Source organism: Hyla sarda, chromosome 11 (assembly GCF_029499605.1).
Source record: "Hyla sarda isolate aHylSar1 chromosome 11, aHylSar1.hap1, whole genome shotgun sequence".
In the NCBI taxonomy this organism is placed as follows: Eukaryota; Metazoa; Chordata; class Amphibia; order Anura; family Hylidae; genus Hyla; species Hyla sarda.
The window spans coordinates 107,047,693-107,112,692 of record NC_079199.1 but is presented as its reverse complement, the minus strand read 5'-3'; the positions used below and the strand labels follow the sequence as shown (position 1 = coordinate 107,112,692).

Sequence of the window (65,000 nt, the reverse complement as noted above, 5' to 3'; positions counted from 1 at the left end):
GCCTTTAGATCTCATCCAATTTATTATATGGGGGGTCACATTACAGGTCTATGGAGTCCGGGCCTCGGAGGGGGGGGGGGGGTTAGGGGGGTCACATCGCAGGTCTATGGGGCCCCGGCCTCCAGGGGGGGGGTCACATCGCAGGTCTATGGGGTCCGGGCCTCGGGGGGGGGGGGGGGGGGGGTTAGGGGGGTCACATCGCAGGTCTATGGGGCCCCGGCCTCCAGGGGGGGGGGTCACATCGCAGGTCTATGGGGTCCGAGCCTCGGGGTGGGGGGGGGTCACATCGCAGGTCTATGGGGTCCGAGCCTCGGGGGGGGGGGGGGTCACATCGCAGGTCTATGGGGCCTCGGGGGGGGGGGGGTCACATCGCAGGTCTATGGGGCCTCGGGGGGGGGGTCACATCGCAGGTCTATGGGGCCTCGGGGGGGGGGGTCACATCGCAGGTCTATGGGGCCCCGGCCTCCAGGGGGGGGGGTCACATCGCAGGTCTATGGGGTCCGGGCCTCAGGGGTCACATCACAGGTCTATGTGCTCCGGGCTTCAGAGTCCCATCATGAGGGGGGTTATATTAGGCTGCCATGTTATGGTTGCTCAGTGTATGTACGCTCCTATATATACATCTGTCGCTGACTATTATATGGCCGCTGATTTCTCTGCAGGAATCCAATGGTGACTGGGACCTCAGTGCTGGGTGTGAAGTTTGACGGGGGGGTGATGATCGCTGCGGACATGTTGGGCTCATACGGCTCGCTGGCCAGATTCCGCAACATCTCCAGGATAATGAAGGTGAATTCGTGCACCATGCTGGGGGCGTCCGGAGACTACGCCGACTACCAGTACCTGAAGCAGGTGATCGACCAGATGGTGTAAGTGTCCCCATCCTGTGCCCGTCCCCCACTCACCTGCCACATGGAAGGCTCTATAAGCTTCCGTCTACAGACCCGTATGATTGCCCTTTGTAATGACCTCCCTCACTTCTCTGTATACAGGGCTGTACGAGGGCTCACTCGTTTTGGGGCCGTGATCTGTAATTCTTATCGGTCCAATTTTGGTATTGATCGGACTTTTTTACTTATTTTTACGCCATTTTTTTCTAGGATATGATGTGTTTAAGAAAACACTATTTTTTTATTTATTATTTTTTTTAGAATTTCTCCATTCACCATACGGGATAAAAAATGTTACATTTTAAAACTTTGGACATTTCTGTTCGCACAGATACTTTATTATCTTTCATTTTCACTTTATTGGTCCCCTTAGATTTCTCATATAGATCAATGTAATTCTATTGAACCTCGTTGATCTGTGTGTTCTGCGCTCCATTGATGTAGGAGAGCCCACGCCATTACACTGATAACGGCACCGCGCTGTGTATACCTGTCACTTTACATGCAGACGCCGTTCGGCTGATGATTATTTGCAATTACCTGCAGTGATAAATGCTAATCCAGTATTTTCCTACCAGGGTGTCTTCAGCTGTTTCAAAACTACAACTCCCAGCATGCCTGGACAGCCGTTGGCTGTCCAGGCATGCTGGGAGTTGTAGTTTTGCAACATTAAAGGAGATGTGCAGCGGTTTATAACTTATCCCCAATCTGCAGGATTACTAGGACTCCCCGTGATCTCCTTTACGGGGCCCCAGCTCTACTGCGGATCTCCCCATGCAGGAGAGTGTCGGCCGCAGCATGGCGCTGAGGCCGACACCCCCTCCATGTATCTCTATGGGTTAGGTTGGAGACGCAGCGTTCATCCATCCCGCCTCTTCCATAGAGCTGAATGGAGGGGGCGTGTCTCGGCGAGGGCGCCAACACAAGCCGCGGCAGTGCCGGGTTCCTGTATGGGAGGGAGGTTGCAGCGGTCGGACCCCCAGCGATCAGACACTTATCACCTATCCTGCGCATAGGGGGGATAAGTTGTATACCGCTGCAGATCTCCTGTAACGGGGGGGGCTGTGACACAAAATGGGGAGGGGGTATTTCAGAATTCCGTGATATCGAAATTGCAATATTATATCGCAGGATCGACGAAGAGCTGGTGGGAGACGGACACAACTACAGCCCCAAGGCAGTGCACTCCTGGCTCACCCGCGTCATGTACAACCGCAGGAGCAAGATGAACCCGCTGTGGAACACGGTGGTGCTGGGCGGCTTCTACAAAGGGGAGAGGTGAGACCAAAAATCAGCCGCTCCAGCGTTGGGTTATTTATTTTTTATATTCACGCTCTTCATTGTGCAGTTTCCGTAACATTTGAATAGTTCAGACGTTTCTCCACGCGGTGATACCAAATACATTTCGGAAAGGGGGGGGGGGGGGTTAGATTAAGAAGGTTGCTATTATGTTTCTAGCATTGAACAGTGAAATCCGAGCTATTACAGCAGATCCAATATGGCCGCCACGGAGGTCTTCAGATATTAGCTGATAAAAGCCACAAACCGCAGTGCCTTGTAAATCCTGTCACTGGTATTGATCATGGCATATAAAGGGTTAAATTACAGGCATCTCAGCGGTCATGTATGTCCTTCATTAATTCAGGAATAAAAAACAGTGCCACCCCGTCCTCAGGTTGTGTGCAGTATTACAACTTAGCTTCATTCACTTCAAAAAAAAATTAGCTGCAATACCAGCTGCTACCTGAGGACAGGGGTGGTGCTGTTGTCTTAAAGAAATCAGCTCTGTACTTGTAATTCTGGATATCCCCTTCCGGTGGATTCATTTTAAGTTTTTAATCAACTGGTGCCAGAAAGTGAAACAGATCTGTAAATTATTTCTGTGTTTAAATCTTAACCCTTCCAGTACTTTTCAGCTTCTGTATGCTCCAGAGGAAGTTGTATAGTTCTTTCCAGTCTGACCACAGTGCTCTCTGCTGACACCTCTGTCTGTGTGAGGAACTGTCCAGAGCAGGAGCAAATCCCCATAGTAAACCTATCCTGCTCTGGAAATTTCCTGATACGGACAGAGGTGTCAGCAGAGAGCACTGTGGCCAGACTGGAAAGAACTATACAACTTTCTGTGGAGCATACAGCAGCTAAGTACTGTAAGGATTATAATTTTAAAATAGAAGTAATTTTACAAATCTGTTTAGCTTTCTGGCATCAGTTGCTTTATAATAAAAATAGTTTTCCACCTGAGTAACCCCTTAGGTGCATGCTGCCTGTTAAAAGCAGCCGACACTCACCAACTATGAAGCTGAACCCCATAGTAACTGCGCACACAATGTAAAAAATACTTTATTAAAAGGGATTAAATGAAAGAGGTAATTGTAAAGACAGAAGAGCATTCTTAAAAAAACAAGACAGCGCCCCCTTGTCCTTAGGCTGTGTGTGGTATTACAGCTCAGTTCTATTAAAGTGAATCGAGCCAAGTTGTGATACCTCACGCATCCTGCAGACAGGGGTGGCGCTGTTCAAAGAAATCAGCTCTGAATGTCATTGGGGGACCCCTTCAATAACTTGGAAGAGTTCTGAGTAGTTTGTATCTCTCTCCAGCTTTCTGGGTTATGTGGACAAGTTGGGCGTGGCCTATGAAGCCCCGACTATCGCCACCGGGTTTGGCGCTTACCTTGCTCAGGTAGGTGGGCGGAGTTATGGAAGGGGGTGGGGTGTAAATTCGGGTTGACTCTCCACTTCTTCCTTCTGCAGCCGCTGATGCGGGATGTGGTGGAGAACAAGCCGCAGCTGACGCGGGAGGAGGCCCGGCAGCTGATCGAGCGCTGCATGAAGGTCCTGTACTACCGAGACGCCAGGTCCTACAACAGAGTAAGTCCTCAGTCCGGGAGCGGAGCGCCCCCTGCTGGGCACATATAACCACATACTCTCTCTACCTCCTAGTATGAAATCTCCACCGTCACAGAGAGCGGAGTGGAGCTCGAGGGGCCGCTGACGTCTGACACCAACTGGGAGATCGCACATATGATCAGGTGAGAGGAATGGCGCGGCGCCCAGGCCTGGGGTCGCTGTGGATTATTACTGACTCTTCTCCTTTCTTTTGCAGTGGATTTGAATGAGACGACTGCCGCCTCCTGCGACTTCTTACTGCTGTTTTCTTAGTTCCTTTTTTTTTTTTATATATAATTATATGAAAAATAAATCTGTGTCCATGGCGACTGTCTAACCGTCTGTATACGCCGCTCTGTCACCTATCACATGATGTTTCTGTTCCCTGGGGTGCTCAGCTGTAAGCTTAAGGCAGAGTCCGTACTGACCAGTGTTTTCAAACCAGTATTGCTCCAAGCTATTGCAAAACCACAACTTCCAGCATGCCCGGACAGCTGTTGGCTGGGAGTTGTATTTTTGCAATAGCCGGAGGGCTACAGATTGGGAAACACTCGTCTAGACTGAACAAACGTAGCAAACCCTCAGCTGTGATAGGCTTTAAACAATAGACGATAAGTCTGATTGCTAGAACGATTGTCCTGATTGGAGAATTTTTGGTGGGCGATTGAATCTGAGGAGGAGGGGAGCGGCTGTTAGGCTGGGTCCACACTACGTTTTGTCCCATACGGGAGCGCATACGGCAGGAGGGAGCTAAAAGCTCGCGCTCCCGTATGTGACCGTATGCGCTCCCGTATGTCATTCATTTCAATGAGCCGACCGGAGTGAAACGTTCGGTCCGGTCGGCTCATTTTTGCGCCGTATGCGCTTTTACAACCGGACCTAAAACCGTGGTTGACCACGGTTTTAGGTCCGGTTGTAAAAGCGCATACGGCGCAAAAATGAGCCGACCGGACCGAACGTTTCACTCCGGTCGGCTCATTGAAGTGAATGACATACGGGAGCGCATACGGTTACATACGGGAGCGCGAGCTTTTAGCTCCCTCCTGCCGTATGCGCTCCCGTATGGGACAAAACGTAGTGTGAACCCAGCCTTACTAGGTCTGGAGTATTGCAGGATCTGAATTTTGTGGTGGACCCAGGTCTGGGGTCTTGTACAGTCTGGAGGAGCTGTGGGCTGGGGACCCGGACCGAGTTGGGGGGCGCTGCGGCCTGGGGACCAGGACTGAGTTGGGGGGCGCTGCGGCCTGGGAACCTGTGATCCAACACACCCTGATTCTTTGGCTCTTTCATTAATATTGAGTGCCGACTCCATTACTTTTTATGAACGTTTACGTGGTTGGCTCAAAGAGGTTTCACTGTTTATTGCTCTTACTTGCATGGAGTCCAGACTCTTCTGTGTGATCTGCCACCATCTTCAGATTTCATTCGATCAATGATGGATCAGTACAGCATCACATGATCAACCTCTATATATCTATAATCATCTGTGTGGACCCCATAATATATAGATATAATCTGTGCCAACTGTGTGACCCTCAAAATATATACATACAGAGACCATCTGTGCCTCCTGGGAGGACCCCATGATATATAGACCCTATATACACACACTCCTCTAAGAAGTTTTTCTTTATTTTTACACTATAGTTTTAACCTCTTAGTGACCACCCATCAGCTAGGCAGTCGCTCCCTATGTAAGTGTGAAAAGGTAAAAAAAAAAAGGGGCATGCTCGTGTGGAATAGGAAAGCGGTTGGATGATAAAGCGCTCACTGCACCCAAAGTGATGTCCTGCTGGGGTTTTTCAGCGACAGCACCTCACTTGGATAGGGTGCGGGGTGGATAGCAGTAAGGGCAGTTGTGCAGCTCAAATCCCCTACCCGTATCCACAAAGGTACGGAAGCAATGGAGGCAGGAGGAAAATCAAATAAAAAAGGGGGTTTGGAACGAGCGCTACTGCGGTTGAGGAAAGAAATAAGGACGCCACAGGACAGTTTATTGAAGTGCAAGTGAAAGGACAACACGTTTTGGCGCTAGCAGGTGCCTTCCACAAAACAAATCATAGCGTCCTGTAGCCTGTGTAGTGCTAAGGTGGCCTCCACAGACTCTGAGCTAATTAGTTGTGTCACAAAGCAGTAGAAGCCAAACAACGAGATGCGTCCGAAGGACACCAGAAAGGAACCGGCAACAAACAACCTGACCAGGAAGCTGGAAATGGGTGGGTGCTGTGTTCCCCAATGAAGGCTACGAGAGAGATTTTACGGAGAGTACAAAAAAAATTCTCCTTTTCTCAGTCGCTTCATTGGGGGACACAGGAGACCATGAGATGTCTCAAAGCAGTCCCTGGGGTGGGGAAAACAACCGCCAGAGACTGAGCCATATCCCTTTGCAGAAGAAAGAGGACAAGGCCCAGAGGAATCCAGAACCCAACCACTCGAAAGCCCCCACAAAATGAGGGGTGAGCCAGGACCCAAAAGGGAGGAATCGTGCAGAGAAAGGGTTCAAACAATCGATCAAAAATGGAAATAAATGGCCATTCTGGAGGACTGTCAGGCCGAACTCATCCTGGCAGGATCGGAAACCACCTTCCAAGAAAAGACAGAAGATACAGGAGCGACGAGGCCTGGCCAGAACGAGGAAGAGAAGCGACAAGAGAACCTCAAGTCCGGGATTCGTCTAGGCTAGAGAATCTGGCAAGGAAATGCCAGATCCTAGAATAGAAACAAGCTGGAAGGCATGAATGGGGAGTCCGGCCAGCTGCTAATAAAGGACTGAGGCTGCAGAGGGAGAAAACAATAAGAAGGCAGCTGAGCATACCCAGCAGAGGGCAAGAACTCAGAAGGATGCAAAGGAGGAAGAGAAATACAGAGCAAGATCCACATCCAGGCCCGAACTAAAGGACTATCTGGCCCTAAGAAGGCTAGCGCATGGAGCCCGCTGTCTAACGCCCAAACCGAGAGGCCCAGGTGCCAAAGCCACAGGGCCACTCTATGATGAAAACGAGTGGAAGAGAAAAACTCAAACACACTATCGCCTTGAAGGGCAGGGAAAAGAGTGCGATGGGAGGACTACACCCGAAGAAGTGTGCATTGGCCGGACAGGGCAAACCAGACTGACTGAAATGCCCTTCGCCACGAGATCCGCATGGCCCAAGAGGGAGATGAAGGGAGGTAAGAGCTGTCCGGAAACCCCGGAGCAGCTGCCATCAGAACCAGTGGCTCTAAGATCCAGAAATAAGTAGAGGGACCGTGGAGACCCACACCAGTAGACTCTTAGCAAATACAAGCCTGTGCAAAATGCCCGAGGAGATGTGCCCCAAGGCAGAAACAGATCGCTGATGGGGGAGAGGAACGTTCTTCCCCAGAGAACAGTGGAGGGGGTCAGGATAGGAATTTCACTAAGACTAGAGACAACACAGGGAAACCACGTCAGAGGCAATTGTAACAGCCACCTGGAAGGCAGCACAATGCAAGAAGGTGCTGAAAGGCAGAATATCACGGAATAGGGTCTTGAATCAGTCTGGGACCTCCAAGGTAGGAGTGATATACCCCACGGGGAATGACAGGCAGAGGAACAGGCACTGCCACCACTTAGCAGACCACGCTGCCCAGCCCCTCCCGACACTATAATTGACCTGCAGGATAAAGAAAACGTGGCCTTTTTACTGTAAAATGTGCTGCGTGAAAACAAATCCTTCCAAAACTTACTACATTTCAGTTTGCTTTCTAATTTCTTTGCACAAATATTTATTGGATTTCACCGTCCATTTTTTGGTAACAGGAGTGATGTAATTATAAAGGACAATTGGTCGCTCAAAAAACAAGCATCATATGGATCTGTGAATGGAAATATAAAAAGTTATAGATTCCAGAAGGGGGGGGGGGTAATAAATTAAACTTGAAAAATAAAATGGTCTGTGTCTTTAACCCCTTCCCACTACAGGACATATGCATATGTCCTGTGTGGGCTTCCACGATATAAAAGTTGATCGCCACATCTAAAGTGAAAGTAAACATTACTAATTAGCTCAGTGGTCCTATTCGGGACCGTCGCGGTGAATTTGCAGCGTCCCAAACAGCTTGCAGGATGCCTACCTGCCTTCTCGCTGTCCGATCGCCAAAGGACTGCTCCGTGCCCGAGATCCAGGCAGGAGCAGTCGAGCAGCAATAACACTGATCAGTGCCAGGCTATTGCATGGCAGTGATCAGTGTAGAAAATCAGTGTGTGCAGTGAAATTTTTTTTAAGTGCTAATAAATTAGATTTAACCCCTTTCCTAATAAGTCAGAATCATCCCCCTTTTCCCATAAAAAAAAAAAAACTATGTACATAAAAAATGTAAACATATGTGGTATCTCCGCGTGCGTGTGTCCGAACTAGAAAAATATCATTAATGAAACCGCACGGTGAATGGCGTACACGTAAAAAGATTCCAAAGTCCAAAATAGCGTATTTTTGGTCACTTTTTATACCATATAAAAAATGAATAAAAAGTAATCAAAAGTCCAATCAAAACAAAAAATGGTACCGATAAAAACTTCAGATCACGGCGCAAAAAATTAGCCCATATGTGGAAAAATTAAGTTATAGGGGTCAGAAAAGGACATTTTTAAACGTATACATTTTCCTGCATGGAGTTATGATTTTTTCCAGAAGTCCGACAGGTATAATTATAATCGTATGGACCTACAGAATAAATGTCATTTTTACTGAAATATGCACTGTGTAGAAACGGAAGCCCCCAAAAGTTACAAGATGGCATTTTTCTTCAATTTTGTTGCACAATGATTTTTTTTTTCCGTTTCAATGTCGTTTTTTGGGTAAAATGAAAAATGTCACTGCAAATAGAATTGGTGGCGCAAAAAATAAGCCATAACATGGATTTTTAGGTGGAAAATTGAAACTGTTATGATTTTTAAAAAGTAAGGAGGAAAAAGAGTGGAAAAATGCTATGTCCTTAAGGGGTTAAGTGGTTACCGTATTTTTCGCCCTATAGGACGCTCCGGCATAGACACACGCAATTTTAAACGAGGAAAATCTAGAATACAATGTAAAGTATAGGTCACATTGATCTTCAACCAGCAGAGCTCCAGATGTTGCAAAACTACAACTCCCAGCATTCCGCATGCCAGGAGTTGTAGTTTTGCAACATCTGGGGCTCCGCAGGTTGAAGACCACTGGTATAGGAGGTAATATGTGTCGGCACCGCTCCGGACCCGTCAACGCTGCCCTGGATGTCTCCCTCCATCGCTGTTGCCGCGTCCCCAGGGTGTCCCTGTTGCTCTGGAACATCTCTGCTACCCGGTATCCTCGCTCTCCGTCGCCGCCATCACATCGCTTCTATTGGATGACGGGGCGGCCATGCACAGAGGAGGCAGGTAAGGTCCCTCTCGGTGCAGCCGGGTTAGTTTCACTTTCACTTCATATGCGGCGTTCAGCTTTGATCGCCGCGTCTGAAGGGTTAATACAGGGCATCACCATGATCGGTGATGTCCTGTATTAGCCGTGGGTCCCGGCCATTGATGGCTGCAGCGATAGGTGTGTATTCGCCGTATAGAATGCACCAACTCCCCCCCCCCCCCAGTTCTGGGGAAGAAAAAGTGCGTCTTATACAGCGAAAAATACGGTAAAAATACTGTCAGTAGCAATAAAACAGCGTTCATCACGTGTCGTCGAAGGTCGGATCACATCACAAGGAATAATTCCAAACGGCAAAAATCACATGGATCCAAGGGAAAATTATATTAAGAGGCGATTTATCATAACTGGTGCAGATGAAGATTCCCAGTTGCCCATAGCAACCAATCAGATCGCTTCATTCACTTTAAGGCCTAAAAATGAAAAGTGATCTGATTGGTTGTTTCTATTTTGATGAATCTCCCCCAATGATCCAGACACAGATCACGGCCTCATACAGCCCCAGGTATGATAAATAAAAGGTACAGGGGTCAGCGCCATTTAATACTCAAGTAAAACCTTTATAAATTTGGTATCTCTTATGGTACTGACCCGTACAAAACAGTTTTACCAGGACTTTCACAGGATAAAAGTAAAGTCCCCTAAAATTGCGGGTTTTGTTTTGTGTGGGATTTTTCTTTGTAGATTTTTACCCCACATTTTTATTTTTCGGTCCCGCTCTACATTTTACAGTAATATGAAAGGTGTCATTAGAATAACAATTCCCACGAAAACACAAGCCCTCGCGTCTCTATAGACCGGAAAATCAGAAAAAATGTGAATAAATGTAATTGTCTGTAGGGGAAAGCGGGAAAATCCAGATCTCCCCAAAGGTCTGGACCCACCTCTACCTATATAAACCCCTATTATCTCCATATATTTCCCTCCAGCCTGTTAGGCCACCATAGTAAGGCTACACTCACATGGACATTCTGCGGGCGCTGGCATAAACACGTTGGCGCCAAGACCGCACAGGAATGCACCGCGGAAAATGGGATTTCCGTTCCTGGAAACATCTGGCACAGAAATTCCAACTTGTGAACATGGCCTTAAAGGGTGAATGCAGCATTGACTATGATCCGGTACAGAGACATGTGATGATCTGCAGTATATAGATGATCTGCGGTATATAAATGATCTGATCACATGACTATGATCCAGTACAGACATGTGATGATCTGCAGTATATAGATGATCCGATCACATGACTATGATCCGGTACAGAGACATGTGATGATCTGCGGTATATAAATGATCTGATCACATGACTATGATCCAGTACAGACATGTGATGATCTGCAGTATATAGATGATCCGATCACATGACTATGATCCGGTACAGAGACATGTGATGATCTGCAGTATATAAATGATCTGATCACATGACTATGATCTGGTACAGAGACATGTGATGATCTGCAGTATATAAATGATCTGATCACATGACTATGATCCGGTACAGACATGTGATGATCTGCAGTATATAAATGATCTGATCACATGACTATGATCCAGTACAGACATGTGATGATCTGCAGTATATAAATGATCTGATCACATGACTATGATCGAGTACAGACATGTGATGATCTGCAGTATATAAATGATCTGATCACCTGACTATGATCCAGTACAGAGACATGTGATGATCTGCGGTATATAAATGATCTGATCACCTGACTATGATCCAGTACAGACATGTGATGATCTGCAGTATATAGATGATCTGCAGTATATAAATGATCTGATCACATGACTATGATCCAGTACAGACATGTGATGATCTGCGGTATATAAATGATCTGATCACATGACTATGATCCAGTACAGAGACATGTGATGATCTGCAGTATATAAATGATCTGATCACATGACTATGATCCAGTACAGACATGTGATGATCTGCAGTATATAGATGATCTGATCACATGACTATGATCCAGTACAGACATGTGATGATCTGCAGTATATAGATGATCTGATCACATGACTATGATCCGGTACAGACATGTGATGATCTGCAGTATATAAATGATCTGATCACATGACTATGATCCAGTACAGACATGTGATGATCTGCGGTATATAAATGATCTGATCACATGACTATGATCCAGTACAGAGACATGTGATGATCTGCAGTATATAAATGATCTGATCACATGACTATGATCCAGTACAGACATGTGATGATCTGCAGTATATAGATGATCTGCAGTATATAAATGATCTGATCACATGACTATGATCCGGTACAGACATGTGATGATCTGCAGTATATAAATGATCTGATCACATGACTATGATCCGGTACAGACATGTGATGATCTGCGGTATATAAAATGATCTGATCACATGACTATGATCCAGTACAGAGACATGTGATGATCTGCAGTATATAGATGATCTGATCACCTGACTATGATCCAGTACAGAGACATGTGATGATCTGCAGTATATAAATGATCTGATCACATGACTATGATCCAGTACAGAGACATATGTGATCAGATCATTTATATACTGCAGATCATCACATGTCTGTACTGGATCATAGTCATGTGATCAGATCATTTATATACTGCAGATCATCACATGTCTCTGTACTGGATCATAGTCATGTGATCAGATCATTTATATACTGCAGATCATCACATGTCTCTGTACTGGATCATAGTCAGGTGATCAGATCATCTATATACTGCAGATCATCACATGTCTCTGTACTGGATCATAGTCATGTGATCAGATCATTTTATATACCGCAGATCATCACATGTCTGTACCGGATCATAGTCATGTGATCAGATCATTTATATACTGCAGATCATCACATGTCTGTACTGGATCATAGTCATGTGATCAGATCATTTATATACTGCAGATCATCACGACTATGATCCAGTACAGACATGTGATGATCTGCAGTATATAAATGATCTGATCACATGACTATGATCCAGTACAGACATGTGATGATCTGCAGTATATAAATGATCCGATCACATGACTATGATCCGGTACAGAGACATGTGATGATCTGCAGTATATAAATGATCTGATCACATGACTATGATCTGGTACAGAGACATGTGATGATCTGCAGTATATAAATGATCTGATCACATGACTATGATCCGGTACAGACATGTGATGATCTGCAGTATATAAATGATCTGATCACATGACTATGATCCAGTACAGACATGTGATGATCTGCAGTATATAGATGATCTGCAGTATATAAATGATCTGATCACATGACTATGATCCAGTACAGACATGTGATGATCTGCGGTATATAAATGATCTGATCACATGACTATGATCCAGTACAGACATGTGATGATCTGCAGTATATAGATGATCCGATCACATGACTATGATCCGGTACAGAGACATGTGATGATCTGCAGTATATAAATGATCTGATCACATGACTATGATCTGGTACAGAGACATGTGATGATCTGCAGTATATAAATGATCTGATCACATGACTATGATCCAGTACAGACATGTGATGATCTGCAGTATATAGATGATCTGCAGTATATAAATGATCTGATCACATGACTATGATCCAGTACAGACATGTGATGATCTGCAGTATATAAATGATCTGATCACATGACTATGATCTGGTACAGAGACATGTGATGATCTGCAGTATATAAATGATCTGATCACATGACTATGATCCAGTACAGACATGTGATGATCTGCAGTATATAAATGATCTGATCACCTGACTATGATCCAGTACAGACATGTGATGATCTGCAGTATATAAATGATCTGATCACCTGACTATGATCCAGTACAGACATGTGATGATCTGCAGTATATAAATGATCTGATCACCTGACTATGATCCAGTACAGACATGTGATGATCTGCAGTATATAGATGATCTGCAGTATATAAATGATCTGATCACATGACTATGATCCAGTACAGACATGTGATGATCTGCAGTATATAGATGATCTGCAGTATATAAATGATCTGATCACATGACTATGATCCAGTACAGACATGTGATGATCTGCAGTATATAGATGATCTGCAGTATATAAATGATCTGATCACATGACTATGATCCGGTACAGACATGTGATGATCTGCAGTATATAAATGATCTGATCACATGACTATGATCCAGTACAGACATGTGATGATCTGCAGTATATAAATGATCTGATCACATGACTATGATCCAGTACAGACATGTGATGATCTGCGGTATATAAATGATCTGATCACATGACTATGATCCAGTACAGACATGTGATGATCTGCAGTATATAAATGATCTGATCACATGACTATGATCCGGTACAGACATGTGATGATCTGCGGTATATAAATGATCTGATCACCTGACTATGATCCAGTACAGAGACATGTGATGATCTGCGGTATATAAATGATCTGATCACCTGACTATGATCCAGTACAGACATGTGATGATCTGCAGTATATAAATGATCTGATCACATGACTATGATCCAGTACAGACATGTGATGATCTGCAGTATATAGATGATCTGCAGTATATAAATGATCTGATCACATGACTATGATCCGGTACAGACATGTGATGATCTGCAGTATATAAATGATCTGATCACATGACTATGATCCAGTACAGACATGTGATGATCTGAAGTATATAAATGATCTGATCACATGACTATGATCCAGTACAGAGACATGTGATGATCTGCGGTATATAAATGATCTGATCACATGACTATGATCCAGTACAGACATGTGATGATCTGCAGTATATAGATGATCTGCAGTATATAAATGATCTGATCACATGACTATGATCCAGTACAGACATGTGATGATCTGCGGTATATAAATGATCTGATCACATGACTATGATCCAGTACAGACATGTGATGATCTGCGGTATATAAATGATCTGATCACATGACTATGATCCGGTACAGACATGTGATGATCTGCGGTATATAAATGATCTGATCACATGACTATGATCCAGTACAGAGACATGTGATGATCTGCAGTATATAAATGATCTGATCACCTGACTATGATCCAGTACAGAGACATGTGATGATCTGCAGTATATAAATGATCTGATCACCTGACTATGATCCAGTACAGACATGTGATGATCTGCAGTATATAAATGATCTGATCACATGACTATGATCCAGTACAGACATGTGATGATCTGCAGTATATAGATGATCTGCAGTATATAAATGATCTGATCACATGACTATGATCCGGTACAGACATGTGATGATCTGCAGTATATAAATGATCTGATCACCTGACTATGATCCAGTACAGACATGTGATGATCTGCAGTATATAAATGATCTGATCACATGACTATGATCCAGTACAGACATGTGATGATCTGCAGTATATAGATGATCTGCAGTATATAAATGATCTGATCACATGACTATGATCCGGTACAGACATGTGATGATCTGCAGTATATAAATGATCTGATCACATGACTATGATCCAGTACAGAGACATGTGATGATCTGCAGTATATAGATGATCTGATCACCTGACTATGATCCAGTACAGACATGTGATGATCTGCAGTATATAGATGATCTGCGGTATATAAATGATCTGATCACATGACTATGATCCAGTACAGACATGTGATGATCTGCGGTATATAAATGATCTGATCACATGACTATGATCCAGTACAGACATGTGATGATCTGCGGTATATAAATGATCTGATCACATGACTATGATCCAGTACAGACATGTGATGATCTGCAGTATATAGATGATCCGATCACATGACTATGATCCGGTACAGAGACATGTGATGATCTGCAGTATATAAATGATCTGATCACATGACTATGATCTGGTACAGAGACATGTGATGATCTGCAGTATATAAATGATCTGATCACATGACTATGATCCAGTACAGACATGTGATGATCTGCAGTATATAGATGATCTGCAGTATATAAATGATCTGATCACATGACTATGATCCAGTACAGACATGTGATGATCTGCAGTATATAAATGATCTGATCACATGACTATGATCCAGTACAGACATGTGATGATCTGCAGTATATAAATGATCTGATCACCTGACTATGATCCAGTACAGACATGTGATGATCTGCGGTATATAAATGATCTGATCACATGACTATGATCCAGTACAGAGACATGTGATGATCTGCAGTATATAGATGATCTGCGGTATATAAATGATCTGATCACATGACTATGATCCAGTACAGACATGTGATGATCTGCCGTATATAGATGATCCGATCACATGACTATGATCCGGTACAGAGACATGTGATGATCTGCGGTATATAAATGATCTGATCACATGACTATGATCCAGTACAGACATGTGATGATCTGCAGTATATAGATGATCTGCAGTATATAAATGATCTGATCACATGACTATGATCCAGTACAGACATGTGATGATCTGCAGTATATAGATGATCCGATCACATGACTATGATCCGGTACAGAGACATGTGATGATCTGCGGTATATAAATGATCTGATCACATGACTATGATCCAGTACAGACATGTGATGATCTGCAGTATATAGATGATCCGATCACATGACTATGATCCGGTACAGAGACATGTGATGATCTGCAGTATATAAATGATCTGATCACATGACTATGATCTGGTACAGAGACATGTGATGATCTGCAGTATATAAATGATCTGATCACATGACTATGATCCGGTACAGACATGTGATGATCTGCAGTATATAAATGATCTGATCACATGACTATGATCCAGTACAGACATGTGATGATCTGCAGTATATAAATGATCTGATCACATGACTATGATCCAGTACAGACATGTGATGATCTGCAGTATATAAATGATCTGATCACCTGACTATGATCCAGTACAGACATGTGATGATCTGCGGTATATAAATGATCTGATCACATGACTATGATCCAGTACAGAGACATGTGATGATCTGCAGTATATAAATGATCTGATCACATGACTATGATCCAGTACAGACATGTGAAGATCTGCAGTATATAAATGATCTGATCACATGACTATGATCCGGTACAGACATGTGATGATCTGCAGTATATAAATGATCTGATCACATGACTATGATCCAGTACAGACATGTGATGATCTGCGGTATATAAATGATCTGATCACATGACTATGATCCAGTACAGACATGTGATGATCTGCGGTATATAAATGATCTGATCACATGACTATGATCCAGTACAGAGACATGTGATGATCTGCAGTATATAAATGATCTGATCACATGACTATGATCCAGTACAGACATGTGATGATCTGCAGTATATAGATGATCTGCAGTATATAAATGATCTGATCACATGACTATGATCCGGTACAGACATGTGATGATCTGCAGTATATAAATGATCTGATCACATGACTATGATCCAGTACAGACATGTGATGATCTGCAGTATATAAATGATCTGATCACATGACTATGATCCAGTACAGACATGTGATGATCTGCGGTATATAAAATGATCTGATCACATGACTATGATCCAGTACAGAGACATGTGATGATCTGCAGTATATAGATGATCTGATCACCTGACTATGATCCAGTACAGAGACATGTGATGATCTGCAGTATATAAATGATCTGATCACATGACTATGATCCAGTACAGAGACATATGTGATCAGATCATTTATATACTGCAGATCATCACATGTCTGTACTGGATCATAGTCATGTGATCAGATCATTTATATACTGCAGATCATCACATGTCTCTGTACTGGATCATAGTCATGTGATCAGATCATTTATATACTGCAGATCATCACATGTCTGTACTGGATCATAGTCATGTGATCAGATCATTTATATACTGCAGATCATCACATGTCTCTGTACTGGATCATAGTCATGTGATCAGATCATTTATATACTGCAGATCATCACATGTCTCTGTACTGGATCATAGTCAGGTGATCAGATCATCTATATACTGCAGATCATCACATGTCTCTGTACTGGATCATAGTCATGTGATCAGATCATTTTATATACCGCAGATCATCACATGTCTGTACCGGATCATAGTCATGTGATCAGATCATTTATATACTGCAGATCATCACATGTCTGTACTGGATCATAGTCATGTGATCAGATCATTTATATACTGCAGATCATCACGACTATGATCCAGTACAGACATGTGATGATCTGCAGTATATAAATGATCTGATCACATGACTATGATCCAGTACAGACATGTGATGATCTGCAGTATATAAATGATCCGATCACATGACTATGATCCGGTACAGAGACATGTGATGATCTGCAGTATATAAATGATCTGATCACATGACTATGATCTGGTACAGAGACATGTGATGATCTGCAGTATATAAATGATCTGATCACATGACTATGATCCGGTACAGACATGTGATGATCTGCAGTATATAAATGATCTGATCACATGACTATGATCCAGTACAGACATGTGATGATCTGCAGTATATAGATGATCTGCAGTATATAAATGATCTGATCACATGACTATGATCCAGTACAGACATGTGATGATCTGCGGTATATAAATGATCTGATCACATGACTATGATCCAGTACAGACATGTGATGATCTGCGGTATATAAATGATCTGATCACATGACTATGATCCAGTACAGACATGTGATGATCTGCAGTATATAAATGATCTGATCACCTGACTATGATCCGGTACAGAGACATGTGATGATCTGCAGTATATAAATGATCTGATCACCTGACTATGATCCAGTACAGAGACATGTGATGATCTGCAGTATATAAATGATCTGATCACATGACTATGATCTGGTACAGAGACATGTGATGATCTGCAGTATATAAATGATCTGATCACATGACTATGATCTGGTACAGAGACATGTGATGATCTGCAGTATATAAATGATCTGATCACATGACTATGATCCAGTACAGACATGTGATGATCTGCAGTATATAAATGATCTGATCACATGACTATGATCTGGTACAGAGACATGTGATGATCTGCAGTATATAAATGATCTGATCACATGACTATGATCCAGTACAGACATGTGATGATCTGCAGTATATAAATGATCTGATCACCTGACTATGATCCAGTACAGACATGTGATGATCTGCAGTATATAAATGATCTGATCACCTGACTATGATCCAGTACAGACATGTGATGATCTGCAGTATATAAATGATCTGATCACCTGACTATGATCCAGTACAGACATGTGATTATCTGCAGTATATAGATGATCTGCAGTATATAAATGATCTGATCACATGACTATGATCCAGTACAGACATGTGATGATCTGCAGTATATAGATGATCTGCAGTATATAAATGATCTGATCACATGACTATGATCCAGTACAGACATGTGATGATCTGCAGTATATAGATGATCTGCAGTATATAAATGATCTGATCACATGACTATGATCCGGTACAGACATGTGATGATCTTGCAGTATATAAATGATCTGATCACATGACTATGATCCAGTACAGACATGTGATGATCTGCAGTATATAAATGATCTGATCACATGACTATGATCCAGTACAGACATGTGATGATCTGCGGTATATAAATGATCTGATCACATGACTATGATCCAGTACAGACATGTGATGATCTGCAGTATATAAATGATCTGATCACATGACTATGATCCGGTACAGACATGTGATGATCTGCGGTATATAAATGATCTGATCACCTGACTATGATCCAGTACAGAGACATGTGATGATCTGCGGTATATAAATGATCTGATCACCTGACTATGATCCAGTACAGACATGTGATGATCTGCAGTATATAAATGATCTGATCACATGACTATGATCCAGTACAGACATGTGATGATCTGCAGTATATAGATGATCTGCAGTATATAAATGATCTGATCACATGACTATGATCCGGTACAGACATGTGATGATCTGCAGTATATAAATGATCTGATCACATGACTATGATCCAGTACAGACATGTGATGATCTGCAGTATATAAATGATCTGATCACATGACTATGATCCAGTACAGAGACATGTGATGATCTGCGGTATATAAATGATCTGATCACATGACTATGATCCAGTACAGACATGTGATGATCTGCGGTATATAAATGATCTGATCACATGACTATGATCCAGTACAGACATGTGATGATCTGCGGTATATAAATGATCTGATCACATGACTATGATCCGGTACAGACATGTGATGATCTGCGGTATATAAATGATCTGATCACATGACTATGATCCAGTACAGAGACATGTGATGATCTGCAGTATATAAATGATCTGATCACCTGACTATGATCCAGTACAGACATGTGATGATCTGCAGTATATAAATGATCTGATCACATGACTATGATCCAGTACAGACATGTGATGATCTGCAGTATATAGATGATCTGCAGTATATAAATGATCTGATCACATGACTATGATCCGGTACAGACATGTGATGATCTGCAGTATATAAATGATCTGATCACATGACTATGATCCAGTACAGAGACATGTGATGATCTGCAGTATATAGATGATCTGATCACCTGACTATGATCCAGTACAGACATGTGATGATCTGCAGTATATAGATGATCCGATCACATGACTATGATCCAGTACAGAGACATGTGATGATCTGCAGTATATAAATGATCTGATCACATGACTATGATCCAGTACAGACATGTGATGATCTGCGGTATATAAATGATCTGATCACATGACTATGATCCAGTACAGACATGTGATGATCTGCGGTATATAAATGATCTGATCACATGACTATGATCCAGTACAGACATGTGATGATCTGCAGTATATAGATGATCCGATCACATGACTATGATCCGGTACAGAGACATGTGATGATCTGCAGTATATAAATGATCTGATCACATGACTATGATCTGGTACAGAGACATGTGATGATCTGCAGTATATAAATGATCTGATCACATGACTATGATCCAGTACAGACATGTGATGATCTGCAGTATATAGATGATCTGCAGTATATAAATGATCTGATCACATGACTATGATCCAGTACAGACATGTGATGATCTGCAGTATATAAATGATCTGATCACATGACTATGATCCAGTACAGACATGTGATGATCTGCAGTATATAAATGATCTGATCACCTGACTATGATCCAGTACAGACATGTGATGATCTGCGGTATATAAATGATCTGATCACATGACTATGATCCAGTACAGAGACATGTGATGATCTGCAGTATATAAATGATCTGATCACATGACTATGATCCAGTACAGACATGTGATGATCTGCAGTATATAGATGATCTGCGGTATATAAATGATCTGATCACATGACTATGATCCGGTACAGACATGTGATGATCTGCGGTATATAAATGATCTGATCACATGACTATGATCCAGTACAGACATGTGATGATCTGCAGTATATAAATGATCTGATCACATGACTGATCCGGTACAGAGACATGTGATGATCTGCAGTATATAAATGATCTGATCACCTGACTATGATCCGGTACAGAGACATGTGATGATCTGCAGTATATAAATGATCCGATCACCTGACTATGATCCGGTACAGAGACATGTGATGATCTGCAGTATATAAATGATCTGATCACATGACTATGATCCGGTACAGAGACATGTGATGATCTGCAGTATATAAATGATCTGATCACATGACTATGATCCAGTACAGAGACATGTGATGATCTGCAGTATATAAATGATCTGATCACCTGACTATGATCCAGTACAGACATGTGATGATCTGCAGTATATAAATGATCTGATCACCTGACTATGATCCAGTACAGACATGTGATGATCTGCAGTATATAAATGATCTGATCACCTGACTATGATCCAGTACAGACATGTGATGATCTGCAGTATATAAATGATCCGATCACATGACTATGATCCAGTACAGACATGTGATGATCTGCAGTATATAAATGATCTGATCACATGACTATGATCCGGTACAGAGACATGTGATGATCTGCGGTATATAAATGATCCGATCACCTGACTATGATCCAGTACAGACATGTGATGATCTGCAGTATATAAATGATCTGATCACATGACTATGATCCAGTACAGACATGTGATGATCTGCAGTATATAAATGATCTGATCACATGACTATGATCCGGTACAGAGACATGTGATGATCTGCGGTATATAAATGATCCGATCACCTGACTATGATCCAGTACAGACATGTGATGATCTGCAGTATATAAATGATCTGATCACATGACTATGATCCAGTACAGAGACATGTGATGATCTGCAGTATATAAATGATCCGATCACCTGACTATGATCCGGTACAGAGACATGTGATGATCTGCAGTATATAAATGATCTGATCACATGACTATGATCCAGTACAGAGACATGTGATGATCTGCAGTATATAAATGATCTGATCACATGACTATGATCCGGTACAGACATGTGATGATCTGCAGTATATAAATGATCCGATCACATGACTATGATCCGGTACAGACATGGGATGATCTGCAGTATATAAATGATCCGATCACATGACTATGATCCAGTACAGACATGTGATGATCTGCAGTAGATAAATGATCTGATCACATGACTATGATCCAGTACAGACATGTGATGATCTGCAGTATATAAATGATCCGATCACTTGACTATGATCCAGTACAGAGACATGTGATGATCTGCAGTATATAAATGATCTGATCACCTGACTATGATCCAGTACAGACATGTGATGATCTGCAGTATATAAATGATCTGATCACCTGACTATGATCCAGTACAGACATGTGATGATCTGCAGTATATAAATGATCTGATCACCTGACTATGATCCAGTACAGAGACATGTGATGATCTGCAGTATATAAATGATCTGATCACCTGACTATGATCCAGTACAGAGACATGTGATGATCTGCAGTATATAAATGATCTGATCACCTGACTATGATCCAGTACAGACATGTGATGATCTGCAGTATATAAATGATCTGATCACCTGACTATGATCCAGTACAGACATGTGATGATCTGCAGTATATAAATGATCTGATCACCTGACTATGATCCAGTACAGACATGTGATGATCTGCAGTATATAAATGATCCGATCACATGACTATGATCCAGTACAGACATGTGATGATCTGCAGTATATAAATGATCTGATCACATGACTATGATCCGGTACAGAGACATGTGATGATCTGCAGTATATAAATGATCCGATCACCTGACTATGATCCAGTACAGACATGTGATGATCTGCAGTATATAAATGATCCGATCACCTGACTATGATCCAGTACAGACATGTGATGATCTGCAGTATATAAATGATCTGATCACATGACTATGATCCGGTACAGAGACATGTGATGATCTGCAGTATATAAATGATCCGATCACCTGACTATGATCCAGTACAGACATGTGATGATCTGCAGTATATAAATGATCTGATCACATGACTATGATCCAGTACAGACATGTGATGATCTGCAGTATATAAATGATCTGATCACATGACTATGATCCGGTACAGAGACATGTGATGATCTGCGGTATATAAATGATCCGATCACCTGACTATGATCCAGTACAGACATGTGATGATCTGCAGTATATAAATGATCTGATCACATGACTATGATCCAGTACAGAGACATGTGATGATCTGCAGTATATAAATGATCCGATCACCTGACTATGATCCGGTACAGAGACATGTGATGATCTGCAGTATATAAATGATCTGATCACATGACTATGATCCAGTACAGAGACATGTGATGATCTGCAGTATATAAATGATCTGATCACATGACTATGATCCAGTACAGACATGTGATGATCTGCAGTATATAAATGATCCGATCACCTGACTATGATCCGGTACAGAGACATGTGATGATCTGCAGTATATAAATGATCTGATCACATGACTATGATCCAGTACAGAGACATGTGATGATCTGCAGTATATAAATGATCTGATCACCTGACTATGATCCAGTACAGACATGTGATGATCTGCAGTATATAAATGATCTGATCACCTGACTATGATCCAGTACAGACATGTGATGATCTGCAGTATATAAATGATCCGATCACCTGACTATGATCCAGTACAGACATGTGATGATCTGCAGTATATAAATGATCCGATCACATGACTATGATCCAGTACAGACATGTGATGATCTGCAGTATATAAATGATCTGATCACATGACTATGATCCGGTACAGAGACATGTGATGATCTGCGGTATATAAATGATCCGATCACCTGACTATGATCCAGTACAGACATGTGATGATCTGCAGTATATAAATGATCTGATCACATGACTATGATCCAGTACAGACATGTGATGATCTGCAGTATATAAATGATCTGATCACCTGACTATGATCCAGTACAGAGACATGTGATGATCTGCAGTATATAAATGATCTGATCACCTGACTATGATCCAGTACAGACATGTGATGATCTGCGGTAGATAAAACGCTCGTACAGGGCACAGGCGGGGATCACATAAAATGGTTTATTTAGGTCAGTACCAGACTTGTAAGAAGTGGACACAGCAGGTGTAATAAACAGAACACTTTATATATATATTTATATTATATAAAAAAATTCACATCTTCACCTAATAAAACCACAGAATCGCCTCGTCTGCCTTTATTCTGCTTCTCAGTATTTACAGCTATAAGATTTAGTAATGTACATGTATGTCCTACTGACGTGAACAAACCGTCTCTGGGGAGAATGAAGGGTTAAAAGAAAACTAAAGGAAATAAAAACGTTACTAAACACACGAGGGAGCGCTGCTCATGAGGTTGTAGTGAAGGAGACGCGAGTCCGGGGGGGGGGGGGGTGACCTGCGCTCAGGATCTGCTATACATAATTCATGGCTGAGGATCTGACACAGTCTTAATGCCAAAAGAAAACTACAGGGAGGGGGCACCTGGTCGGCCACTACACATCCTGGGGGTCATCATCTACAGGAGAGGTAGCATCACTGGAAAGGGGTAGACCAGGGGCTCAAGTCCTCCCCCTCAGGAACATGATGATAAAGAAGTCCTGAACAAATGGTGGACCGAGGGGGAGGGGTTTAGCGTCAGTCACATGGTTTATAGCTCAGACTCATCAAAGCCGTAGAAGGATTCTGGGTCACTGTCCGCCTCGAAGAGCTGCTGTAGGACCTCGAGGTCGGGGTACTCCTCGTCCTGGTCCTCGTCTAGCTTCAGTTGTCCTTCCAGCAGGTCGATGAGCTCCTCTTGCATCTCTGCGTTACGTTTGCTTGTATTGGCTGTTCCATCCGGTCCCGGCAGGACGCTGGCCACCAGGAAGGACTGCTGCACCAGTTCTGGGTGTTCACCGATTACGTCTAGGACCTCACTTAGCCAGCGCACCACAAGCTTGAGTAGTAGGTCAGAGTGTTCCTCCTCCATGTCTCGGGCCTGGTCACTCCATTTCTTGTGTAGAAAGCCAGTGACCGCTCTCCTAATACAGACGTTCAGGGGTTGTATCTTATTGCTGCAGCCGGCAGGAACCACGGCGGGCAGGGTGCAGGTGGAGCTGAGGATAGCCAGGACCTCCTCTGACATGTGTGATCGGTGACAGTCCAACACTGCCATGCCTTTGTTATTGGGACCGTCCACATGTTTCTGCCAAACCGTGGACGACCACAGTTCCATGACCTCATCGTTAGTAAAACCGTCTTCTCTGGTCTCTAGCCTGATGGAGTCTGGCACGCGATCCACTCTTTTGGAGCTGCCCCGACAACACACCAGTGTGGGTAACAGGCTTCCGTCCGCCAAGATAGTTAGCACAATGTCGCACCACGGCTCCCCCGTTCCCACAGTTTGCAGTGCGCTCTCTTTCCGCTCGTCGCTACTCAGGAGTTCCAGATCGAGAAAGAGTGAAATCTCATCGACTGCAGCGATCATGGACAACGGGAGGTCCCGGCTGTGGATCTGCTTCTGTACAAAACTAATAAACATTTGGGCGTTTTCCTCCATGTCCTCAGGCAACCGGCTGGCCACGGCGACCTTATCGTGTGTGCTCAGGTTGTGCCGCAGCAGGAACCTCACCGCCCACTCGTAGGAGATCTTGAAGCCTCCTTCTAGGGAGCGCCCGATCTTTGTGGCCTTCTGGAAGAGCGTCTCCTCGTTGACCGGCAGCTGCTGCTCTCTCTGGATTAAAACCCACTCGGCGAGTTTCTCCTCGGCTTCGGAGTCGAGATATTTGCCCTCGGACAGGTTGTCTTGGTTTTCGGCCTGAAACCTCTGCAGCCATTGCCTGATGTGTCTTGGGGAGTTGTGGAAGTGTTCGGCGGCCTGTTGTACGCTGCAGCACAGAGCAAACAGCACAACGCGAAGCTTCTTGACACAGAGCTGCTGCTCCTTGTCCTCCCCGTCCTCCTCACCTTCTCCGGCCTCCACATCGTCCACATCAATACTCTGCTCCTTTTGCTCGGGGCTGTAGCTGTCGGACGCAGACAATTCTTTCCATTTGTCGTTGTTCTTCACCTCCTCCTCTATAACCTGCGGACTGGTCCTATTGTTCAGTTCCTCTTGAGGTCCCAAGACCCTGCAGCAGACGGGTTAAAAGAGACAGATTAATAAGAACGCAGAGAACACCTCAAACAACACTGACAGGAATGGACATCACAGCGAATACAATGACCCCCCCCCCCCCGCTCTTATAGAGAAATCAGGGTTTGGTATTTCATTTTCGTATGATTTTTGGGCGCTTTAGAAGAATCAGATGTCGATCATTGAGATGTAGAGAATCACTTCTGGTTTTATTTACACATCGATATGCGGGTAAAACAGATACAGAACGAATAACACTGCCGTGAAATGCTCTGCACCGATTCTACCCGCATATTCAAGTGTAAATAAACCCAGAACAGGCGCAGAGCGAATAAAACGTGTGTGGCGTGAAACACCTCAGTGTTATTTGTTCTGTTTGTGTTCTTGCTTTATTAACATAATATACAGGTAGAACAGGTCGGTGTTATTTGTTCTGTACCTGTATATTGATGTGTGAATTAAACCAGAAGTGATTCTCTACATCTTTATGTCAGACATCTCTTGTTCCTCTGACCTCCCTGCTGTGAAGCCGGTGGCGTTGCCGGCGGGACCATTGCACAGGTGTATCGAGTATGTCGGCTGTTACCCTGTGACTTTTTTCGAGAACTTTCGGGTGCAATGGACACAAACCATAGTGCGCCTAAACAACCAAACCAAGAGGTTCCCATTTATTCAGCCAAGGTGGAAAATGTAACAAAAAGACTCGGATTGGGAAAAATGTAAAGCCACATCCACATTTGGGATAAAATAGCTGAATACGATGACTTTCCCTTCACTACAATTTATTTTAACAATAGTGAAAGAGGGTAAGTGTGTAAAGGATGCCCACTACAGCCCATCTGCATGACAAACACGTCCAATGTGGGGTCACTAGTATATATTCTTACCATGACAGGTTGGGTGAGGTAGAATCTGTGGAGACAAATACAATAAGGTTACAATGGTGACGACTTACAATAAGGGGGAACTTTTCATAGATCTATAGATCACTCCATGGTCCATCATCCATCAACATTGATTATATCTCCTATCTATCCATCTACCTATCCACCCCCCCCATATTTACCTACCTACCTCATATCTACCTACCTATCATATCTCTCTATATCTCTCTATATAAACACTTACTTGTGCCCATGATTGACGCATAGCAGTGTGTTGAGTTGAATACCAGATGTTTAGTCATTGCGTCCCCGATCCGTGTCACGAAAGGGCAGGAGGAACATGTTAGCACCATATCTTCACTGCAGGGGAAAAATAAAAATGAGGAGGATCAGCATCCTACAGGTAAATGCTCGGAAGCGCTGATCTATGGGCATGGCACTCACCTGGGCAGACAGTTCTTAAACAGCGACTGGTACTTCGGACTCTTCCGTGGGACGTGGTTGCTGAACAATTAAAGACAATTCGAGTCAGTATCTCCCCACAGGCCTTACTACAATACTGACAGATTGACAGCAGCACAGAGGAATACACACATAGCCTGCATTAGTCTGTGCAGGGGCCACTCACTTGATCATGTGATTAGCGTAGGCGCGGGAGCAGCAGGTACTGTATCGGCAGAGAGAACAGTGCACGTATGTGGGGAAGTGATTGTGGAAGTCAGGGATGTCGAAGCTGCACTCCAGACACGACTGCTTTCCTACAAGGACCCTGAGAAGAAAGGACAGAAAACGTTACCGAACAATCATCTTGTGGGGGTCGACAAATACAAGGCGGGGGTGTAGAATGGAGTACAGGACGGTATCCTATAGACATGTAGCCTGATCAGTAACCCTGACACTGGTTCAGGAGATGGACCCTGACAGATACCAGGGTGCCTCCAGCTGTAGCAAAAATACAACTCCCATCATACCAGACAGCCTGTGGCAACATCTGGAGCAACACTGGTTGGGAAACACTGCTCTAGATCCTAGGTGTCCAACCTGAAGCCATCCAGCTGTTGAAAAACTACATCTCCCAGCATGCCCGGACAATCAAGGGGCTATCTGGGCATGCAGGAGTTGTAGTTTTGCAGCAGCTGGAGGCACACTGGCTGGCAAACACTGTCCTGGACAGAACAAATATAAGATAATAAGTCCCAGTACTGGACCTGAAGCGCCTCAGGACTCACCGTTTTGAGTTGTCTGCAGTTTCTATGGAATCTATAGATTGAACAAGCGGTTTGGGAATCATGTCTGGCAGAGGCATTAAAGGGGCATCCGAGGACAAAGGCAGTGCCCGTGGCGGTGCTCGAGAGGCTCGGATGGTGACCTGTGCGCAAAAAACAAATAATTCATAGACAACATTTACAAACCGACCGGAAACACTTGACAGGCGCGGCGGACTACAGGCTGCACTAACCTTGGTGCCCGGCTTCAGACCCTCCAGCTGGCGAGGTTTGCGGAAGGTTTTGTGGTGCTGTAATTTGTGTTCGATCTTGTCTTTTGCGAAGAGGAACTGCAGGCGGCATTTATTGCAATGGTAGACGCTCTTCTACTTGTCGAAAGGAGTGAGGAGGCCGCCGCACAACAAAGAGAATTCAATGTAAGAAATGTAAGAGTGCGTTACCATGATGTGTAACGTTTAGAGCAATAACTCAGGGCTATCCTTCATATAAGATATAGGAATAAGGCTATCCTTCATATAAGATATAGGAATAAGGCTATCCTTCATATAAGATAGGGATAGGTATAAGGCTCCTTCATATAAGATATAGGTATAAGGCTATCCTTCATATAAGATATAGGTATAAGGCTATCCTTCATATAAGATAGGGATAGGTATAAGGCTCCTTCATATAAGATATAGGTATAAGGCTATCCTTCATATAAGATAGGGATAGGTATAAGGCTCCTTCATATAAGATATAGGTATAAGGCTATCCTTCATATAAGATAGGGATAGGTATAAGGCTCCTTCATATAAGATATAGGTATAAGGCTATCCTTCATATAAGATAGAGATAGGTATAAGGCTATCCTTCATATAAGATAGAGATAGGTATAAGGCTATCCTTCATATAAGATAGAGATAGGTATAAGGCTATCCTTCATATAAGATAGAGATAGGTATAAGGCTATCCTTCATATAAGATATAGGAATAAGGCTATCCTTCATATAAGATAGGGATAAGGCTATCCTTCATATAAGATAGGTATAAGGCTATCCTTCATATAAGATAGAGATAGGTATAAGGCTATCCTTCATATAAGATAGCGATAGGTATAAGGCTATCCTTCATATAAGATAGATAGGTATAAGGCTATCCTTCATATAAGATAGAGATAGGTATAAGGCTATCCTTCATATAAGATATAGGAATAAGGCTATCCTTCATATAAGATAGGGATAAGGCTATCCTTCATATAAGATAGGGATAGGCATAAGGCTATCCTCCATATAAGATAGAGATAGGTATAAGGCTATCCTCCATATAAGATAGAGATAGGTATAAGGCTATCCTTCATATAAGATAGATATAGAGATAAGGCTATCCTTCATATAAGATAGAGATAGGTATAAGGCTATCCTTCATATAAGATAGAGATAGGTATAAGGCTATCCTTCATATAAGATAGGGATAGGTATAAGGCTATCCTTCATATAAGATAGAGATAGGTATAAGACTATCCTTCATATAAGATAGAGATAGGTATAAGGCTATCCTTCATATAAGATAGAGATAGGTATAAGGCTATCTTTCATATAAGATAGTGATAGGTATAAGGCTATCCTTCATATAAGATAGAGATAGGTATAAGGCTATCCTTCATATAAGATAGGGATAGGTATAAGGCTATCCTTCATATAAGATAGGTATAGGTATAAGGCTATCCTTCATATAAGATAGAGATAGGTATAAGGCTATCCTTCATATAAGATAGGGACTATTGATCGCATTCAGGGTATTGGGCAGACTAGATGGGGGGATGCTTCTTCTCTGCTGACACATTCTAGGTTTCTATCCACATATGAGAACCAGACACGTCCCATCATGCATCAGACACACGGGAACGTCGAACCGTAAACAACCACGTTACCTGGTGCCGCATGAAGTGCTGCTGGAAGGCGTTCCCGTTCTTGAAGACCTTCAGACAATAAACGCACAGGAGGTGCCGCGTGTCTTCATGATTCAGCCTGAAATGTGTATCCACCTCCGCATAGATGGACGAGCGGTAAGAACAAACCTGCAGGACAGGGGGGGGAGGGGTACTGTTATGGGGGAACGTCCTGCATCGGGGGAGGACGCCGCAGCATGACACTTACCTGGCACATGTACGGCATCTCTCCAGGTTTGTGGGTGTCTTTCATATGTTGCAGGAAAAGCGGCTCGCTGTCAAATGCCCATTCACAAATCTTACATTTAGCTAAAAATAAATAAAATATAAAAAAAATTATAAAAATATTAGGGCTGCATGATTTGGGGAAATGTGAACAATTTCGTGCCCAATCCCCTCATTTCATGTCCCATCTCATCCCCCTTGTCATAGCTCCCGCAGGGGAGACCTGAAAATCCTGGTGCTCACCTCACCCCAGTCCCTGAACTTCTCAGATCCTCCTCCGCGCCGTCCGATGTCTTATGGGACTTACAGGACCTTCCTGCTCAGTGGATCACTGGCCGGACATGTGACACAACTGTGGCCTCTGATTGGCTGAGCGGAAAAGGCCCTGGAACCAGCTGATTGTCAAGGGAAGATACCAGAACTGCATGGAGGAGAAAGGGATCTGCAGCCGACCTACGGGGACCGAGGTGAGTGCCCCTATTATTACTAAGGACAGAGTTTCCCAACCACTGTGCCTCCAGCTCTTATAAAAACTACAACTCCCAGAATGTCCAGACGGCCTTTGGCAACAGCTGGAGCAACACTGGTTGTTCAGGAATGCTGGGAGTTGTAGTTCAGCGACAGCTGGAGCAACAATGGTTGGGAATCACTGCTCTAGAGCCTAGGTGTTCAACCTGCTGCCCTACAGCTGTTACAAAACTACAACTCCCAGCATGCTCATAATAAAAATAAAATAAACATTGGTAGAATTACAGATTGTGATTAACCGATCAGAAAAAAGTTATCATCTAGGTCAGTTCTCCAAACGGTGTGTCCCCAGCTGTTGTAAAACTACAACTCCCAGCATGCCCGGACAGCCAACGGATGTACGGGCATGCTGGGAGTTATAGTTTTGCAACAGCAGGAGCCACACCAATTGTTAAACCTTGATCTAATGGTTAGCTCTTACACTGCTCCCAGCCCTGCACCATTACTCACTAGTGGACTCGTAGGAGCTGTGCACGTTCTCCAGGTGACACTGTAGCTGGAACGGGGTTGAGAACTGTCGGTAGCAGTGTTGGCACGTGGTGTGCCCGTCCACCTCGCCATTCTGTTGGTCCAGCTCCACATGGTGCCTCATGTGATTCATGAACCTTAGAGGAGGAAGAAGCGTTAGATGTGATAAGCCAGACGAGCGGCCCCTGCATACGGTTATATCCCCGCCCTCACCTGATGTTATTCTTCAGCCGCTTGGAGCAATGTGCGCAGCGGAAGGTGGTGGCCACTTTAGGTAGCCCTTGCATCTGGTACGTTTGGCCAATATCCCGGCCATAATAGAAGTCATCTACCAGCATGATGAGCTTGCCCTGCGAGGCGTCGTCCGCGGGGTTCTCCTGGGTCTTGGCAGCTGGGGGCACCGGGCCGCTCGGAGTACTGGGAGTTTTATCGGGGGTGGTCTGGGGCGTTGGCTCCGAATCAGATTTCCCTTTCTTGGAGAAGTCCACTAGGTCAGGACAGCAGTACTAAATCCGGAGAGACATAAAAAAGGATTACAGCCAATCGCAAGACGCCATCAGAAGGGCAGACAATGGTCACATGGGTCTATTTTCTATTGCACAGAAAGGAGCGGGACAATGATTTTCCTTTTGCACTTTTTTTTTCCTCCTCACCCCTTAAACTGTTAAAGACATAGGGCATACAGGCAGCACGTGTTTGCTACCATAGTAGCCAGAAGCTCCCTGCTTATGACGGGCAGAGTAAGTGCCATTATTGCAAGTGGAAGTTGGCGGTAGCTCACTGAACCCCTGGGGCTCTTGGAGCTTAAATGGTTAACACTATAATCAGTGGATCACTGATCATACTGTGTAATGCTATAGCAGTATACAGTGAACGCAATCTAATGTTTACATGGAAGTCTCTTATGGGCACTTAAAGTGCAAAATAATATAAAAATAAAAATATTGTTAAAATTATATAAAAATGTCCTCCCCTAATAAAAAATAAATAAATACATCTTATTTTCCCATTTTACAAAAAATAAAAATAAAATAAAAACATTTAATAGGGATCGACCGATTATCGGTCAATATTCACAATTTTGGGCGTTATCAGTATCGGCAATTACCTAGTCGATAATCCGATAATGCCCCGCCCCCATTGCCTCCCCATCCCTGGTTTTATAATTACCTGTTCTCGGGGGGCCGGGGTCCACGCTACTTCTGGCTCCTGCGTTACGCTGTGCGCAATGACAAGTGACGTCCCCGTCAGTGCGCACAGTGACAGCTCAGGAGGACGCCACCGGAGCCACATGTAGAGTGGACCCCAGGAACAGGTCATTGTAAAACCGGGGAGGATGGGGGAGGCAATGGGGCGGTCGCAGTGATAGGACTCAGGAGGACCAGAATATCGCTATAAGTTATCGGCCCTAACCTCCACAGAGTATCGGTATCGGCCCTAAAAAAATCAATACCGGTCGATCCCTAATATTTATCAGCTTAACATATTAACAGCAAAACAAAATTAAAAACAAATTAAATTAACGTCTCATCCTGACACTGCAAGCGGTGTACGGCGCGGGCGCCATACTGGCCGGCCCCCAGCTGATTCCTGTAGCTGGGCAGGCGTTAATAGCAGACATGCCGCGGCCAGCTATTAACCCTTTAGATCACCGCTGTCAAAGTTAACAGTGGCATCTAAAAGGGACATTTGAACCATCCCTGGTGGTCCAGTGGGGTGGGGTGGGGTGGGGTGGATGCCCCCCCCCCCCCCCCCCCCGCAGCGCGATACGTTCTATGGAATCACATTGATCTGTATGAGGAATCTACCTAACAGTCCCGTAAAAAAAAATAAAAAATAAAATAAAATAAAAACACACCCTTTAACCCCTTCCATATTAAAAGTTTGAATCACCCCCCTTTTCCCAAATTCCATATAAAAATATGTTACTATAAAAATAAATGTGGTATCGCCACGTGCGTAAATGTCCGAACTATAAATTATGTTAATTAGGGGGCGTGGCTAGCCATGTGAGAAAGAAGCAGCAGGACTACTGAGCTCCGTCCGCTACACGGCTACTATTCTAGGGGACTTATCCTGCACTCATGAGCACAAGGAGGTCTGGGAGGAATCGCAAGCACCGGGGATCATCCCAGCAACCCGCAGTGACCATTTCCAACTACTTTACGCACGGAAGGATGGCGGGCCATTCCAAGATAGCGCGGGCACCTCAGCCAGACGTGGCGCCCGCCCACCAGCCTCCTAGTGCTGACAATAAGGGGAGCGGTGAAACTGCCGGACCGCGCCAGAATCACCTCCCGGCACTGCTAGACCTACCGAGGCGACCTCCGCTGAGTGGACCCTCTTCCCCTGCTGCAGCTGGAGACAAGGCAGGAAGAGACCAGTCCTCGCTGTGCCTCAGACCGGAAGGCCCACGCAGCTCTACACCGGAGTCCAAGAGAGGCGTCCCGTCGCTGCCTCCAGTTCCCTCACAGACACAGCAATGTGCGCCGCGCTCTCCCGCTGCCGCGGGGAGCGCGATCCTGGAGCGGATCGCGTTGCAGACAACCATGTCAACTGAGGTAGGAGGCATAGGGGATTCCTCTGCAGGACAGAATCTTGGGGGGCCCGCCACCCTCCCCACCACATCTATGACCAGAGGAAGGGCCTTGTCACCCTCCTTATCACAGAGTTTTCCCCCGATCCTCAGAAGCCCCCCTGACTCAATATATCCTCCTCAGAGGGGGAACACGCTGTGGAGGAACTATTTAACGGGACCGATACCCCTGCCCAGCATGCACTGCCTGGTGCTGGCCCTGAATACTCCCACTGCTCGAGTCACACCATACCCTCTGCCTCTTCAGCTGGCAGGGAGAGTGGGGTCTTATCTACAGGGCATCTCCCCTCACCTGGGCGAGCGCCTGCTGTTGGGAATGGTCCCCCTGTGACACCAGCCATGCTCGCTCCTGACTTGCCCCCCCCTGCACAGAATTGCAGGCCCTTCTTGCACTACTTCCCAACTTCCCACAAAAGCAGATATGGCGGCCCTGGCCCTTGAGATGAAGTACAGCTGGCGCCAAGCTCTACAGACGGTTAAGGACGACCTTTCTGCCCTGGAGGAGTTCAAATCTACGGTTCTTCATACTATCACAGACCTACAGTCCACTGCCTCCTCTCATTTCCATCTTCATCGAGCCCTTGCTGATCATATGGATGATATAGAGAATAGGAATTGCCGTAATAATGTGAGACTGAGAGGGCTTCCTGAAGCTACCCGTACGCCAGACCTCCTCCCGACGGTCACGGACATCTTCAATAGGATTCTAGGACGCCCTCCCGGCTCCCAGCACTGACCCATCCCGCCCGCGGGATGTTATCTGTAGGATTCACCGTTATGTCTTAAAGGAACAATTGATGATGAAAGTATGTCAGAGGGGTGACTTTAATGGGCCAAATATTCAGGTTTACCCTGACCTTTCTAGGCGTACCCTGCGCCAACGAGCCTTGCTGAGACCCTTGCTCCGACTCCTTCAGGATCGCCAGATACCCTATCGCTGGGGCTTTCGTTCGCCCTGCATGTGTCTCAGGGTAACACTACTGCGACCCTGAGATCCCCAGATGACTTGCCACGGTTTCTTACTGCGCTTGACCTGCCGCAGATGGACCTTCCGGAATGGACCGCTTTCCTACAAGACCCCTACGTTTCTGCTCCTGCTGGAGCCGGCTCCCAAAAGGCAGGCGGTCAGACGTCCTCACCCGGACTGGCCGATGCCGCAGAGACAACGCAGGCCGGGACGACGCTCGGATGGCCCCTCTGCTGAGACCTGACCAGCCTACTACCCTCCTGATGGTCTCTAGGATTGATCGGCAAAAGTCCTGGACTGGTTTCTAATTTTTGTCCTCTGGGCCCCCTGTAGGAGACCTCCATAGAACGCTGTCCCAGTTGGCCCTTGCTCCTTGTTTTCCATTTTGACTCCCCTAGTACTACTACTGATTCCTGACCCCGTGGGGAACTCTGGTTTCTACATGTGACACCATGACCGTGAGCGGATCCTGTGGTCCGTCCCTTTAGTTACTCAGTTGGATTAGACTTTCCTGATTGCGCCAATAGCTGTTTTGCCTACCCCCAATTAGGTCGGGTGTGCGTTCTGTACACCCCTTTTGCAGATTGTTACCTGCGTGTAGATTCCCCTAGCAAGTTCTTTTGCTTTTTCAGTTACCCCGTTTTGATTTCTGTGTGTATTATTACGGATTTCTGTTCTCTCCCTCTTTTCTAGTGTACTTCCCCCGCTCCGGGAGCCCTCTGACCGTCCCTCGGCTGCTACTTACCCCACCACTTCACCGGTCTTCCCTCCAACTGACTGTAAGTATGACTGACATAACACTTGCCACGCTCAATGTTCAAGGCTTTAATGTCCCTGAAAAACTGTCTAAAATTCTTTATCACATGCACAAACTGAGAACCCACATCTTGTGCCTACAGTAGACGCATTTCAAAACTGACCACATTCCGGATAGACTTAGCCGATACTTCCCCACCTGGTTCCACTGCCCTAACCCGGACTCCCGCACAAGGGGAGTCTCGATCGGTTTTCATCGCTCTCTGCCCTTTGAGATGCAGGTGGTCTGCTCCAACCCTGAGGCACGTTTCCTGTTTGTCCGTGGTCGGGTCCTGGACCAGGTGGTGACGGTGGCTACCATTTACACGCCCAACACGCCCAAGATCCCCTTCCTGACTCGCACATTAGAGAAGTTATCTGTCTTTTCCCAGGGCATGTTGCTACTCTGTGGGGACTTCAACATCCCACTGCAGCCGCTGCTGGATACGTCTACACAGCGTACTGCAATACCGTATCGACAGCTCAGTAATTTACGCCACTCTCTCCACTCAATGCAGCTTTGCTATGTGTGGCGGCTCCAGCACCCTGCAGACAGGGATTATGGGGGAGATTTATCAAAACCTTTGCAGAGGAAAACTTGCCCAGTTGCCCATAGCAACCAATCAGATTGCTTCTTTCATTTTTCACAGGCCTTCATAAAAATGAAAGCAGAAAGCTGATTGGTTGCTATGGGCAACTGGGCAAGTATTCCTCTGCACAGGTTTTGCTAAATCTCCCCCTATACCTTTTTCTCGAGCCCACATAGGACGTATAGTAGACTGGATTATATACGCTCTCAGACCACGCTCCCGTGTACTGTTCGTTTCCGATCCCTGCACTTACTCCCCCTAGATTTCAGTGGCGTTTGAACAAGTCACTACTCCTTGATGTGTTGTGTCTCTCAGAGTTGAAATCCACGATCGCCCAATTCCAGGCTGATCATGCTGCTGATCAGACTCCTCTCCCATGTCAATGGGAAGCGCTCAAATGTGCGCTTCAGGGAGAGTTCATTAAACACGGTTCGCGCCTCAAAAAAGAGAAGCGAGCGAAATTGAGCCGCCTCTTTGATACTCTGGCATCATTAGAGGCTCTGCACAAGAAGACTTTGCAGGAGTCCACTCAGAGACCTCATCAAAACGCGACATGATATTCGCACACTTTTAAACGACTCATACAGGCGCTATAAACAAAAGTGCTCAAAAGGCCTTTTACGAGGGGGGAAATGAGCCAGAGCTCTTCGGGATAAACGTGCGACCTCATATATTCCATCTATCTCTACACCTGGGGGAGGGAGGAGCTTCCTCACGGAGCACATTTTAACGGCCTTCAAGCGTTACTACAATGATTTATACAACATCCCCACCCCGCCACCTGGTCCCCCTCTTCACCCTCCCTGCGTGACTATATTACACAGACGGCACTGCCCCGCCTTTCTACGGAAACCATTGAAACTCTGGAGGCCCCGTTCTCTGTAGAGGAGGTGGAGAGAGAGCCATAAGCCGCTTACCCACGGGCAAGAGCCCAGGCCCGGATGGGTATACAGGGAAGTTCTTCAAAACCCTGAAAACTGAACTGACCCCACTCTTATGCCACTCGTTTAACAGTATAACACAGGACAAAACCTTTCCCATTGACTCCCTGCGTGCACATATAACGGTGATTCCAAAGGAGGGTCGTGACCCCAACATTTTGTGCAAGTTACCGACCCATCTCACTGCTTAACGTAGACACCAAGTTGTTTGCTAAGCTCTTGGCGGAGAGATTGGTGGTGGTCCTTGGGCCCCTGGTTCACCCGGATCAATCAGGTTTTATACGCTCCCGAGAGACCCGAGACAATACCGTCCAGGCCTTTTCCCTAGTGCATCATGCGATTTCTCGGAACCAGCCACTGATGCTGTTATCTTTGGATGCCGAAAAGGCATTTGATCGGGTGAGCTGGGGGTTCATGGAGGCCTCCTTGGCACAGATTGGGCTAGGCCCACTGATGTTGGGTAGAATTAAAGCCGTATACAAAAACCCTAGTGCGCAAAGATTAATGGGTCTCTTTCCTCTTCGGTCCCTATCCGTAACTGAACAAGACAGGGGTGCCCGCTCTGCCCCCTACTCTATGTTTTATGCATGGAACATCTGATTGCCTTGAGGAATGACCCTAATATTCAGGGTTTCCCGGTGGGGGGCAGCGAACACCTCTGTTCGGCATTTGCTGACGACTTATTGTTTCTCCCCTCTCCCACTTCCTCCCTACCCGCACTCGATGAAGCCCTTCATAGATACTCCTATTTTAATTACCATCGAGTGAACATGGAAAAGAGTGTAGCATTGAACATTACCCTCCCTCCAGAGGAGCTGCTGGTCCTACGTCGCACCCATCCTTTTAAATGGTCCTCCTCCTCCATCAAATGGGGGTACTCGTTCCAGCCGATCTGACCGACACATACTCCCTTAATTTTCAGCCCTTATTGTTGACTATTGAAAGAGATTTGGCTAAATGGTCCAAGGGGACCTTTTCCTTGTTAGGTAGGGAGAACATTCTAAAAATGAACATGATGCCCCGCTTGCTTTACCTTTTCCAAACTATTCCCCTGGCCCTGCCCTTGTCCTTTTTCAAAAAATTACATTCTCTGATCCGCTCCTTCGTTTGGGCGGGGCGACCATCGAGGACGGCCAATCGGATACTGACCAGACGGAAACAATCAGGAGGACTGGCAGTCCCTGATTGCAAAGCATACTATGTTGCAGCCTCACTGGTGCGCTTCTTGGACCTCACTCATGGTCGTCCCTCTAAGCGATGGGTGGACGTAGACTTGGCGGATACGGACTCTGAGATACTGTCTATTCCCTGGTTGTTACCGAACACTCTTGCTGGGTGGGACGCACATAAATTCCTCTGGGTGTCTAGGGAGCTGTTAGTTGTTTTCAAGAGATTTCTTCGTAACACGACTCTCTTCTCTCCTGACGGTCCTTTGATGCCAGTGCTGAACAATCCCAGATTCCCTCCAGGAATGGCCTGCTCTTCCTTTTTGGGTCGCTCACATCCACCCCCCTTTCCCCTGCGTGGCCTCCTGGAGGGGACATTGCTCCGATCGTATGAAGAGCTGGTCCCTCCGCACTGCGACCAGATACCTTCAATACCTGCAGCTTAAACATTTTGTAGAGAGAGGGTAGGCACCTACATTTGAATAGACCCCTCCTCCCATTTGAGGACTTATGCACATCCTCCTCTCCGCCCATCAAACCTGTGTCCCAAATCTATGGCCTACTGCTGGCAGAGATGGCTGGGGAATTGCCGACGTATACCAGGGCGGGGGAGAGGGAACTGCATACGACCATCGCCCCGGCAGACTGGACCACGGCCTTCAGCATGTGCCATAAGTTGTCCATTTCATGCAGATCTCAAGAAACTAACTTCAAAATAAGTTCCAGATGGTACAGGGTGCCCTCCTTGTTACATAAGATTTACCATGGAACTTCGAACCTGTGCTGGTGCTGTGGGACGGAGGAGGGCACCATGACCCATGTTTGGTGGTCTTGTTCCAGTCTAGCCACCTTTTGGGCAACAGTTGTGTCCCGAATTGAGGCCATTACAAGAGTGTCATTTCAAAACGACCCAAAAGTTCTTCTCCTCTCCATACTCCCAGTGTCCCGTAGGAGCCCCTCTAGATTACTGGCCAACTTTCTGTTGACGGCAGCCCGCACGGTTATACCGAGGAGGTGGAAAGATGTACACCCCCCTACCCTCACTGACTGGTATACAGAGATTCTTTTCCTGTATCGAATGGAGGAATTGATGGCAAACTCCTCAGGACGTAATGATTAGTTTATGGCCATATGGCAGCCCTGGTTGACTTTTATCAAGACGCCCCTTTATAGGACGGGTTGACCACCCTCGCGCCCTCATTTTCTTTGCCCTGCACCCCCCCCCCCCCCCCCGCCTCCCGGCTCCGACCCATACCTGTACACGTCCCGATGCCACCCCCCTCTCCCTACTGAGCTTTGCTATATATTGAACTGACTACTTGACGTTCTCTTTAGTGGTGGATGGAGGGGGTGCGGGAGGAGGCGGTTGGAGACTCCGAGGTGGGTGTTCCTTCTCTACTTTGTTTTCTTACTACCGCTCCTTCTGCCCCTAGCTCTCCTCTCCCCCCCCCCCTTCTTTTTACTTCTCCCTACTGTCTCTATCTTTCTTCTCTACCTGTTTCTAACTCTTTTTATCCCTCTTGTTCGATACTGTTAGACGGTCCCCACTGAGAGGGTTATAGTCTGCAGCCAGCATTCTTTTCAGATTTCTACAAGAGGCTATTTTACTAGGCTAGATTATTGTGCTGCACTTTTCATTATTTGTTCTTGATATAGACAACCGCTTTGGTATTCTGTACTGTTTATATGACTTTCTAATAAAACTCGTTTTGGAAAAAATAAAAAATAAAATTATGTTAATTAAACCGCATGTCAATGGCACAGGCGTAAAAAAAATAATTTAATAATTCCAAAATTGTGTATTTTTGGTCACTTTGTATACACTAAAAAAAATGTATAAGAAGCGATCAAAAAGTCCTATCAAAAACAAAAATGGTACCAATAAAAACTTCAGATCACGGCACAAAAAATGAGCCCTCATACCGCCCCGTATATGGAAAAATGAAAACAAGTTATAGGGGTCAGAAGATGACAATTTTGCACATACTAATTTTGGTGCATATAGTTATAATTTAGTTTAGTAAAGTGAAACCTATATAAATTAGGTATCCTTGTAACCATATGGACCAGCAGAATAAAGCTTAGGTGTCATTTTTACTGAAAAGTGCACTGCATAGAATCGAAAGCCCCCAAAATTACAAACTGGGGGTTTTCCCAATTTTGCCCCACAAATATTTTTTTTCTGGTTTTGCCGGAAATTTTGTGGTGAAATGATTGATGTAATTATAAAAGTACAATTGGTGGTGTAAAAAAAAAAAAAAAAAAAAAAAACGCCCTGATATGTGTCTGTATGTGCAAAATTGAAAGAGTTATGATTTTTAGAAGGTGATGAGGAAAAAACTAGAGTGCAAAAATGGAAAAGCCCTGTGTCCTTAAGGGGTTAAGCACATCAAAATAATTGAACAAAAAGTCCCATCAAAACTACAGATTGCAGCGCAAAATGACCCTCACACATCTCGGTATATGGAAAAATAAAGTTATAGGGGTCAGAAAAGGACAATTTTATACACAGTGGTCCCTCAACATATGATGGTAATTGGTTCCAGGCGGACCATCATTTTGTTGAAACCATCGTATGTTGAGGGATTCGCACCATGGATCATACTCCCGCTGCTTCGGCCCCTCAGTTCGCTGCTCCTCTGCTGCCGTATCACTAAGTCGCCGCTGCCCTGCACTGTCATCACATCACCGCGCCTATTAAACAGGGTGGCGTGAACGGAGACATGATGACGGCGACAGAGTGACGGCGCAGGGCAGCGGCAAAATGATGTGCCGGAGCGGTGGGACATGTAACCATCCTTCAGCGGGGCACATTAAACGGCTATCTGCTGGTCGTATGTTGGGGGGACCACTGTAGCAATTTTAAAACAAAGTTTTTTTTCTAAAAATAGTACAATAATAGAAATACTATATAAATTGGGTACGAGTTTAGTCGCTTTGACCTACAGAATAAAGATCAAATGTTTATGACCAGCATTACCATCACTGGACGAACACTAATCAGAACCATAAACGGTAACCTAGGTCAGAACTACAGCTCCCAGCATGTCCGGACACTTAACAGCTGAGCCTGTGATGGATCTCGTCCTTACAGTAGAACCTCCATGCTTACTGGATTCTGTAATACTTACACACATATGACCTCGAAGAGCTTCCAAGACCCGGAAAGGCGTCTGGCACCTGGGGCAATACTTCCTGGAGGGGTCGGGGTTCTCCATCTGGGCTCCAGAGGGTGCAGCTGCTAGAGAAGGTGTAGAGAGCAGAGTCAGGCCCCGTACATGCACCTGTTGTGTTCACTACTACAGTACTCAACCCAAAGGGATACCTTTCAGCCCTAGGGACTCTAGCGGAACGCTCCGCTGTATGGTGCCTACGTTCGGGCTTGTGCCATTGTTGCCGATGGTGCTGGAGAGGATTAGCTGTGTAGAGTTCTGGGTGGTGGTCTGACAACCACTGACCGCGTTCACAAATTTCACCACATCGGTGGTCTCGCCTGGTCTTTTCACTGTCACCAAGCTCGAAATACTCACTGCAAGGTACAAAGACACAACGCAGAGTTACTGAGAGAACACGGAGCGGAATGGAAAGGGGGGTCTGACGACCCACATGAGACGTGGCCGGAGCATTATATGTGAGGATATCCTGGACACTCTGCAGCCATCACAATATATATATACAGAGGAGGATATACACTGCCCTGATAGACGACTCACATGGGACCTGGCCAGAGCATTATATGTGAGGATATCCTTGACACACTGCAGCCATCACAATATATATACAGAGGAGGATATACACTGCCTTGATAGACGACTCACATGGGACGGGGCCGGAGCATTATATGTGAGGATATCCTGGACACACAGCAGCCATCACAATATATATACAGAGGAGGATATACACTGCCTTGATAGACGACTCACATGGGACGGGGCCGGAGCATTATATGTGAGGATATCCTGGACACTCTGCAGCCATCACAATATATATACAGAGGAGGATATACACTGCCCTTACAGACGACTCACATGAGACGGGGCAGGAGCATTATATGTGAGGATATCCTGGACACTCTGCAGCCATCACAATATATATACAGAGGAGGATATACACTGCCCTGATAGACGACTCACATGAGACGGGGCAGGAGCATTATATGTGAGGATATCCTTGACACACTGCAGCCATCACAATATATATACAGAGGAGGATATACACTGCCCTGATAGACGACTCACATGAGACGTGGCCGGAGCATTATATGTGAGGATATCCTGGACACTCTGCAGCCATCACAATATATATATATATATATATATATATATATACACACACAGAGGAAGATATACACTGCCCTGATAGACGACTCACATGAGACGTGGCCGGAGCATTATATGTGAGGATATCCTGGACACTCTGCAGCCATCACAATATATATATATATATACACACACAGAGGAGGATATACACTGCCCTGATAGACGACTCACATGAGACGGGGCAGGAGCATTATATGTGAGATAATAAATATAAATATATACATACACATACACACACACACACATATATATACATATATATACATGCACACACACAGAGGAGGATATCCACTGCCCTGATAGACGACCCACATGAGACGGGGCAGGAGCATTATATGTGAGGATATCCTGGACACTCTGCAGCCATCACAATATATATACAGAGGAGGATATACACTGCCCTGATAGACGACCCACATGAGACGGGGCAGGAGCATTATATGTGAGGATATCCTTGACACTCTGCAGCCATCACAATATATATACAGAGGAGGATATACACTGCCCTGATAGACGACCCACATGAGACGGGGCAGGAGCATTATATGTGAGGATATCCTGGACACTCTGCAGCCATCATGTCACAATGACTACGGGGTGGGGGGGGATATACACTGCTCTGACAGACTGCTGAGCCCCAGCTTTATACATTCGGGAGCTTCACTATACGGAGGTCCTTTCCAGCCTTGTGTAGGTAACAAGCAGGAGCTTACCCAGCTTGGGGTTGGTGATGGGTGTATTCTGGCTCTGAGAGATGGCCAGCGCCTGGGTGGGCTGCTGCACAGTGATCTGTCGGAGTGGCTGCTGACTGGGTGCAGACGTGGTTAATGTGCTGGACACTGCTTTATTGACCTGGTTCTGAGACTGTGGCACCGTGCTGCGTATGGTCAGGGTGGCAGGGATGACTGTGGTGAAGGTGCTTGTGGCAGGACGCACAGGGACAGTGGTTGCCGGCCGGACCTGAGTCACCTGAGAAAACACCTGGGGAACGCCAACCGCAGGCTTCATGAACTGTGTGCCAGCTGCTGGAAAGAGCCAGAGAAGACTTAGAGCAAAACCGCTATACCTATACCGGAAAGAAACTGGGACAAACAGTCCTGCTTACCCGGTACGATGGTGATTGGCCGAACAGTTTGGCCCTGCTGGACATTCAGCACGATGCCCACCTGGTTCATGGTGTTCATTGTGTTCACTGTGTTTTGGACCGGCCTAACATTTCGGACAGGGAAGCCCTGTGTAGTAGAAAAGAGTAATTCTCAGACCCCTCTATCTGGCACGGAGTGGCCCTCAGACAGGTCGCAGTGCTCTCCTACCTGCGCTGTTATGAAGATAGGCTGTGCTGCCATGGAGTTGTTGGTGGCATGGTTGGCATTCTGCATCACTTGCATGGGACGAAGAACAGGCATGGTGCCCAGGCCTTGAGCTGTGTTCTGGGTCAGTATAAGCGGCTGATGGCCCTGCTGGACTATAGGAGTTGTGCCTATTGTAGGAAATAAATGGTTTTAATGGTGATGAGAATAAAGAAGCATCGTACCCAGCCGAGGCAGGCGGCCACTTACCGCTGTTATTTGCGAACAGTGTGACCACGGTTTTCTTTGTGTTGTCTGTATTCTGGGTGATGGTGTTGGTCATGGTGGTAGCGGTCGTGTAGTGACTGCTCAGGGTCTGCTGCATTACAGGCAGAGAAGCTGTGACCGGCTGCAGGCTGATAGAAACTGCAACACAATAAGAAAAAGCAGATAAGACCACCGCAATACCTACCACGGGACCACCCTGCTTCCTTCACAATATTACAATCTCTACACAAGATGTATGGACAGTTTATATACACTAAGGCTAGGTTCAGACTACAGAATTTCCGCCTACAAATCCGCTTTGAAATTGCAGGCAGAAATTCCGCTTGCTAAAATGTAAAATGTAGTGAATGGGTTTCCGTTCAAATTCACACTTCAGAATTTGTGAACGGAAAATCCGCTTGGAAATTTCCGTCTGAAGAATGGCGTTGCTCTTTCTTCAGGCGGAAATACTTGCGGAACACATTGCAGTCTATTGGAGACTGCAGTGTCCACGGGGTCCTAGCGCCGACTGATTCTGTCAGCACTGGCCGCACTCGGAATCTCCGGGCGGAAATTTTCTGCCCGTAGATTCCGTAGTCTGAACTTAGCCTTAATGTGATCAGTGACACTGATGCTCCGTGGCCACGAGGAAGCATTGCTCCCCGCCTCCCATTACATGTTTTCCCTTCAGTCCTCTCTATAGTCAGGTCCTGACCATGGCGGGAGTTACCTGTGTTTGTCTTATCCAGGTAGCTGTAGTCTTCCACCACAGAGTCCTCGATCACATCACTGATCTTCTGCCATGGCTCCAGCTCCTCCTCCTCACACTCCATAAACAGATCGGTGTCCATGGCTCCTGACAACAGAAAGACATCACATGTCAGCAACGCAACAAGGTACTACAAGTCCCAGATTACACGTCAGATAGGGTGCAGCGCTGCTGTTAACAAGTAACTAGAGGCCGTATATACCACCAGATGGGGATCTATACAGGGATGATCTGACGGACATGGAGCTTCGAGCGTCTGTGTCAATAATATAAACAGCTGACATGTCCTGAGACCTGCTGTGACCTATGACCCGGTGAAGTGCGCTCCAACCTCTGTGCAGGCCATATTGGCTCAGCTAGTACAGTCTGCCTCAGGTAGAATTCTGGTTTGCCTAACAATTAAATAATATTGATCAATATAAGCAATCTAATGACTGTATAAAAGGGGACTAAAAAAAAGTGTAAATATAAACAGCCTTAAAAATATTTACTGAAAAGTATCACATATGCAGGATACCGTGTGAATAGACGCTAAACACCTACTTTGTATCGCTGCGCGTGGTATCGTTCGCACTATTAACATACAACAGTTATGATTCTGCACAATAAAAAGGGAAACAATAAAAGACAACATTTCTGATTTTGGTAACAAGTGATAAAAAAAAAAAAAAAAGTCTCATCCAAACTAATGGGAACGATAAAAACTATAAACCGTGGCGCAAAAATGACCCTCACACATTTCTGTGGAAAAATAAAGGTAAGAATAGGGAGATTTTATGCATCTTATTCTTTATAATTTTTTTTTTTTTTTTTTTTTAATTTGTTATAATAGAAAATCTACATAAATTGAATATTGTTGTAATAGTTTTGATGTACAGAATAAAGAAAACGTGTCATCTTGACTATTGTGCACAAAAATAACCTCCCCCTCCCAAAATTAGAAAAATAAAAAATGATATATCCATGTGGTAATATGAGAGATGTCATTACAAAGTACAATTGGTCCCTGATAAAACAAAAACAACCTCATATGGGTCTGTAGGGGAAACCGAAAGGGAAGGTGGAGGAGGAAAAAATGTCATTGCAAAAATTGGCCGTGTCATAAAGGGGTTAAAACCTGCAATATAGAAGGACTGCAGCAAAATATACTATCCAGTCAAAAAAAATGAGAAAAGATTTTAGCATTCAATTTTATCTCGTCGCCTTCTAATAGTCAGAACGCTTTTTCCCTACAGACCCATACGAGGTGGTTGTTTTTTTGTGGCACCAATTGTACTTTATAATGACAATCACTTATTTCACCACAAAATCTACGGTGAACAGAAAAATACATTTGTGGGGGAGAAATTAAAAAAATAAATAATTTTTGCAACTTTGGGGGTGGTGGGGGGGTTGTTCTTACTCAGCACATTTTATGGTAAAGATGACGGGTTCTCTTTATTCTGAGGTCCATACAATTACAACGCTCCCCATTCAATACAGGTTATATTTTATAATTGTTCTCTTCTGACCCCTAGAACATATGAAGGCCATTTTGGGGTAGATGGGACTGGGTATGTGTCCCCCCCCCCCCCCCCATTTCTGACGTTCACCATGAGGGATCAATAACCTATTTCACTCGTTCCGTAGCGGCCGCAGCTCATGTAGCTCAAATGTTTTCACTTAAAATAAAATTGGAAGTTTCTACTCTGATCTATTTTATGGTTTACATTATTTTATGGTATATTTTATTTCTATGTAATTTCTATATTTAGAACTTTTTAACTCCCCCCAGGCCACTGTACTATGCAGTCACCTGATCACTTGTACAGTACACTACTATATACCGTATTTTTCGCCGTATAAGACGCACTTTTTCTTCCCCAAAACTGGGGGGGGGAAAGTTGGTGCGTCTTCTACGGCAAATACACAAACCCTGTCCTATCGCGGCGGTCCCTGTGGCCATCAACGGCCGGGACCCGCGGCTAATATAGGATATCACCGATCGCGGTGATGCCCTGGATTAACCCTTCAGACGCGGCGATCACAGCTGACCGCCGCGTCTGAAGCGAAAGGGACACTAACCCGGCTGCTCAGTCGGACTGTATGGGACGACCGCTGTGAAATCGCGGCATCCCAAACAGCTTACAGGACACCGGGAGGGAGCTTACCTGCCTCCTCGGTGTCTGCTCCGTGCCGGGATCCCCTGCATGGCCGGCGCTCTCCTTCGTCGTCATCATCACGCCGTCCCGTCATCCAATAGGAGCGGTGTGCGTAGCGACGTGATGCCGGCGACGGAGAGCGAGGATACCCGGCAGCAGAGACGTTCCAGAGCGACGGGGACACGGCGACCGCGATGGAGGGTGACATCCAGGGCAGCGGTGACGGGTCCGGAGCGGCGGGGACACGTGAGTATTACCTCCTATACCAGTGGTCTTCAACCTGCGGACCTCCAGATGTTGCAAAACTACAACTCCCAGCATGCCCGGACAGCCAACGGCTGTCCGGGCATGCTGGGAGTTGTAGTTTTGCAACATCTGGAGGTCCACAGGTTGAAGGTTCAGAATCTTTTTTTTTCTAGATTCTCATGCTTTAAAATGAGGTGCTTCTTATATGCCGGAACGTCTTATATGGCGAAAATTACGGTACCCAACAGTAGTAATACCAGCGCTCTGCAGTGAGCTCCTATATCTGCAATCTACTATTACTGTCTGTCTATTGGAGGCTGCAAGAGCAGAAAACATGGCAGCTGCAGAGTTCGCTCTTCAGAAGGTCTCTGGTCACATGTACCGTCCAGAAACGCCACCGCTAATACTGACCTCGGCATCTAGGGGGTTAAATGAGTGTCATTGCTTCGATTTCTGTAAAGTGCAGAAAAGTAGTATTTAGTCAGCCACAAATTGTACAAATTCTACCACTTAAAGATGAGGCTGTAATTTTCATCACAGGTTATAACCTCAACTATGAGACAGAATGAGAAAATAATCCATAAATCACATTGTAGAATTCCTAATTAATTAATTGGTAAATCCCTCAGTAAAATAAGTATTTGGTCACCTACAAACAAGCCGGACTTCTGCCTCTCACAGACCTGTAACTTCTCCTCCACTCGTTACCTGTATTAATGGCTCCTGTGTGAACTTGTTATCAGTATAAAAGACACCTGTCCACAACCTCAGTCACACTCCAAACTCCACTATGGCCAAGACCAAAGAGCTGGCAAAGGACACCAGAAACAAAATTGTAGACCTGCACCAGGATGGGAAGACTGAATCTGCAATAGGCAAGCAGCTTGGTGTGAAGAAATCAACTGTGGGAGCAATTATTAGAAAATGGAAGACATAACAAGACCAGTAATAATCTCCCTCCATCTGGGGCTCCACACAAGATCTCACCCTGTGGTGTCAAAATAATAACAAGAACGGTGAGCAAAAATCCCAGAACCACACGGGGACCTAGTGAATGACCTGCAGAGAGCTGGGACCAAAGTAACAAAGGCTACCATCAGTAACACACTACGCCGCCAGTGTCCACCTGCTTAAGCCAGTACATGTCTGGGCCCGTCTGAAGTTTGCTAGAGAGCATTTGGATCATCCAGCAAAGGATTGGGAGAATGTCATATGGTCAGATGAAACCAAAAGTACAACTTTTTGGTAAAAACTCAACTCCTCATGTTTAGGGGGGAGAAAAAAAAATGTTGAGCTTCATCCAAAGAACTTATAACACCACAGTTCAAAGAGTCTGCCAAAATTAACACAATACAGTGTATAGTCCCACAAGGGAATTCTACCTCTTCCTTTCAGCGACAATATAATCACACACTGTGGGATATAGAAACATTTAAAGGGGTATTCCAGGAATTTTTTTTTATTTGACTATGGGCTGTAAAGTTAGTGTAGTCCATAATATAGTGTCTGTACCTGTGTGTAACTGTTCTCACAATTCTTATGTGATTTTCACCCCAATATTTATTTTTAACAGCATACAAAATGACTGTGGTCTCAGATTTTTCCCAGGTTGCAATGCGTCCGAGACCTGACTCACTAGTCAGCTGATGACAGGGAGCCTGTCTGCTTCAATGGGTGAAGCGATCACTTGGTGGGAGAGAGATCAATCTGCAACTAACGCAACAGCTGTAGGCACCCTGATTGAAAACCACTGGTCTTTTGAATGGATGCAGCTCATTTATGTTTCAGTGGGTGGGGTGGCTGAGATGTGGGGAGGAAAATGGAATTATGGGATTTGTAGGCAAAAGAAGAAAACAGGAAATACCAGTTCACAAGAAGCTAGAAACAGTATTATGGTAATCTCACAACATAGCCATTTATCCCCAAGACAAGCACAAATCCTTCCTAAGGATGTCCATTACTGCCTGCCAGGTACATACTAAAATCACCTTATGGTGGAGAACCTCTTTAACCCCTTAAGGACCAAGGACGTATGAGTCCCACGGTGACCCCGCATCATATCACGGCGGGCCCGGCGTCATAGTGAAGCCGGGACCCACCTCTAATAGCGCGCGGCACTGATCGCGGTGGCCGCGCGCTATTAACCCTTTAGCCTCAAAGCTGAGCCACGCGGCTAAAAGTGAAAGTAAAAGTGCCTGGCTAGCTCAGGGAGCTGTTTGGGATCGCCGTGGTGAAATCGCGGCATCCCGAACAGCTGTACTACAGGAGGAAGGTCTCTTACCTTCCTTCCTGAGATCCAGGCTTGCGTAATCAATCGCCGAAAACCCTGATCAATGCATCCCTATGGAGATGCATTGAACAGTGTTAAAGATCAGTAAATGCAATATTATAGCCCCTTATGGGAGCTATAATATTGTAAAAAAAAAAAAATCAGTAACCCTTTGAACCCTTGGAAATGTCAGATTTAAAAAAATATACCGCTAATTAAACCGCACAGTCAATGGCGTACGCGCAAAAAAATTCCAAAGTCCAAAATAGCGTATTTTTGGTCACTTTTTATATCATGAAAAGATGAATAAACAGCGATCAAAAAGTCAGATCAATGCAAAAGTGGTACCGACAAAAACTTCAGATCACGGCGCAAAAAATTAGCCCTCATAGCGCCCTGAACACGGAAATAAACAAGATAAGGTGTCATTTTTACCGAAAAATGTACTGCGTAGAAACGGAAGCCCCCAAAAGTTGCAAAATGGCTGTATTTTTTCAATTTTGTCTCACAATGATTTTTTCCCCGTTTCGCCGTAGATTTTTGGGTAAAATGACTGATAACATTATAAAGTAGAATTAGTGGCGCAAAAAATAAGCCATAATACAGATTTTTAGGTGCAAAATTTTAAGAGTTATGATTTTTTAAAGGTAAAGAGGAAAAAACAAGAGCAAAAAATGAAAAACGCCCGGTCCTTAAGGGGTTAAGAAGTGTCCATCATATATAGACCCAGCCGGGTAGTAACTCACAATTACGATGTTCGTTTCAGGTTTATATAGTTGCTTTTATTTTAGAAACTTCATCATGGATCTTCTAACAAAGTGGAGCTTAGAATCTCAACAGACGAATCCGAGATCTTCCTCCTGCTGAACACCTTGGACGCGACAACGTTTCGGGGGTGTGCCCCCTTAGTCATGTGGACCAGGTGTGGAGAAGGTAAGGGTTATATAGCAAAATAGATAAGCACCTGTTCACATGGACGAAGTAACAATAGAAAATTGTATTCAGTTACTTCAGAGTCAATTCCCATTAACTAAAGTGCGATCATGTTATAAAAATGATATAAAACTACATATATTGTTCAAACCCTGCGGAAAAACACCATCCAATTCTGTAATCCAATAACATTCTCTCTGCAGTCAGCGCCTTTTATCAAGATTCTCGATTGCAGACTCTGGGACCTCCTCCAGTATTAACCATTTAAATGCTGTAATGGAATGACCACAGTCACGAAAATGCCTAGCAACAGCGCCCTCTCCCCGACGGCGCCCTCTCCCCGACGGCGCCCTCTCCCCGACGGCGCCCTCTCCCCGACGGCGCCCTCTCCCCAACGGCGCCCTCTCCCCAACGGCGCCCTCTCCCACAGTACCCTCTCCATGACGGCGCCCTCTCCCACAGTACCCTCTCCATGACGGCGCCCTCTCCCACAGTACCCTCTTCATACCTCCATTTTCTCTGTACTCAGAGCTTTTCTAATAACAGACTTGTGTCTCAGTGAGACGGGTTGTGATCATCCTGGCTGTTTGTCTGACATAAGTTTGCACGGACATTTGAGAATGTATATTACATTTTTAGTTGTACAGGTATAGAATCCTTTATGCATAATAAAAGGTTTGAAGGGTGGTTAAACTTTTCTCCTTTAATTATGCCACTACAATGGCCACAATTTAAGCAGGGGAAAGCACCTTTACCTCTACTAGCCAAAAAAGTCTGACAACTAATTTTCTTTACTGCTACATCACTAATAGGTTTTTCCCCTATTGACTGGCCTGTTTTGTAAGCGAACATCGGAGGGTCCTTAAATAATTTACCATAACTTTTGTCTGTAATATATGCCAATTCTTCAGAATAAACAGGGAGCCTCCAAGGAGGTGTCGGACATCAGGAGGCGCTGGACACACTCGGAAGGTAGAATCAACTTAAATCACCCATCATGCAACGCGTTTCACAGATTATCTGCTTCATCAGGCAATGAAGCAGGATGAAGCAGATAATCTGTGAAACGCGTTGCATGATGGGTGATTTAAGTTGATTCTACCTTCCGAGTGTGTCCAGCGCCTCCTGATGTCCGCCACCTCCTTGGAGGCTCCCTGTTTATTTGTGCATCTTTCCGAAGGTGGACCGGCTGCCGGCATACTCACACACAAGTTCTTTTCCATTGTTACACTTGGCAGGTGTAACATTCTGGGTGAGCATTACAACTACCTTTGTTCACCCTGGTTTTTAGTGGTAATGCACTAGGTAGCGCCCTCTCTATTCCTCTGCAATCCTTTAGAATGGCTTTTTTTAACAATATATGCTCTCTTGTCGTACGTACCCAAATACATCGCACGGTCCTGTACTTTTTTTTGTTTTAGACTCAATAGATTTTTTTCAATAAGTCACTCCTATTCATCTCTTTGACTTTCTCACATATTTTTGTAAAGAATCATAACCCGTCTCACTGAGCACAAGTGTTAGAAAATTTCTGAGTACAGAGAAAATGTAGGTATGGAGAGGGCGCCGTCACGGAGAGGGCGCCGTCACGGAGAGGGAGCCGTCGGGGAGAGGGAGCCGTCGGGGAGAGGGAGCCGGCGGGGAGAGGGAGCCGGCGGGGAGAGGGAGCCGGCGGGGAGAGGGAGCCGGCGGGGAGAGGGAGCCGGCGGGGAGAGGGAGCCGGCGGGGAGAGGGAGCCGGCGGGGAGAGGGAGCCGGCGGGGAGAGGGAGCCGGCGGGGAGAGGGAGCCGGCGGGGAGAGGGAGCCGGCGGGGAGAGGGCGCCGGCGGGGAGAGGGCGCCGGCGGGGAGAGGGCGCCGGCGGGGAGAGGGCGCCGGCGGGGAGAGGGCGCCGGCGGGGAGAGGGCGCCGGCGGGGAGAGGGCGCCGTCGGGGAGAGGGCGCCGTCGGGGAGAGGGCGCCGTCGGGGAGAGGGCGCCGTCGGGGAGAGGGCGCCGTCGGGGAGAGGGCGCTGTTGCTAGGCATTTTCGTGACTGTGGTCATTCCATTACAGCATTTAAATGGTTAATACTGGAGGAGGTCCCAGAGTCTGCAATCGAGAATCTTGATAAAAGGCGCTGACTGCAGAGAGAATGTTATTGGATTACAGAATTGGATGGTGTTTTTCCGCAGGGTTTGAACAATATATGTCGTTTTATATAATTTTTATAACATGATCGCACTTTAGTTAATGGGAATTGACTCTGAAGTAACTGAATACAATTTTCTATTGTTACTTCGTCCATGTGAACAGGTGCTTATCTATTTTGCTATATAACCCTTACCTTCTCCACACCTGGTCCACATGACTAAGGGGGCACACCCCAGAAACGTTGTCGCGTCCAAGGTGTTCAGCAGGAGGAAGATCTCGGATTCGTCTGTTGATATTCTAAGCTCCACTTTGTTAGAAGATCCATGATGAAGTTTCTAAAATAAAAGCAACTGAATAAACCTGAAACGAACATCGTAATCGTGAGTTACTACCCGGCTGGGTCTATATATGATGGAAACTTCTTAAAGGGGTTTTCTATCCCACAGTGTGTGATCATATTGGATCCAAAGAACCCCATACCTACTGTGAAGCATGGGGGTGGAGACATCACGCTTTGGGACCAGGACGACTGATCCGTGTAAAGGAAAGAATGAATGGGACCATGTATCGTGAGATTGTGAGTGAAAACCTCTTCCATCAGCGAGGGCAATGAAGATGAAACGTGGCTGGGTCTTTCAGCATGACAATGATCCCAAACACACCGCCAGGGCAATGAAGGAGGAGCTTCATAAGAAGCATTTCAAGGTCCTGGAGTGGCCTAGCCAATCTCCAGATCTCAACCCCATAGAAAACCTTTGGAGGGAGTTAAAAGTCCGTGTTGCCCGGCAACAGCCCCAAAACATCACTGCTCTAGAGATCTGCATGGAGGAATGGGCCAAAATACCAGCAACAGTGTGTGAGAACCTTGTGAAGACAGAAATCATGTGACCTCTGTCATTACCAACAGTGTGAGAACCTTGTGAAGACAGAAAACATGTGACCTTATGTGTATTGAGAGGACCTTATAAATAAATTCTTTAATAATCAGACAATGTGATTTTATGGATTTTTCTCATTCTTTCTCATAGTTGAGGTTATAACCTATGATGATGATTACAGCCTCATCTTTATAAGGGGGAGAACTTGAACAATTGGGGGCTGACTAAATACTTTTTTTCCCCACTGTAGGTCCCTGGCGGCGGGTGTCAGCTCCAGATGGTGTCCGGCACCCGCCATTAAAATTTTTTGTTAGTATTACAGATTGTGATCATCCAGGTCAGCGTTTTTTCCACACACCGATCTAGGTTAATGTTCTCCAACCTGTGGCTCTCCAGCTCCTGGCAGGGCATGCTGGGAATTGTAGTTGTCCTATGCACCCCAAAATGTTATCACTAAAAACTGCAGCTCCTCCAACAAACAAACAGGACCCCACATAATCCATAGACTAAAGAAAAAAAATTATAATAATTGTAGGGTCAGAATATTAATAAAAAATAAATAAAAAAAAAAGATTTATATAAAAATTAATGCATCTACCATAATTGTTTCTACCTCACAGAAATTATATAGAGCAGTGGTCTTCAACCTGCGGACCTCCAGATGTTGCAAAACTACAACTCCCAGCATGCCCGGACAGCCAACGGCTGTCCGGGCATGCTGGGAGTTGTAGTTTTGCAACATCTGGAGGTCCGCAGGTTGAAGACCACTGATATAGAGTAATAATAATGAGTTCATAACGTTAATCAGTTAGATGTTTATATTTTGTGTTAAAACATTTTAAGCCCCTCCCACCTTAGGCCACTCCTCCGTGTCAAGGCCATGCTCAGCAGGACCCCAGAGGATGCAGAACTGATCTGTAACAGCGCAGGACGCCCCCTTCAGTCTGAAAACAGAAGTGACTCCCCCAGGTCCTGCCTGCGCTTAAAGGGGCCGTCCCATGATTAACTATGTGATCACAGGCGGGTCAGACAGACCCCCACACACATATGGCCGATCCACTCATTCTCTATGGGGGATATAGCAGAATACAGCGGGGTGGGGAAAATAAATAAATACTTGTCCAAGAGAATCGGGAGCACAATCTACTTGTCCTGGTACACAAAATAGTCTGTAAATAAGGTCTTTATGATTAGAAATATAATAGGCGGACCTAACGATACTTTGAATGGGCAATGATTAAAACTAATTTTTGCTATTGCACTTCTTATGGTAAATAAATAATATTTCTAATTTACTTTGTTTAAAAAAAAAAATGAAGTTTTCTATGTTTTATTTGTGTTTAAAAAGCTGCCACTAGATGTCTCCCTACTTGCCCAGAGCACATTCCCTCCCCCCCCCCCCCCCCATCTCTTGCACAGACTTTGGACTCTTCCTGGTCTGGCAGAAGTCCAAAATAAGGAAATGCTGAGAGACGGTGTGTGTGCAGCCTTAGCCAATCATAGCTCATCTCACACTGAACTGCTCTGGGCTGTGTGTAGCAGAGTGAGGGAGGAAGTTCTCCCCTGTATGACTTCAGATGATGTCACGCCTGCTGGGGAACGCCCCTTCCCAGTCTGTGAATCTGACTGAGACGAAAATAAAGAGCGATATCAAGGTAAAAAACGAAAAAATAAAGGCAGGGGTGGTTTATCATCATGGGGAGGATTATAACATTTAAAGGGGTATTCCAGGCCAAAACTTTTTTATTTTTATATATATATCAACTGGTTCCGGAAAGTTAAACAGATTTGTAAATTACTTCTATTACATCATCATTGAGCAGTTAGACAGAAAACTTCAGAAGCTAATAACTATTGGAAGGATTAAGATTTTTTAATAGAAGTAATTTACAAATCTGTTTAACTTTCCGGAGCCAGTTGATATATATATATATATAAAAAGGTTTTGCCTGGAATACCCCTTTAACAAGATCATGAGAGGTACTCTAACTCTTTAAGGACCGGGGCAATTTAGTTTTTTGCACTTTCCTTTATTTTTCCTCCTCGCCCCATAATAGACATACCGTATTTATATATACGCCGATACACTCCCAGGAAAGGCAGGGGGAGAGAGGCCGTCGCTGCCCGCTTCTCTCCCCCTGCCTTTCCTGGGGTCTAGAGCGCTGCTGCCGGCCCTTCTCACCCCCTGGCTATCGGCGCCGCTGCCCGTTCTGTCCCCCTGACTATCGGTGCCGGCGCCCCATTGCCGGCGCCGATAGCCAGGGGGAGAGAAGCGGCGCCGACAGCCAGGGGGAAGAGAAGGGGCAGCGGCACCCATTGCCGGCGCCGCTGCCTCCCCCCATCCCCGGTAGCATAATTACCTGTGTCGGATCCGCGCTGCTGCAGGCCTCCGGCGTGCGTCCCCTGCGTTGTTGCTATGCACTGATGTCATGCACCGCGCCGTGCAGCGCATAGCATCGACGCCGGGGACGCACGCCGGAGGCCTGCAGCAGCGCGGACCCGAACCAGGTAATTATGCCACCGGGGATGGGGGGAGGCAACGGGGCAGCGGCGCCGGCAATCGGTGCCGCTGCCCATTCTCTCCCCCTGGCACCGATAGTCAGGGGGACAGAACGGGCAGCGGCGCCGATAGCCAGGGGGAGAGAAGGGCCGGCAGCAGCGCTCTAGACCCCAGGAAAGGCAGGGGGAGAGAAGCGGGCAGTGACGGCCTCTCTCCCCCTGCCTTTCCTGGGGGTATATGGGGGTATACACGCGCACACACGCACCCTCATTTTACCATGGATATTTGGGTAAAAAACTTTTTTTACCCAAATATACTTGGTAAAATGAGGTAAATGGTAAAATGTTATAGGCCGGTGCGTGGTATACCCCGATAAATACGGTAACTCCTACTTCCCTCATCTACAGACACATATGGGGCTTGTTCTTTGTGGGACCAATTGTACTTTGTAACGACACCTTTTATTTTTCCACTCACCTTGTGGTCAAACTAACATGTTATTCGGATACTTTAGGTCGCCCTGATCATAACAATCCCACATGTGTACAGTTTCCATCATGTTTTACTAATTACATTTTTTTTTAACTTTAGATTTTTTTTACTTGCCATTTTCTGACCCCTATAACTTGTAATTTTTCCGTACAGAGGGCTGTATGTCGATTACATTTTTGCGTTGTAATCTGTTTGTATCGTTAACATTTTGGTATTGATCTGACTATCGCTTTTTACTTCATTTTTTCTGGGATATGAAGTTATAAGAAAAAAAACAATTCTGGGGTTAGTTTTTTTTTACGTTTACGGGATTTTAAAAAGGAACCATTAGATTCCTCACACAGATCATTCTACTGAACCCCATTGATCTGTGCTCATTTAGTAGAGTCTGCTCCTGACTCTATGCAGATCAACGGCAGCCATAGAAGGAGGGGGAAGGCCCTCTGGCTACCTCTACAGTGGACCCCCCCACCCAAAAAATAAATAAAAAAGGCGTGTGGCGCCCCCCCCACAATCTCATAGCTATTTATCCTGAAGGATGACTGTCAAACATGGGACGAACCCTAAAAGATTTGGGTGATGTGTGCAGCCCCCTGTACCCCAGTCACCACCCCCTGTACCCCAGTCACCGCCCCCGTTACCCCCAGTCACCGCCCCCGTTACCCCCAGTCACCGCCCCCGTTACCCCCAGTCACCGCCCCCGTTACCTCCAGTCACCGCCCCCGTTACCTCCAGTCACCGCCCCCGTTACCCCCAGTCACCGCCCCCGTTACCCCCAGTCACCGCCCCCGTTACCTCCAGTCACCGCCCCCGTTACCTCCAGTCACCGCGCTCCAATAAGACGTCAGGTTCTTCTCTATAAGACCTGAAACAATACAAAAATAAAGATAACGTCCTGATAATACATAATGTCACATAATGAGCGCTAAACTGTGTACATGTGATGTCACGTGTGTCTTGTTGTTACAGACGTGTGATGTCACATGTGTCTGGATGTTGCGGACGTGTGATGTCACGTGTGTCTGGATGTTGCGGACGTGTGATGTCACGTGTGTCTGGATGTTGCGGACGTGTGATGTCACGTGTGTCTGGATGTTGCGGACGTGTGATGTCACGTGTCTGGATGTTGCGGACGTGTGATGTTGCGGACGTGTGATGTCACGTGTGTCTGGATGTTGCGGACGTGTGATGTCACGTGTGTCTGGATGTTGCGGACGTGTGATGTCACGTGTGACTGGATGTTGCGGACGTGTGATGTCACGTGTGACTGGATGTTGCGGACGTGTGATGTTGCGGACGTGTGATGTCACGTGTGTCTGGATGTTGCGGACGTGTGATGTCACATGTGTCTGGATGTTGCGGACGTGTGATGTCACGTGTGTCTGGATGTTGCGGACGTGTGATGTCACGTGTGTCTGGATGTTGCGGACGTGTGATGTCACGTGTGTCTGGATGTTGCGGACGTGTGATGTCACGTGTGTCTGGATGTTGCGGACGTGTGATGTCACGTGTGTCTGGATGTTGCGGACGTGTGATGTCACGTGTGTCTGGATGTTGCGGACGTGTGATGTCACGTGTGTCTGGATGTTGCGGACGTATGATGTCACATGTGTCTGGATGTTGCGGACGTGTGATGTCACGTGTGTCTTGTTTTGTTCCTGTAATGTTGAGCCTATACATGATGTGTGATGCGCTATGACAGACTCTGGCCCCCACAGTAGGAGCAGTGGCCCTTGGGGTACACAGATCACTGGGGGGGGGGGGGGGGGGGGGCTGCCCTATTGTTCTTCCCTTCTCCTCCCCCGGGGGCGCTGTCCACACCTCAGGGGCTGCTTCAGCAGGTTTCTGCCGAAGTCACAGCTCCCTGTGGGGGCCCTCACTCGCCTCCTCTGGGGGCCCCACAAACCATGCTCCTCCTTGCAAAATAGTCCCCAGGGCAACATGGCGGCAGCAGCGGAGCGGTACACCTCGGCCTGGCTCGCCTCGATCCTACAGCGAATAGACCCACACTCCGCCCGCACTACCAGCACCGGGCCCCGCATCTCACCTCTTCCTCGCCCGGGATTCCCCTCCTCGGTCGTAGGCCCGGTCACTCCCCGGGATCCCTCCGCCGCCTCACACCCGCCAACAAGCGCACTGCGTACAAAGAGGGCGAGCGGAGGAACACGGTTAGTTCGCCGCGGAGGGATATCGTGGCGTCATTTCCTCAGCGCACGCTGGTTGGCCGAGGGTCTGGAGCGGGCAGTAACGTCACGACAAATCGCCCCGCCCTCGCTGCACTGAGGTTACTGCGCATGCGTGTGAGGTGTCCCTCCTCCCCAAAGAGGGTGGGGCATAAAGAATAATGCCCCCCTCTGCTGAACCGCCAAATCTTACGTAACCCCAAAGGGTGTGGGCAGGAGGGGGTCTCTGCCCCCAAATATTAAGAGGGCTACTTATTCCTCCATACTGACAGGACTGACCCCCCATACTGACAGGACTGACCCCCCCATACTGACAGGACTGACCCCCCATACTTACAGGACTGACCCCCCATACTGACAGGACTGACCCCCCCATACTGACAGGACTGACCCCCCCATACTGACAGGACTCCCCCCCCCCATACTGACAGGACTGACCCCCCCATACTGACAGGACTCCCCCCCCCCATACTGACAGGACTGACCCCCCCATACTGACAGGACTGACCCCCCCATACTGACAGGACTCCCCCCCCCCCATACTGACAGGACTGACCCCCCATACTGACAGGACTGACCCCCCCCCATACTGACAGGACTGACCCCCCATACTTACAGGACTGACCCCCCCCATACTGACAGGACTGACCCCTCCATACTTACAGGACTGACCCCCCATACTTACAGGACTGACACCCCCCCATACTGACAGGACTGACCCCCCATACTGACAGGACTGACCCCCCCATACTGACAGGACTGACCCCCCCCCCCCCCCCATACTGACAGGACTGACCCCCCATACTTACAGGACTGACCCCCCCCCCCCCATACTGACAGGACTGACCCCCCCCCCCCATACTGACAGGACTGACCCCCCCCATACTGACAGGACTGACCCCCCCCCATACTGACAGGACTGACCCCCCCCCCATACTGACAGGACTGACCCCCCCCCCCTCCATACTGACAGGACTGACCCCCCATACTGACAGGACTGACCCCCCCCCCCATACTGACAGGACTCCCCCCCCCCATACTGACAGGACTGACCCCCCATACTTACAGGACTTAACCCCCCCCCCATACTGACAGGACTGACCCCCCATACTTACAGGACTGACCCCCCATACTGACAGGACTGACCCCCCCCATACTGACAGGACTGACCCCCCATACTGACAGGACTGACCCCCCCCCCCCCATACTGACAGGACTGACCCCCCCCCATACTGACAGGACTGACCCCCCCCATACTGACAGGACTGACCCCCCATACTGACAGGACTGACCCCCCCCCCCATACTGACAGGACTGACCCCCCCCCATACTGACAGGACTGACCCCCCCCATACTGACAGGACTGACCCCCCATACTGACAGGACTGACCCCCCCCCCATACTGACAGGACTGCCCCCCCCCATACTGACAGGACTGACCCCCCCATACTGACAGGACTGACCCCTCCATACTTACAGGACTGACCCCCCCATACTGACAGGACTGACCCCCCCCCATACTGACAGGACTGCCCCCCCATACTTACAGGACTGACCCCCCCCATACTGACAGGACTGACCCCCCCCATACTGACAGGACTGACCCCCCATACTGACAGGACTGACCCCCCATTCTGACAGTACTGACCCCCCCCCATACTGACAGGACTGACCCCCCCCCCCCATACTGACAGGACTGACCCCCCCCCATACTGACAGGACTGACCCCCCATTCTGACAGGACTGACCCCCCCCCATACTGACAGGACTGACCCCCATACTGACAGGGCTGACCCCCCCCCCCATACTGACAGGACTGACCCCCCCCCCCATACTGACAGGGCTGACCCCCCCCCCCCCCATACTGACAGGACTGACCCCCCCCCCCCCCCATACTGACAGGACTGACCCCCCCCCATACTGACAGGACTGACCCCCCCCCCCCCCCCATACTGACAGGACTGACCCCCCCCCCCTATACTGACAGGACTGACCCCCCCCCCCATACTGACAGGACTGACCCCCCCATACTGACAGGACTGACCCCCCCCCCATACTGACAGGACTGACCCCCCCCCCCATACTGACAGGACTGACCCCCCCCCCCATACTGACAGGACTGACACCCCCCCCCATACTGACAGGACTGACCCCCCCCCCATACTGACAGGACTGACCCCCCCCCATACTGACAGGACTGACCCCCCCCCCCCATACTGACAGGACTGACCCCCCCCCCCCATACTGACAGGACTGACCCCCCCCCCCCATACTGACAGGACTGACCCCCCCCCCCCCCATACTGACAGGACTGACCCCACATACTGACAGGACTGACCCCCCCCCCCATACTGACAGGACTGACCCCACATACTGACAGGACTGACCCCCCCCCCCATACTGACAGGACTGACCCCCCCCCCCCATACTGACAGGACTGACCCCCCCCCCCCATACTGACAGGACTGACCCCACATACTGACAGGACTGACCCCCCCCCCCCATACTGACAGGACTGACCCCCCCCCCATACTGACAGGACTGACCCCCCCCCCCCATACTGACAGGACTGACCGGCCATTTTGTGTGATATCTGAGATGGCCGCCACTGCTGTTTGTTGTCATTTGGGAGGATATTTACGAGCCTCCTATCACTTCTCTTTTTACAGCCTTTATAACGACATAGCAGAGGTGAGCGTGGGATGGGGGGACTACAGGGCCCAGAAGATTGGGGTTATTTCGTGTAGAATAAGATGGAGACTGAATAACTGTACGAGGGGGCAGTAAAGAGATCGCCCCATCATCTACACCAAGGACTAGAGGAGTCTCCACCAGCACAGAAGGGAATCTTTACTGTAAGAGCGGTGACACTATGGAGATGATGGGGATCACTACAGGAGATCAGGGGGGTCTGGATGTATTACTGGAGTGTAATAATATTCCAGGTCATGTGGTGGCCCAGTGCAGCATTTCCAGCTGCTGCCCCTTGGAGTAGTTGGGTGGTTTGCTGGGTGTATAGTGTGTGTTTGTGTATTTTCTGCATTGTACTGTGGTTTCATGTATGCACTGAAGTAACCACACTGCAAATGGGTTAAAGGAGAACTCCAGCCAAAACTAACTTATCCCCTATACACAGGAAAGGGGATAAGTAGCTGATCGTGGGGGGGTCAGACCATTGGGAACCCATGTGATCTCTGAAACAGGGCCCAGGCTGTCAGTGAGAAGCACGTGTCGTCTAGCGGTAGATAGCACACGCTCCATTTATATGGGAGCGCCAGGGATGTCCGAGTGCTGTACTCAGGTCTCTTTGGCGCTTCCATAGAAATGAATGGAACGCGTGCGGTCTGCAGCGCACGCAACTCACAGAGCAGCCAGTGTCGAGTCCTAAGATAGAGATAGACCTAAACCAGTTCTAGTCAGTCAGGGCTTGGCCTTTGTCAAAGTCTAGTGAGCCTAGGTAATGCTAAAGTCAGGCATCCCCTCATCTATAGGCCACACGTCACCAGTCTAGTTTGCTTCCACGTTATTACTAAACCCTGTTCCAGTCCTGCTGTGAGGATGCTGTCTACATTTCGGCCCGAAGAGGGATTTCTGTAACCCCTTAAGGACAATGGGGGAGATTTATCAAAATCTGTCCAGAGGAAAAGTTGCTGAGTTGCCCATAGCAACCAATCAAATTGCGTCTTTTTATTTTTAAGAGGCATTTCAAAAATGAAAGCAGCGATCTGATTGGTTGCTATGGGCAACGCAGCAACTTTTCCTCTGGACAGATTTTTATAAATCTCCCCCAATGGGCGTAAATGTACATCCTTGTGCGCTGGTACTTAACACGCCAGAACGTACATTTACGTCCTGTACATGAAGCGAGCACAGGAGCGGTGCTCGCTTCGTGCATGGCAGATCCCGGCTAATATCAGCAGCCAGGGACCCACTGGTAATGGCAGACATCAGAATTAGTGCTGATTTACACCATTTACCTCTCAGATGCCATGACCAATATTTATCATGGCAATGCAGCAGTTTCAATGGCTTATCTGATCGGCATCGGCACTAACCGCGGATATCCGATCAACCAAGATGGAGGACAGAGGTCTCCTTACCTGCCTCCTGCCATCATCACAGATTTTTCTTCTATGGTCTGACTCCCAGCAGACCAGTGAAGTAAATCCCCGATAATACTGATCAGCGATATGCCTATTTATAGCACAGAACAGTATTGGCAACCTAATGATTGCCTAATAGTCCCCTATGGAGACATAAAAGTGTATAAAAAATAAAAAAAAAGTTTCTCCCCCAATTAAAATTTTAATTTCCCTTTTTTCCTATTTTACCCTAAAAAGTGTTTCAAAAATAATAAATATACATATTTGGTATAGCCGCGTGCGTAAATGTCTGAAGTCTTAAAATATAATGTTAATGATCCCGAACAGTGAATCGCTGCTGTTTGGTCACATCACATTCTAAAAAAAAAAAGTAGTAAAAAGCGATAAAAAAAGTCACATTTACACAAACACTTTGATGTAATGAGCCTCATACGTCCCCGTATACAGAAAAATATGAAGGTTATAAGGGTCACAATAGGGGGATTTTAAACATACTTATTTTGCGTAATAAAAAAAAAAAGGAGTACAATAATGGAAAAATATCTAATCTTGGGTATCCTTTTAATTGTATTGACTCACAAAATAAAGAAAACGTCATTTTTACCTTAAGGTGTACAGCGTGAAAACAAAACCCTCCAGAACATGCAAAATTGCTGTTTTCTTTTGCCGTACGTTTTATGGTAAAAGGAGTGATGTCATTACAAAGCGCAATGTCAGTGTCATGTCACAGATTTTTGACAAATGGTCTTGGAAGGCAATAAAAAAAAAAAAAAAAAAAAAAATAAACTTCTTGGCCATTAAAGAACTAATAAACTTTGGAAAAAAAAATACAAGAAAAACAAAAAACACTTGGACATGGACTGAGTACATCAGGGCTCTATGAATGCTTGACAGCAGCAAAACAATGCATGACATGCTGCACCGATGTCTGTTTCACAAGACACCAGCAAGCACCAAAATTTAAATTTTAATAATATTTCTTAAACATTTTGGACCCAAATTTTAATTTTAATACAATTAAAAAAAATGTTTTTTTTTTTTACATATATGAAAAAATGTATCTCTTGGACACACACTGAAGTGGTGCAGTAACAATGTTGGACACTGAACAATTCAGCAATTTTTGATGGCAATATTATCAATAAGGTGCAAAACAATGGGTACACAGTGCTAACAACACGATTAATATGTCACATAGACACAGGATGAAGTATGATGGCGCAGTATAACTGCTTTCATTACGCAAAGAGTAGTAAGGACGATATTGGCCTATCCTTGGCCTAAATCATAAACCTGTTAGTTTTTGATATTATGCTGAGACGCAATTAGATCATTGTGTAAGATTGTAGATGTGCACCATATCTGTCTTCTACCTGAATTCACATTGTGTTTTCTATCCCCTCTTTTTTTTTTTTTTTAACATGTTGTCTGCACTCTTCCCCACCCCCTCAGCCCAACCCTATATAAGTAGTAGTTAGCTACACATGGGCTATTTCTTTCCTAGCAGCCTCCCAGTCTGACTGGGAGAGCATGGTAAGTGAGCTGTAGCATCCTGTTCACACTGGTGTGGTGCTGTGCGGCGTCCGATGCTGCCGTGTCTGCAGGGAGGTGCGACCCATGGACTGGTTTGAGTGGCATTGGGGCCGCTCTGCCAGTTGGGTCGTTCCCCCTGTGGGCACTGGTGTCGCGGCAGTGGTGGTCGCCGCCCAGTGCTACGCCATTTTATGCTAGGGACGTTAGAGACCCACTCTAAATAGGTGGCCTTGACGTGGCGAGTGGACTTGTACTTTTTGATCAAAACGTATATACTAACAACCTGTTAGTTTTTGATATTATGCTGAGAAGCAATCAGATCATTATACAAGATTGTAGATGTGCACCATGTCTGTCTTCTACCTGAATTCTAAATCATAAAGGCTTCTTAGCATTGACAATAAATATGAAAGAATAAGAAGTGCCTAAAATATCAAATTTTTTTTGAGTCTTTGTTAAAATCCACCAAAACAAAAATACGTGACCCATACAAAAGTGCTCCAAAGTAAAGGATAAATAACTATCCACCAAGGTTACTTTTGCAGTCTGCGACTGATAGTTTTATCATTTATAGTCCAGCAGGCTATCAAATATTT

At 46.0% G+C, this 65,000-nt stretch overlaps 2 protein-coding genes across 7 annotated transcripts in view; one reads left to right on the top strand and one right to left on the bottom strand.

Annotated features, from left to right (window-relative positions):
• Positions 1-4,102, top strand: part of PSMB4 (proteasome 20S subunit beta 4) — a gene marked incomplete at its 5' end in the record, with an annotated part of 5,225 nt that extends 1,123 nt beyond the window's left edge. Inside the window, 6 exon segments of the mRNA XM_056545652.1 lie at positions 663-869; positions 2,022-2,168; positions 3,489-3,570; positions 3,642-3,758; positions 3,831-3,919; positions 3,994-4,102. Coding sequence (XP_056401627.1) covers positions 663-869; positions 2,022-2,168; positions 3,489-3,570; positions 3,642-3,758; positions 3,831-3,919; positions 3,994-4,006 — 655 coding nt within the window. The 3' untranslated portion in view covers positions 4,007-4,102.
• A 19,866-nt stretch (positions 4,103-23,968) lies between these two features.
• On the bottom strand, positions 23,969-58,788 carry POGZ (pogo transposable element derived with ZNF domain). 6 transcript variants are annotated; one of them, XM_056545742.1, is made up of 21 exons: positions 58,633-58,788; positions 57,403-57,450; positions 45,147-45,390; positions 44,960-45,085; positions 44,233-44,388; positions 43,987-44,153; positions 43,779-43,905; positions 43,387-43,698; positions 41,680-41,883; positions 41,486-41,595; positions 31,513-31,805; positions 31,282-31,436; positions 30,287-30,387; positions 30,061-30,207; positions 28,382-28,513; positions 28,152-28,291; positions 27,551-27,691; positions 27,367-27,426; positions 27,167-27,282; positions 26,926-26,950; positions 23,969-26,033 (listed from the first exon to the last, which is right to left on the bottom strand). In XM_056545742.1, the coding sequence occupies exons 4-21, from the start codon at positions 45,078-45,080 to the stop codon at positions 24,572-24,574; spliced, it is 3,969 nt and encodes a 1,322-aa protein (XP_056401717.1). In that variant the 5' UTR covers positions 45,081-45,085; positions 45,147-45,390; positions 57,403-57,450; positions 58,633-58,788; the 3' UTR covers positions 23,969-24,571. The 6 variants fall into 6 exon arrangements, with proteins under 6 accessions (XP_056401717.1, XP_056401719.1, XP_056401716.1 ...); XM_056545744.1 differs by lacking the exon at positions 45,147-45,390 and having other exon boundaries at positions 57,381-57,450; XM_056545741.1 differs by lacking the exon at positions 45,147-45,390.
• Positions 58,789-65,000: the final 6,212 nt, after the last annotated feature.

Coding starts and splice junctions, on each gene's coding strand:
- POGZ (XM_056545744.1), bottom strand. CDS start 45,080: ATGGACACCGATCTGTTTATGGAGTGTGAGGAGGAGGAGCTGGAGCCA. Junction 43,906..43,986: donor CTATCTTCATAACAGCGCAG/GTAGGAGAGCAC, acceptor TCTACTACACAG/GGCTTCCCTGTCCGAAATGT. Junction 26,034..26,925: donor ACCTCACCCAACCTGTCATG/GTAAGAATATAT, acceptor CGTCTGCTGCAG/GGTCTTGGGACCTCAAGAGG.